Source organism: Nyctibius grandis, chromosome 12, assembly GCF_013368605.1.
Source record: "Nyctibius grandis isolate bNycGra1 chromosome 12, bNycGra1.pri, whole genome shotgun sequence".
NCBI classification, from domain to species: domain Eukaryota; kingdom Metazoa; phylum Chordata; class Aves; order Nyctibiiformes; family Nyctibiidae; genus Nyctibius; species Nyctibius grandis.
In genome coordinates, this window is record NC_090669.1 from 8,569,493 (window position 1) to 8,641,581 (window position 72,089).

At 42.4% G+C, this 72,089-nt stretch overlaps 1 protein-coding gene across 1 annotated transcript; it reads left to right on the forward strand.

Moving 5' to 3' along the window:
- The first annotated feature begins 25,598 nt into the window (after nucleotides 1-25,598).
- CBLN1 (cerebellin 1 precursor) lies at nucleotides 25,599-27,564 on the forward strand. The gene is made up of 3 exons (XM_068411456.1): nucleotides 25,599-25,865; nucleotides 26,081-26,200; nucleotides 27,367-27,564. Exons 1-3 carry the CDS (start codon nucleotides 25,599-25,601, stop codon nucleotides 27,562-27,564), a joined length of 585 nt encoding a protein of 194 aa, XP_068267557.1.
- Nucleotides 27,565-72,089: the final 44,525 nt, after the last annotated feature.

Below are 72,089 nucleotides of genomic sequence, written 5' to 3' on the forward strand. Positions count from 1 at the left end.
GAATTAGGATAGAAAGTAAGAAAAAAGGGAAATGTTTTTGTCTTGTCTTTTTGTAGCCATGGTCTCTGGTTACCATCAGCAATAGAAGGACACAGAAAAATTCTTAATTATCTGCACAAGTAGTCAGTACATGTTGATCTCTAAGGTGAGAAACTTCCAAACTATTGAGCCTACTAAAATAAATTCTTCTTAGCTTTGGGTTTTTTTTTTGTTGTTGGATTTGTTTCTTTTTACTTAGTTGAGTAAGTCATTTGAAAACAAATAGAGCAATGCATTTTGAGCATAGCCCTGTGGTTTGCCTGGTCAAATTGCTAGACACAGTCTGATATTTAATACATTACTGAACAGCCTAGGCTGTGACCCTAAGCACCACATGTTAGAGCCTAAATTACACGCTTACTTTTTTTGCATTGTAGGCTAATGTGTTGTACTCCAGAACTGTCCTCCACGTTCTTGGAATGTAATGAATGCAATGCAAGAGTAGAAACGTCTCAGTTTCTTATGGGTGCACCCTGTTTCAGCCCATTCAGATGAAACAGCAGCCAATGTCTGTCCAGATACAGCAGCACTAGTAAATAAAACAAAATAGAGAGCAGCAATACTTCATTGCTCATTTTTGCTTGCTTGTAGACTTGTTTCAAAGACAGCAGAAGGAAATGGGAAAGAAGGAAAACTGCCAAAGTCACATCTGTACCTAACTGTGTCTACCATTATCTTTTATGTTAAATCATTATCATACCCAGGAAGAACCACTGGTGTTTAGTGCCAGCTGTCTGCTTATTACAGCAAAGGAACTGGGAGAAGCCACCAGGAACAAGGCAATCATTAAAGAGATATGGTACCTCTGTGTTATTGACACTGCTAGGTATTAGCAGTGTTGCTTTGGGGTAGTGGGCAGGAGGCAGCGTGGTGTGGAGCTGGGAAGCACGTGGCAATGACTTGGCCACATGGCTAAGTTGTGACAGCAGAGCTTACTGCCAGTCCACTTTCCGAGGGGGAAAGGGCAGCAGGAGTGCTTTTGCTTTGGAAGAGCATCCAGTGCAGGTGGTCAGGACTGGCCGTGACAGTGTGCATCCCAGTACTGCCTTCTGTTTGCTTCAGTGATGACATTTGTTGACTCAGAATTTTGATCAATATTTAACGTGAGACAGCATGTTGATGCTGATTTAAAAAGGAAGTGAACGTACACTGTTATCTCTGTGCTTTTCACAGATACGAATGATGGCAGATTTCAATATTACATTCGGAGTTACTCTGGGAAAGAATGTGTCCAGCCCAGGATGCAGCCCATGGTGCGAGGTGTGCTCTGGAAATGCAAAATACTAACAGCTTATGTTATAGCATAAACCATGTAATCCATGTGCTTTGATGTGAAGAACCACACCGCCGACTGAACTTGTAGCTGTAGTCAAGGACTGAATCACTGTGTGATCATTTTTAGCCAAGCAACCTCTGAATCATGGGCCTATAATTGCTTCAGATTCCTGTTATTGATCTCTCATGTCAAAATAATTGAACTTTATGGCTGACTTCTGGTGCTTATTGAGAAATCATATAATTACTTCCAACCAGCTGTGAGTCAATACAAGTTGAGTACATACCACTACTCAGAGTGCTTGATATATAAATTTCCTTCCAAATAAACACATGACCTACAATATATTAATAAATCTAGGAATCTGGATGCATGGTCCTAAGTTACATAATTACATCCCCCAATATTTGTAATACTTGGAATATCTGTTATGCAGTTGGATATAAAATATACCTACTTCAACTCCAACCCTACAAGCTGGGGAGACTGCTGTGCCTGCAGAGAGCCACAGCAGGGTCTGCACCGATGCAGCAATCTGACACGCAAAACAGGGATCAAGGTCTTGTTGGCCAAGCAAACACTATGAAGTGCTGGAAGCCAGCATGTTTTATTGTGCTGAGGCTGACTGGGACATTTTCCTATAAAACACAAAAACCCTTCTTTTTCCATTTGAAGTTCACACCAGTCTAGAAAATCCTATCCTGTATATCACTTTCTTTTTTAGCTTTGCCTTCACTCTTTTGTTTATACCAATGAACTGTCTGAAGCCTTATTTACGAAACTCTATCTGGGACACAGACATCCTCGTTCTCCTTGAGAGGGTCTTCAGAGTAGACATACAAGTGTAGTCTTTTCTTCAAAAAGCTCATACTTCTATGATTTCACAAAACCCTAACATTTTTGTTGACTACAGGATGGTGACAAATAAACAGTTGCAATCCTTTTGAACAAGCAGTTTAAAAAAGCTCCCTGATAAGCTGAAACTCTTTTCTAGAATGATTTAAGTCAAGGATTTTCACACCCCACTGCTGATGGGGAATAGACTAGACAGTGTATACACACACACACACAGCTGGTAAGGTACTTAAGTGATAAAAAATGTTTTACGTGAAGGTAATGAAGACTTCGTGTTGCCTAGTTGAATAGCTTTAACTGTCAATTTCTAGATCAAATCCTACCTGAGACAGTACATTAGCTTTACTGTGTCTTGTTTCCCATGTAATTACTATAATGCTAGTACTGGTTTTATTCACTCCTGCATTTCTTTAAATATTGTTTTAGTAATTCTCCTTCCTTAAGGGGAAGGAAGCATTAATCAGCCAGTGCATTTAGTACCTTACATTAATATCTAGACAATGCAGTGATTTAGAATTCTTTACACCTTCTTGCAGATTTTTCATTGTATTTCTTAGTGTCTTGAGGATGCTTTTCCCCATGACACTTTACAATAAACCTTTGCAAAATGAATAGTTTTCATTATGAAATCAATGATATTCCCTCTAAATTTCAGGGGCAATGTCAAAGAAAAGCTACTATAATTGCTAATGCTGAGCAGTTTTTTATGACCAAACTCGACTTCCCAGATGTCACAGCAATAGTCATCACCTTCCTCAGCACTTTTGCCCTCCCTTCTCACTGTGGTTCTCTCTCTCAAGAAAGTGATTGTCAGCCATGGCTTTTTCTGTTCTTATGTCTTTACTCTGTTTTCTGTTCAGATTAACCTTAAAGCTACCCTTTTCAGCAGAAATGGTCTAAAGTTTACACTTGTGACTCTGCATAGCTGGAACCTCTGACCACTGCCTCTCCTAAAGCATGATTATAAGGATGAATTTTAATTCTGAAGCACAAGGAGTAGTTGTTAAGAACTTGATGTATTAATTCCATATTTTGGGTTTTTTTGGTTTGTTTTTTTTTTTTTTCAGGAAGATCTACCATGTGAACACAGAATACTGCCTGTGACCAGCCCAGTCTTCACTCTACTCTTCTGAGCACTATCATAGGTGTTAGACATTTTAATTTGAAGTAGGGTCCAAAATTGCATTTTTAAGAAGCCCAATACAATTATTAGCACTAGTCCCTGGGGTGCTTGCTGCTCACACTGGTTGGGTCCAAATGTGAGCATACTGCTTAGCTTGATCCTGGCTGAAACTGTGGAGCCCAGAGAGTTACATACCTCTGGGGTCCAGAGGAAACAGCTGGACAGAGGACTTCCCAGGACTGCTGCGTTGGCTGTGGACATGTAAGTTCCTCAAAGTTCTGTTCAAGATTAAATTAGACACATTTATTGTTTCCAAATGTGGCCCTTTGTTCTTCTGTGTTTATGTATACCAGCAACAGAAGTAATGTGGAGTAATAGGTTTGGTAAAAGGCTTGTAAACTAACAGGTAGAAGTACTCAGCAGCTGTTCATTAAGTGCAGATAGTGCAGCTGTTCCACTTTTCAGGTTCTTACCAAGGTGCAAACAGTATCAGCCTATCTCTGTCTCGCAGAGAGACACAGTTTCTTCCACTTCTGCTTTTTAAAGTAATTCTTATATTAAGCTCTGGTTCACAGGAAAATGCAAATGAAATCCTAAAAATTTGTCAGCATCTTGATATTCTCTTGTTTAAAAACAGTTTAATTTGTTCTTCCCTTTTTTTTTTTTTTTTTTTTTAGACATCTGAGTCAATAATTTGTTTGCCCTCTTTGAGGCTGTTGAAATGTAGAAGAGAGGAGTTAGGAGATGTTGACAGACTTATTCATAGTGTGGTCATGCTACCAGGCATTACAATTACATTTCGCTCAAGGAAGTTACTTTGACTTCCTTAAGTAAAAGCTGTAATTAAACAGCTCTTTAAAGCTTGTCTTAACACCGTACACGTTTAGATGATTGAATTTTTGTCATAACCAGAGTACCATACCAGTGGTTATCCTGATGCTCTGTTTTACTTCAAAGGCATACAATTGTCTTATCTCATTCCCTGCCTTAATTACTTTAAATGTAGACAAGCACAACTGACCAATTAATAGTACTTTTTCTCGTCTTATCTCATTTGTTATCCATTATGTTCTTCCATGTTGTAATTACTTTTCAATTTTTCATGACTCAAAATAGGAGATGTACATAATGAATACAAATAGCAAATTGATTAAATGTAACATGCATTGTAGCACTGGCTAGATTGTCATTTGTTATTAATGAGAGAGATTTGTCAGGTTCTTGTGAAAAGGCTCATGACGCACAGCAATCCAGACCGAATAGCTGTTAAGACTGCAGACGACCTTCAGCTGTTTAATTGTCATGCAACACAAATAGGAAGGTACATGTGATTTTCAAGATAATTTCACATTTCTCTGTTTTGGTGCCATCTTAACGTTTTTGGGCTTAATTTCAAAACATGCAAATCAGGTTAACTGGGAATGTTCCAATAAATGGTGTGTCATTGGAAGGCACCAAATTTCAAAGCCAAAGCCATTTTGTAGGAGCAAAAATACTGATTTTTACAATGCCCTTGTCTGCACTGATGCAGCCAGCAGCTCAGTAGTTGGGGTAACTCGTGCAAGAAATGCAGGAAACTGCTGTTCAGATGTCTCTGCCTGATTTAACCAAACACAAAAAAATCTTTTGCATCCTTACTAAGTTACCTAGCCATCAGGCAATGAACTACTCCAGAGCCTTGTTAATTGCTCCTGATCAAGCTGGTTCATTTTACATAAATTATCCATGGAAAGCTGGTCTTCTATGTACTAGGGAAGTATTTGCTATTCTGATATAGAGTTTGTGATTTTGAGAGATCTCTTCAATGCCAACATCTGACAAGAAGTTTATTTGAAATACAAAAACTTTTTGTGGAATGAGGAAAGTTTTCTTCATTGTATTGCAGAGAAATATGCCAATGAATTCAGTACCAAACAGCCAGGGAGGCTCAAAAATGAAAGTGGCAATGCAGGAAATTATTTCCCAGCCTTGAACTCTGAACCTTAAAATCCAAACAGCTGAATCCTTGTCCCCCACATGCAGCTTCCTCAGTTTCAGTGTGGATCAACAAATATTTTTTCCCAGGATCAGTGGCTTGATAATACTTAATTTCTTTGTTGATGTACATTGCTTTTGCTGCATTGACTTCAAAACTACTTTGCACTAGCTGAAGGTCTGCCTCCTGGTCAGTTTGTTTTGGACCATATTCAATTAAAAACTAGAAAAATCAGTTTTCCTATCAAATTACATGTTACAGTGTGAACATCAGTATTATTTACCTGAGTTTAACAAATTAACTGAAGATTAAACTTTGTTATTTAATTCTTCCAGCTTCTGCTTTCATAAGTGAATGTAGGGATTTTATGGGCATTATTTAAAACAATAATTTTGATCATAAAGCCTTTGAAGAACTAAATAAAAATGTTATGCAGTTGTTACATATCTCAAGGTGAGGAGAATCTTTGAAATTTACTCTGAAATTAGAGACTTTATTCTGCATAATTTATACACCGAGTATTCATAAAAAGGATTACAATTGAAACTCACCTGTCATCAAAAGTAAAAGGATGGAAACAATGGCTAAGACTGAGACAGGGAAATGGTGTTATGGCTGTTATTTCCTAAACATTTTCTAAGGAACGATTTCTACCAGTTACTGAGGAAATTAAGGAAAAGTGACAAAGCAACAATCATTTCCAAGTAATAGTTCTTTTTTCTTTTCATTATCTGTGCTGTCTGCCCTCAGATCTCCTGCATTGTTCAGATTTCAGAACATTTCCTGCTGTAATAGACAAGCAAGAGACTTCCAGGCTGGGCAAGAAGGAGAGCTTGGCTCATGCCACACAGCCCTCGCCTGGGGCACCGCTGGGTCTGAAGCTGCAGGCTGGTACCAAACAGCCTGCTCAGACATGTTCATTAATGACAGATAATTTTGCTATGCTCAGAACTTGGTTTTGAATAAACATGTAAAAATTGGGCTATAATTTTCAAATAATGAGCTGGACTTTCCCCATTCTGCTTATTTGCTTTCCCTGCCTCCTAACCTCCAGAGGGAGGATTGCTACTTTTTGCCTTTGTCTCATCAGGGTTTTCCCTCTTTGCCCTGCTAGTGGCAGAGGTTATCTGAGGAGCACCTGTTTTATCTCTAGGAGGGATCTCATTGCTCAACAAGAGTCCTGGGCAGGATTTACACCCTTCCTCTGGAAATACAGGAAACTTGTGTCAATTCCTGCTCATTCACAGACTCATGTCAGCTTGTCAGGGACTATTGTTCATTAAAAATTATTTAATAGAGGAAACCTGACAGGATTGGTCTCTTGGTGCTACAACAATATAAATATTTAATAATGACAGGATGATACATTTCTATTAACACAGTTGGCATTGTGCACTGAAGCACAATGGGATAATAGTTCTCTTTATGACGATGCACCCAGTAAAATACTTATGTAATAGGTGAATGGACCAAAGCTACAGTGAACAGTGCAGAAGAGGCAACGTCTTACGACCAAAGTGGCAGAAATCCCTAGTGATTTTCCCATAAAGTATGGCTACTTGTGGACTCTGAAAGAATTTCAGAATTGTGGACTCTTTCTATGTATGTTTGCCCACATCTGTCATGCATCAAAGGGTGTGCCATGGACACGCTGGAACTACGATGCCATCTCCCCAGACCTCGCAGAGATTTCAGGTGCTTGTTCCAGATGTGTTATGAACAGATCAGTGACTGCTGTAGCTGGACGCTTTAATAAATTCTCCTTTCATGATTAATCTGGCCAAATCTTGAAATTTTATGCTGTTAACACCTAAGTCCATGAGCTGTTCTATTGCCTGCTGTGGGAGACTTTGGGGAGCAGGGCATAGATTACTTATCATAAAGAAATCATAATCTTCTCTAAAAATTACTGGAGAAAGCAAAATATCAAGCTTTATCACCCTCTCTCTTCCATTTATTCACTTTTTCTTATGTATAAAGTCATGTGGTTAGGGACTGTTTGACCTGAGGGAGGAACAATACATTTTTACCTTTTAAAAATGTACCTGTTTGATTTACCTATCAGATCTAGTTTTCTTTAGTCTTCCAAAGTATTTCTTGAACATAAACATTTGAAACTGGACATAGTTCATAACTGGAAAATTGTTTAAAGATATTTTTTTCTCTCAGCCCTTTATTCTGTATTTGAATTGATGCAAATAACAAAAGCGAGCCAACAATGTTAGACAGTCTGATCAAAAGTACTGCTTCTTCACTGCTTATATTTTTACTTCTTTGTTCAGTAACTTACGACACCACACAGACCATCCAGTTCAAGGTAGGTTAGAGCAGAATTACTTATTTATCTAATTAAATACAGTTGTTCTCTACATCCACAACTGAAAAATCTGTGCTGCTCAGTCAAGTGGGGTGAACGCTGGGCAGCATGAAGCAAGGACAGAACTGTTCTCAATCATGCGCACGGTGACACTGGGCTTGTTCAATGTGAAAAAGCAGCTGGTACCATGTATAGGGAGGTTGATAGACCTGATGCAAAAACTGCTATATGCTCCATCCAAGCTACTTTCAAATCTGGGGCCTGCAGGCAGAGTCTTAAGCTAGCAATGCATCTAATATATATGCAAACATAAAAGGAATCTTTCCTTCACTTTCTTCTCAACTTAGAGAAATATTCTAATTAGTTATTTCAGGTGGGAGAAGAAGGGGAAGAAATTTGAAGCAGGGGAAATGTGTGACTGTTGACTTTGCAGTAGCCCTGTCAAAAAAATGTATTCTACTTTTAATACACACCATTTGGAAAGCAAAGCCCCTTTAAAAATGCTTCAGAACTCATGTCCTTTTTAATTGCCTGGAATTCATGGTGGCTCTGTGAGAAAGCCATAAACATATACAATCATAAAAACACATTTAGACAACACAAACAGAATCAGTGCCATATTATTTTAGTTTATTATTCCTAGTGGAGTACAGATTGGTCTTCCTACTTTGATATTTATTTATACCAAAGAACTACAAGAACATAAATGCCACTCTTGGGATAATACTAATGCTGGGGCTGAACAGAATACACATTGCGTCTGTCTCATTTGCAGTAAAATGAAGGAGCGTTTAGGTGTCAACCTGCTAATGAAGGACAAAGTTGAAGGTCAAATGTAGTCTTTAGAATGAACGTGCCACTGTGAAGCTGAGGGAACTGTAGTTCTGCGTTAAAAAGCTTTCTTAAAATATCAAATAACTAAGCTGGGAAAAAGGAAAATGTAGCTCTTTGGTTTTATTATTCCTTTTTCTTTGAAGCCACTTAAGGATTCTGTTCAAGATTTTAGTGCTCATATGAAAAATTAATGATGGGTTTTTGCTAGACAGAAAGCCGCCTTATTTTGCACATGATTAACAAAGAAAACTCAATGCAGAAGTGAGATACTCAGCAGGGGGTGGTTCTCTTAGAGGCCACCTCACAGCTTCACACCAGAACATTTATTGACACAGGAAAATACCCACTTTTATCCAAAGACAGTTAAACAGATAGGATATGTGCAGGGCTGGATGTACTGAATAACAAGGAACAGATTCTCGACAAAGGAAAATGTCAACCAAAATAAACAAACAGCCTAGCAGCAGGCTGACCCTGCGCCGTGCCTGTGGGCTGTTTTGAGTTTACTGCAGAGCCAAGTGCAATGTTAGTCTTTTGCTAGTTATTGTCAGGAAGTAGATTATCAGCTGAAAGGCTGGAGGGTGACTTTAGACAGTCTGCCTGTAGCAGAAGAAAAGTCAAGGACATGTAGGCAGTACATAATATATATACAAGCCAGATCTGCACTCTGCTCACATGCTATTTTGGTTTGATGTTCCTCACCTACAAAGATCTTATTTTTGGGGTTCTGGGTACTTTTCTCACGTGTAAAATCCCAGAGTAATCTCACACGAGCTTGTCCAACTGAAAGCATCCTGGTTTAACCCTGTCATTCCTGTGTACACCCTTCAATTTTTAAACCTTCTTGTTTTGTTCTAGTTGGCCAACTCCGTGCATTTTCTGAGATTCAGAAGGGTCATCTTCTACCCACGCATTCAAGAGGAAAGCCACCCAAAAAAGGTATAAATTTTACAAATTATAATGGAAGTACAATGAGTTTTACTTTAAGCTTAAGAAAAGACAGATATCTGTTACTAGTGTATATTTATGATTTGTCCCCAAGTACAGGAGGCTTTTATAAATATCTGTTAAATATAACAGGGCACTACAAAGAGCTGAGTGGGGTTGTAAGTCTCAGGTCAGACTCAGGGTTTCAGATATCAAACAAGAATGAAGAAGATCACCCTGGACAAACTGGACCAGAAAGCTTTCTTTCCTTTTCTTGTTATACTAGTGAGTGGAGAATGATCCCCCCCAAATACTGCCATTATGAACTAAAAGCTCTATTTGTCTATAGGTTCAAAAAGGAGTTATGTTGGTTTTGAAAGTACAATGTGTAAGTACACATGAAAGATGCAGAATTAGTCTCAAACAAAAGAAGTCTTCCATGTAGAAACTTGATTTCTTTGAAACTTTGTTCCCATAGACAGAAAGGATAAAGGTTTCCCATGCCATCTGGAGTACCTTTTGCTTTTGAGGTAAGGAAATCTGGGGAATGTTGAAGTTGATAAGAACTGGTCTTTTGCAGGAGGATGCAAGGTAGGGTTTGTAAGTTATCGTTTCTAAATGATAGGGAATAAGTTATGCTAGATATAAAAAGACATGAAGCCACAAATAGAACACCTGATAACAGCACTTATGAGCTTTTCTAAAAGGCTTCATATTTTGTCTGATTCTGTTATAGTTTGTTTGCTTGAGCAATTCTTTTGAAGTTATCAACAGTGGTGGCACTGAAATGCAGAGACTAGTGTGCAGTTATAGAACCAGGTTGGGTGAATGATTGAACTGGCTAACTGCCATTTTCACAGCAATTATTTTTTTTCTTGTGGATTTTTAGATCAGATCCCTGTAGGAACAGATTGAGTGGAGTTTTTATACCGTTATTATGAATGTTTTGATATTGCAGTAATGATTTTTTGATATTTGATAATAAAGCCTTGAGATGATAGCAGTGGAAGCCTCAGAGTAGCTTTCATAATCTATTGATTTTGTGTTTTTTTTCATAGTGAATGTTTTTTCTTTGCTACCATCGGTTGTTCAGTTTTTTAATCATTTTTGTAGGAATTTCTCTCACTGCTTTTGCCTACCACACAGTGCTACTACGTATGAAGTATATACAAAAAATGTGCTTAATTATCCTGTCAAGTGCTACTAACCAAATACAAAGCAGCACAGCCCAAGTGTGGTCCTGCATCACTAAACTCAGTGAGAGCTTTGCTTTGGCTACATTTAAAAAAGGATCAGGTCCTATCTGAGAACTGCTGGATGTTTTTGATACAGTGAAACTATATTCCAGTCTGTAACTCAAAATTTAGACAGACAGTAGGTCTTAGGAATTAATATAATTTTTATCCCTATATTGTAATCTCTTTACAACAGGAATGGTATAGCCATGTGTAATCTGAAAAGCATTCTGACTATTTTGGCGGGGAAGGCAGAATTTGATGACAGAATTGTAACTAGAGCTGTGAAGCGCAGAACTAGGAGACATGCCTGCAAGGGAGAGGTGACCTGTGCTCCTGGGAGCCTCCCACTCACGGGAGCAGCCGGGTCTCACTGTTGCACCCTCGCCAGCCAAGAAGGTTCTGTCCTGGCTTGTCTAAACTTCACCTTGTGCTGATGAGTGGCTGGTCTTGGTTTGCCCATTGGCTGCTGCCAAGCAGATGGCACTGGCTGTGTTTTCCTCACCTTTGCTCAGCAAGAGATCTAATTTGTGTTTCCTTCTGCTCCCCAACCAAGAATGTCCGTGAAGTCTTATAGGCATGTATTTATTCTTGAGACTTACAGTGCTTTTTTATTCTGGCTGAGATTGACTGACAGGCTCAAAAGCTCCTGTAAGGCAACGTGAGAGAAAAATAAGAACAGACAGACAGACAGCAATGGCATGACCCTCATTTCCTTAGGAAACCAAGCTAAAAATGAAAATGTAACCCCAGACCCTTTGCTGAGGGCTTCTCCTTTGAAAGCCAGGATAAGAACAGATATATCCCAGATCAGAAAAGACGTGTGGAGATTACAGCATTCTTGTGACTATATTAAAAGTCAAGAAAAGAAACTAATTGTGAATAGCTTTTAAGTCCTCTTAACTCACCATAATTATTACAATTATTAATAATAATTTTACTGTATTTCCTTTTCAAAGGAAAAAATGGTCCCGTGGTAGGGTTAAAACCAGAGAGGGATAACTGACAATGCAGATGTGCATGCAGAGGTGCTCCCCCACCCCTGCTCTCCGCTCAAGGGACAGACTGAGGAGTGGGGTGCTGTCATGTACTGCACTGGGCTGCAACCACGTAGGCAGGTAAAAACAACTGAGAAAGGAGGCTGGCATCAGTGGCCCTTCCTAGATAAGGTTATACATACAGCAGAGACAGCAGAGAGTTTTTTGATTTTTGTCTCATGTAACAGAAGGGAGGTAAGGTGTGTGCAGCAAGCTCATGAGAGGAAAGGCACGTGTCCTCCCCACACTATGCTCACCTACATGCTGTAGTCGATCATGGGCAATTTGTAACCGTTTAGGTGGGTGTTCTGTATCTGCATGACTTGACTTTAAAGCTTTATTGAAGCTCTTCAGTCAATTCACTAGTGACCTTGAGAGATCCTATCACGTGTGCTGGCAATTGTGTAGTTGATGCATTTCCATATGAGGCACTAAACCCTTACATATTGGAAAAGTCATTTGGTCTGTTAGAACTTGCATGGAAAAATACAAATATTTCATAAGGACAAGTGGACAGATTATTCTCAGGCTATTGATTCCACGTTTTGGTCTGCTGAAAACCTGCTGCTAAATAGACCTCCCTACTGGAGAGACTGAGCAAAACAGCCATTGCAGGGAGAGACTCTGGGGATTTATTGATTGGACATGAGAACACTAATCATGAAATAGCAAAGATTGAACATGCTGTTGCCACTACTATTTGCTTAAAAAGGTAACACTTCAGTATTGGGCAGACAGATTTTTTCAGAACATCAGCAGTAGCTGTCCCAGATCGAATCATATCCCTTGCCACATCCAGCAGGGCAGCCAGTTCCTCAGGCTTCTCATTTTCCAGTATCTAGAGAACGGGGACAACACACACATAATAAACCACTTGTCTGTAACAAGTAAGGTAGGAAATACACTTGCTACACTAGATACTGAAATGGAAACTCCTATCTCCAGCCTCCCAGTTGTCCCTTCCCCCCACCTTTGCTGCAGTCTTGTCTCTTTTTGATGAGGACAGGGAACTCTGGTTTGGGGGTGTGGGCCTGGCTCACAAGCCCCCCAAATCTGGGGACAATAGTCACTGTGCTCTGAACTGGTCAAGTGCATGTAAGGTGTTTGTCAGAGGCAGGGGAAAGTCGTTCAGAGAAAGAAACAGATGGAGGACGGTTGTTCATTACATATCATGTGTGGTCAGTCTTGGAGAGAGACCATGAACAAGTGAAACCTTTGTGTGCATCTTCTTAGGCACCTGCTAGTCCTCTGCTTTGTCAGCAGACCCCCAGGCATCTCCCCTGGCAATCCTAACAGGAGAATTGCAACGTATCTGTAGAGTACAGGAAGTTATATAGCTCTGAATGGGCTTAGAGGACTTATGTCTGTGTATCGAATCTGTCTTGTGGCATTCCTCCCTTGTTTTATCACTCTTTGTCACACCAGTATCAGAGTCCAAGATTCAGAAAATAAGTACCCAGCCTGAAACCTAGACCCCCCCAACAAAACATTCACTACCTTTTCAGAAGCATCTAGAAGTAAAGGCTGAGACAAATAATAATTTAGTTTTGTTTGTGCTAGGTGCTAGAGCCAATGAACAATCTAATCCATATTTCCATGCACAAGTGGATGCAAACTGCACCAGTTCAGTGCAGAACACAGAATTGCTGGAGTTTCCCATGTTCCTGTACACTTAGGCATGTCAGAAGCAACCAGTTCTGCATGAATGCATGAAGACACTGCACATTACATAGCTTCTGAAGTGTAGTACAGTTTTGTTTATTAAGGTAGAAATCAGAATGGCCCAGACTGAGCTCTTCTACCTTAGGCGCAGCTCTCTCTGATTACAGGCTGATGGTACATTGTACCTAGTGCCTGCAGTTCTCAGTTCCTCACAGATGGGATTCAACAAGGTATCTCAAGCATCAGTAGCTCCATGAAGTACTTTACCAAATAGTGTCCTGAAAGACGTCGGTCCCTTAAATGCCAGTTTGGCGTGCTGAGGGGGTGGTGGATTTGCTTCACATCTGATAAGAGGATTCAAATTGTCAGTTCAGTGGGATAAACTTTCTCTTGTAGGGCTGAAAAGCTCAGAGGACCTCACTCATGCTCAGTGGTCTTATAATTAAATGTTACACACTTGATGAGCATTGCATTGCAAGCCTCAAGGCTAATTTACATGTTACCACCAAAATGTCTTATTTTAGTTTGCTTGTAAAAATACTGTACAGGCATCATTGCATGTCATTGCAAATGGTTTGTATCAATGATGCTTGGGTGACTCTCAAAATTACTAAAAGCTGTACATAATTACTGCTAAAGAGCCCCGTACAGAACCAATAATACTTCCTCTATAATAGCTATTTTATGACTAAGATGGCTTTCCTGATGTGACTGACAATGCTAGGATCACAAACAAGCAGCCTGCCAGCAAATAAAGAATAGCTTTTTTGAGAAACAAAGTAGTTTGATTCAATTATCCTATTATGTGTAATTAAAGTGTATCACTTTTCCAAGAGTTGCCCATAATTCAAAACAGTAAGACAGGGTGGGTGGAAGGAAAGGATAATGAAAGTACATAGGAGCTAGTTGTAAGGATGGTGATAGGTATGATGCCGATATAAGCTATTTACTGGCATATTTAAATGCTTTACGTTGTAAAAGTTGCTTTTAGTGATTTGGGCCACATGACTCACATTACTTTCTACACAATGGACAAATAAAAAGAGAAAAAGCTTCTCAAGACTCTGGGATCCATTTAGCACATACACCTTTATCGGTTTCTTGTTCTGAGGAGGTCATCCCACAAGCAACATTTCAATGCAGGCATATCAGATGGACTGAACTGCCGTTTCTTACAATTTGCTATATCTTTAATACTTATTTGACTGACTTAAAAGCAATGCTAAAGCACTGCAACCATTTATTGGAATATATTAATAATAATACTAAATTAAAGTTTCATTCACTGAATTCCAGCTCTTAGAAGAATAAACAACTTTGTGCAGATGCAGAAGAAAGGCAGAGAAATATTAGATGACTTACCCACAGTCTGCAGCAGGTGAGTGGAAGAATTAGAAACAGAACCTCTGGCCTCTGGCCTTTCTTCCAAATCATCTTTGCTGTGTTTGTGCTACAGTAAAATGATTTTGCATATGTCCTGTCTCTGAAATATGACAAATATATGCAATATGCAAAGCAGCCAATTGGATTGCCTTTTGGAATATATCATCATTTATGAAAGGTGCATCTTAAAGCCTAAACAGATTGTGTGCAATTAATTGCAAACTGTCAAAGAGACTACAGCACTTTACTGCCAATTTGTAAATAAAACCTAGTATGCAAAATGGCTTAGGCAAGTGAGGTGAGTTTCTGCAGATAAAGGAAAGGCAATGGGCAAATGCAGTGCAACACAATCTTTACACTCCAGCCTTTAAGAATTTTGCTGACCCTGTAAGAAAATGGTGTGGTGCAGAGTCATTGAATGCAGCTGGAATTCTCTATAGGTAAATATTTTACATAACTCAAATGAAGAAATCCCAGCTTACTGAAAATCTAGAAGGATAAAAAAAGTCATCAAGTGCAAAAAGAAAAACATGGTTTTAATTGAAATCTTGGTAAATACATAAGCATTTTTGTACCCTAAAGATGTGCTGAATGATGGTGGTGAAGTGTGGATCATTCCAAATACAGGGGACTGCAAACAAAGCAGATTCCCTTTATGTCCTGATTGTGACCCTCAAATGATCTTTGTTATAAATATGCTCATCCTGGTGGCTGGCCAATACCTGACTCGATTCCTTATCCGGTGCTGTCTAGCTCCCTTTGTATCACTGCTGTTACCATCCTATATCTCATTGTTCCCTCCCCGTAATATTCAATAAATACAATATGTTTGGTGCCACTGCTGATCTGCTGAGCCAGTCAGTGGCCAGCCCCGTGGCTCAGGCTTGGTCTCAGCTTCAAAAGAAAAATGATGATGCCTGTCTTTCTAGGTTTGAACCCCTCCGGTGAACAGCATCACAAATGTAATACAGACCTTCAGTAATTACTGAAACAGCAGTTTGTCACAAGCTGCTGGCAGCACTGATGGACAATCTGCTTATGGGTGTAGTTAGAGGAAGGAATATTTAAGAAAACATGATATTTGTGACAGGCTTAACTTGAAATTTTTTTTCAGGGGGTAAAAGGTACATCTGGAGGCAGTGTAGATGAAGAACTAGGTACCCATATCCATCAGTTCTTTCCACCTCTCTGGTATTTAACATATATGCAAAAATTACTCCAGTGTAAATGAGAACTTGGCCCAGGTAGTAGCCACAACTACATGAAGTGCAATTTGTATCTCCTCTGAAGTTCACGTACATCAGCAGTTTCCAAAACAAGCAGATTTGGCCCTTGGAGAAGTGCAGAACTGCCTACATATCCCAGGCACCCTCCACACTCATGCCATTAAGGGGGTCCTTGCAATGCTCAGTAAATAAAAAAAAAAAATCCCTTCTCCACTCCCCTGAGCCTTGTAGCAGGCCCAGAGCTTACTGCAACATACGGGCACTTCCCTGTGCTTTGTGAACCTGAAAAAAATGGAAATATGAAAATCTGCTCTTCATGTGAAGCAGTTCTCTTTATTCTTTTTCTCCCCTTATCTTGTAGTGCAAATGCAGTTCCAGAAATGACAGAAAACATCTGAATCCATGGATGGTGAGGTAAATTCAAGGTTGAAAGAAGATGAAAGAATAAATGGACTCTGAGCCTGATAGGCTTTTGATGGAGCTTTACAGGGAACCAGCACTGCAGAGGATGCTGTCACGGGGGGGGGAACCTGCCCACGCAGGGGAAACGCAGACCCAGCTCGCTGCAAAATCAGAAATCTAGAATTGAGAGGAGGGAATGCGCTGCTTGACCCAAGCCGAATTAATAATGACACTTTGTTTCACAGCTTAATAATATTTAAACTATGTTGCTCCAATTAGTGAATTGAAGACATTTTGTTTTGTATGAGATATATTCTCCTCTCCAAATTAAGGTATTTTACTTCCTTTCAGGATTTTTTTTCGAACTAGATTGCATTTTACTCTAGGGACAGAAGGTTTCCTTCAGAAATCTTTGCTGAGTTTATGGCACAAACAGCTATGTCCCTCCAGCCTTTATTAACTTAAACTTACAAAATCTACGTTTCCCTGTTTGTTATTTTGTTTGTTGTACTGCTGGAGCTTTCTTGCATTTCACCAGAAAAGGCTCTCCAGTCTACAGCTATCATATTTTCCCTCTCATGTCACTCAAGCGAACTGCCTTGCAGCTTGCCTGCTGCCCAGGTCCTGGCCCCTGCCGGGGTCCCAGCACGCCAGGCACCCGCTCGGCCTCCCAGGAGCTGCGGATGCGGGCACGAGCTGGGCTTCCCAGTGCTGCCGGGAGCCAAACGGGATTTTGCCTGAATTAGTCCTGGAGGATGGGGCTCTCATTCAGAGCCACAAACAACTCTTTAAAATACTGAGTGTGTTCAGAAGATGGAAATTTGCTATATTACAATTTCAGAAAGCAGTAGATGAACACCGGGCGTAATGACCTCCCCCTTTCTGAACAGCTAACCTAAACACTGCAAGCCCTCTGAACAGTCCAGCTTTAGCCTTTGACTGTTCATTAGAGTTATTGTGATGTACTGTGATGAATGCAAGAGATCACTTGCACATCATATACATCATTAAGCAGTATGGAACAGTGTTCGTATGCTGGCTTACAGGTTTACCCTACAGTTACTAGGCTAGTTGTTTCCAGCTGTAAGTCATAAGAATTTGGTTGGTACTCAGGTTTTTGCCCTCCCTTTCTCTTCTCTCTGCCACTGTAGTAATCTGAAGTCATCACTTTCAACTGAAAATTTTTAAGCATTATCTTCATCTGTAGTTGACAGTGTCTTTAAGAGCTCAACCCTATTCTTCTTACCGCTACCTCTGCAGGTGCTCCTGGGAAGTGAGGAGGAGACCTCCACTGCCTGTGCCTATTGCCAGCGTGACTCCGCATTTTCCCAGCTCCGCTGCGGGACCAGTGTGTGCTGAGCAACACTGATGCTATCCTGGAATACTAACGTGTATGTCATGGAATGCTGGTATGTCACAAAGATTTTGGAGGGGAGAATAGGGAGGGACAACAGGGAGAGCCTATTATTTTCTTTAGAAATATCCTTTCTCCTCTGTCATCCCTTGGCATCTGCCCCTCGCAACAGGCTTGTGGTGCAATGTGCACTGATCTCGCCTGCAAAGGCTCTGCTCCTTTTAGAAAAGGCTTCCAGAAGGATACCGACAGCACTGAAATCCCACTCAGTGTGCTTGGTTTTTACCAGCCCTACTCAATTGCCCTGCAAGTACACAGAGGAATATTTTCCCTGCTCTCTGGAGTAAAGTCCTCCATTACCATGTCACGAAAGAAAACAGGCTGTTTTGTAGCTAAGGAAAAATGCTGACTTTAAACCTGAGATAAGTCTCTATCATTTACACTAATGAGCTCACTGGTGGGGTATTTGTAAAATTTTATGATAAAAAGTAGCTGTAGTCAGTGTCTGATGAAATTTACTATTTTATTTTTTTGCTGAAAATACACAGAACTACTAATAATTTTCCCATCCAAACCTACAGAGGAATAAATGCAGCTAGAATTGTCCCAGTAGGAGTTCAAATATCTTGTACGTAATCAGTTCTTTTAAAGATTTATTCTTTAACCACAGGTTGGTCTAAACTCTCCTGGGAAGGCAACAGACACTTTTAACTGGTTGAATAACGAATTAGTTGCTCAGAAGGAGGAGCTCTTAATGAAATATTAATATCAGGATTTTAGTTGCTGGTTAACTTATGGTTAAAAGTTAATCCCCTAGATCTGATAGTCATCATTGTCCTGTCAGATTTTGATTTCTGATGGAAATGCGCCCTGGGATGTACCCTGGGATTGCCCTGTAATCATTTCTGTGCTGGGTACCACAGATGTCCAATATGTGCAGTGAAAGAGGGGAGGTATCTAATAGCCTTTCTTATCATATACTGTCAGAATAGTAAATGACAAGTGTTAAGGAAATCTCCCAGCTACTGTAGATTACAAGGACCTAGACTGTTCTCTTCAGAACCAGAATAAATGAGTCTGGCTGGAGAGAGTAACCCTGCTATAAAACTGGTAAAAATGGAAGAAAGCAAAGGGGTGAAAGTAGGCAGAGAGGAATAGAGATATCTCCAGCTGAAGGGCTGGAAAACTCTCTCAGTTTGGCATCCATGTGAGACATGAATGAAATTCCAGCATGTTTTCTTTCCCCCTCTTTTTTTTTTACAGCCTACCCACTCCATTTGAGGTGTTTGAACTCCACAAAGTCCCTGGTTCAACTCCTGGAAAAGCTGGCCAGAGATGCAATATAGTGCATGGACTTCATTGCGTGTGACCGCTCACTGCTGCATGCAGACAAGAAGTAAGTCCTTACAAAATATTTCATGTGCTGGTTGTACCCCTGCAGCCTTGTCTCCTACCTAGGGGTAGCTGTGTTATGAAGTGCTGTCTCAGCTGCCTCATCCTCCTAACAGTCATGGTTTTGACTCATCACTTTGATAGCAATTTGGGAAAGGGTGCTGTGATGTATAGGCACTAATCCCAGAGCAGGAATAGCAGAACAGTGAGCAATGAACATGGAGACTTGGATGTGGGTTTACTGCTGCTGAAAAGAAAAGGACAGACAAAAGGGAGAAAGTATGTAGCAGACAGGAGAAAAATGTATGGAAGAGATACAAGAGGGACAGACGGTTTATGGACTGTTACTGATGTATTTTCTAATTCTGTGAGTCCTGCAAGCACTGGGAATACGGGAAAACAAGACAGACCAAGAAAAAGGATCAGTGTGAGAGTCTGCAAAGTGGCTGAGAAGCTGGTCTTGTGTGCGAGTGATCACAATCACTATAATCTTTCAAGAACACATTGCATTTTTCACAAAAATATTGTCAAATCCATGGCTCTGGTTGTACATGTCTGTCTTGATATGGCCCATCAAGAGATTTTCATTTCCTGGTACCTGGAAGTTTGTGTCTACTTGTCTCCTTCCTGGCTAGCTTCCCTCCATCCTGTGCCCATCACTTTATACCTACTACAGAAGTGCTGAAGCATTGCTACTTTTTTTTGAGAAGAGCAGCCACTAGAGGGAAGGATGCACACGGAAAAGTTCCCCTCAGCACCTCTGGTGCTTCCTCCATAAGTAAAAAAAAAAAAATCAGAATTTTACCGAGCATTTGCAAGGTGGCCTGGTTTATCTTTTCAGATAAAATCTATTGAATGAGATTATTTTTATTATTTTAGTTTCACCGTACATCCTGAAACACAGCCAAAATTAAGGGCCAGAAAAAAAAATTTGGCTAAATTACACAAAGGAGATTGGATTACCTGTTCAAACAGAGCTCTTAATTCTGTGCATAAATAGAATCCACAAATACAAGAGTACTGTGGTAGAAAATAAAGCCAGACAACAGCCCCTAATAACCTGTAATTATTAGGGGTTTCAGTTAACATTTGGACAGCTTTGGTCTTAATTCTTTTAAGTCTGAAGAGGCAGCATGACCGAGGTGGCCACATTTACAATTACAGAGAGCACACATGCTGTTCCAACCTATGCTGGCTTTAGCTGAGTGTTCTGTGGCAGCTTGGGTTGGGATTTTGCCCTGTTAAAATATAATTACCTATCTGAATAGAGACTAATTTCCAGTTTGAGTTATTTATTTGTAACAAGGCACTTGTTTTGACAAAAGTCTCCCACAAGAAAACCAAATCAAGCTCCTGACCTTGGCATCATCACTCACTTAGGAATTTTTTGTACCTGAAAGAAAACCTGCTAATATCCCATCCAAGAAATAAATTAGCTTGCATGTTATCAGTAAACACAACAACAGAGATCTAGCTGTAAAGCAGACACCTCTTAAGGTAAGACTGAAATCCAATGTTAATTTTTACAAAAAGAAAAAAGAAAAGCTTGACAGCATTATACTGTATATGGACAATTATAGTTGTATAAACCAGAATGTTTAATAGTTGTTTCAAGGATGGTGTTTTCAAATATCTTTAGCAGTGAGCTAATATTCTCTCAGTTTTAAAGTTGACCTATGTTATATATAAATGGGAGATTAGAAGTCAAATACTGTATCCACATTATAATAAACTGTGTTGTTCTTCAAAATATACAAAACACAATATCTGTGCAGCCCAATGATCCTTCAAGGTAGACAATTTTATATTCCTTTACTGCTGCAATCCCCGCTTTGGTTAAGATTGTGTAACAGTTTCCCCTTTGACCTGTTAGCAACTACCCGTATCCATCAAAAATTCCTACTTCTGAGACTGAGGTTTGCCACGATTGCAAACTGCAAAAGGTGAATTTTTATTTCAACATTTTATCACAATCTTTTTGAACATTTAAAAACACATGAAGGTACAGGGGAAACACTAAACTTATTTTGTTTTATATTCTCTGGCCAGAAGTGAGATCTGAAAGTAAAAATCAGAACTATTTCTCTGTAGGAAGGAGTGCATGACTAAATTTGGGGAAGCAATCTGGTTTAATTTGATCAAATAAAATTAGAAAACATTTGGATATGAACATACGCAAATGATCACCTGGCAGTTATTCTCAGGTACACACCTTGGAAAGCATATGCACTCTTTAGGCGTCCATGCTGCTGATGGGTTTTACCCTCAGTGATGCCATCTTTCTGCTGCAACCACAAGTGATCACGAGAGAATTCCCTTGGCCTGGTGGTATCCTCCCCTGGCACCTGAACCAGCCTGTCTGTGCCATTTTCTGTCCTTGCTGCTGTGTGTGACCTGTGCTGGCAGGTGTTTGGCAAGTCTCTGTGGCCCTTCTGATTCTACAGGGTGTAGAACATTACAGGTAATTTTTGCTGGATGGCACCTTAACAGTTCATCTGCGCCTGCTGTGCATTCTCTCACTGAACTCAGTCTGCTCTTTGAGATACCTTAATTGCTTGCTGTGGAAGCTGAAGGTGACACGGTAAGCAAATTGCCATAAATACATGCAAACCTCTCTTACAACAGCAAATCAGATGGTTGCAGATAGTGCACAGTATACATCAGCAAGAGATGCTTTGCTCTAAATCTCATTTTCACACATCTTCAGACTCTGTACAGAATCCCAGCAGATGCTTGGGAAGACAGGTATATGGGCATATGTGAAACCCTGAATTGCTTTTTGCTGTTTGTACTTCATAAACTAATATAGCAGTGAAGAAACTGCATTTTCAGAACTGTGAACAAACTGCATTTCATACAAGTTATCCACTTACGGGCCAGACCTTGCATTTCTTACTCAAGAAGGATTAAATCAAAAGGCAAGTAGTCTGTGAAAAGGTGGCTTTAATACACAGCTAGCTAAACTCTTGATAGATTATTCTCTCAAAGGAAACATAAAGTTGTTTCCAGGAGATTTCTCTGTACTTGTTTTCAGATAAAAGCTTATGCTTCCCTCCCTTAGAGGCTTTCTTCATAAGTGAAGCTAAAGTTAAATGTCTAGTGAGATTGAGTTTCTAAGGATGATTTTCCTAGAACAGGATTAAGGCTCACTGACAGTGTAATGCAGGGCAGGTAATGTTGCTGCTGCTCTTGATTTAAACTGCTTTGTGGCTAAACTATATTTTGGTTTCTACAGATAACGGTTCAGTATCTCTGAGCTTTAGACTTGCTTCTGTAAGAGGTAAAAACCAGGTGATTTTAGTCTCTCCATATTTTTTTTCTGGAACAAAATAAGCAACTCTCTCATGATCTGAGCAGGATAGTAGCCGGTCATGAAGTGGTTCTTCAGAGACTTATGAGGATCATTCTATTATTTTTTTTCCATCCAGATTATTTCCAAGTTGTTTGTTTGTTTTTTTCTTTAACCATGGGTGAAACATTAGAAGAGTTCTACAAACTAACAGTCTGTGGTCAATCTGTCAACATCAGGGTCGTGGCTAGTTACTGTGCAATGGACAGTTCACACATTTTCTCCATATCCACAAAAGTATTTCTTAAAAGCAAACATCAAACAAAGAGCTCTGCTTGAGAAATACATTTGTTTCAGTCTAATATCTACAACATCTGTTACAATTTGTTAATACCTTGATACTGTTCCCATCGTATCTGAATGACAATTGCCCTATTGTAGCTCAATGACAGTGATTAATAAGGAAGTTTGTAAATAGACTAATGTAATAGGGCTAATGCAATTCCTGGCCCTCTGCAAACATCTGGATTTGCAAATCTGCCCTCCTAGCTTGGGAGCTCTCTGCCACACATCACTAATTACGCCATGTTCTTATATATCAGTACCTACATCCTCCTGCTGAGCATCTCTTCTTTGTTCCCAGTACGAGTCAGAGGCTGTTGTCAATAACAGAGGAAATCAACATAACTGCCTAGCGCCGCATGCGACATTAAATGAAAATGAAGTAATGTCTAATTTGCATGGCTGGTGTTACTTTATTAAAGCCAGAACTGCAGAAGCTGGGAGCTACAGTGCTAGTCAAGTGTGCAAGACTGATAGTCTGTGGCAACGATGGTGTCTGGCACAGGAAACTTTGCATCCCCCCCTTGCCTGCCTGCCCGCCTCCTACGTGAGGAATAGGGCTGCTGGTAGAAGTGACAGATTTTTTCATTTTTCCAGGCCCGTCTGTTGTTCTTTCTGTTAACTCCATCCACCAGAGCCTGTGAAGCAGACAAGGCGGCCGGGGGAGGAAGGCCCACCCTGCCTCCTCCGAGGGGGGGTTACCACAAAACATCAAGGGCAACTTCCAGCTCAGGTGGGAAACCCCTCCTGGATTCAAATCACCAAGCCACAAATGAAAAGCTCTATAGCACAAGAGAATTGGCTTCTGTCATGCACAAGAAGCGTCTTAAAAGAGAAATATATGAATATTTTTTACATAAAAAAGAGCCACATATATTGGAAGAACACACAGTCAAGCACTCAAAAAATGTAAAAGGGCAGAGTTGTGCTCCTTTAGTTTCCATTTCCCCGTGTCATTTGCCAATACTGACAAGGATGCAAAATGCTCATTTTCGCTGATTTTTATTTGCTTTAGCCTATTAGTACCCCTTAGAAATATTTAGAAAAATTAATTTTATTTTTTAAAAAAGTTTCTGATTCTGACTTCAGACTCATCTAAGAAGGTCAGCAGTAATAATACACTATAAATTCATAAGCTTATGTCTTGAAGTAAAACATAACACACCTATTCAGTTTTGTCTCATTTTCTACTTAGCGGGAGAGGTTTTTTTCTGATTTATTATCTTCTCAATTCCTTTCTGACCACTTTCCTTCCCCTAGAATCATTTTGCCACCACATTGGTTTCCAGCCTGCTTCACTGCTGAATGTCTAACATAAAGCGTGGGGGATTTGGATCCTCCCAGACGTATGATGCCATTGGTTATAACAACATCCCGTCCCCTCGGAGCCAGCCAGCACCAGCACACGGCAAGCTCTGGCACTTCACAGACTTCTGTCTGCAACTTTACAGACACGCATTTAACTTAGCAGGGCACTAACATCAATAACGTTTTATTTGTAGCAGTTTTCAGAGAGAGATCAATTTGCCAGGTAAAATCTTATGAATCACACAATCGGAACACCACAGTAAAATAAATTAAAGTCTTTACCAAAATTCATAATCTTTTGCACTGGAGCCCAGTTTTAGATGATATTCAGTTTCCCAGAGAGGATGCTACAAACTCCATGTAAGTTTTTACCTCTGAATATAAGTTTAATTTTGCAAACAGATCTGCCTGTTAGAAAATTATTTTGTTCCAGGGGTTTGTTTCTAATGGTTGATCAGTAAATCTCTTCTTTTGCAATACCGGGTTATGATTTTTTGAGAGCACATCCAGATGTCCAGCAAGACAAAGCAATCTTTGCACTTTAGGAATATACGAAGGGCCCTAAAAACACGCTCCAGGCTGGAGCCAGCCGGGACAGGGCAGGCACCGGGGTGTGAGTTGCACTGACAGCTGGGTGCTCTGACGGCCGGAAAAGTCTCTTATCTGCTTTTAAAGTTTCTTGCCGAGGAAGCCTTGCCGGAGGCGCTGCGTTTTGTTCCTCCTCGGGCTGTGAAGGAGGCGGCTGAAGGAGATAGCGGAGATCGGACACACCGGGAAGGGGGACTCTTCGCATCCCCTCCCTCGGTGCGATCTCCGGCGGGGCGGGCGCGGGCGTGCGGGTCCGTCCGCGGCTCGGAGCACACCCGGTGATGCCCTTGCCCCGCCGCGCAGCAGCCCGTTTCCTTCCAGCTCTCCTCGCCCGGGAGCACAGCGGAGACCCGCGGCCCCGCTCCGCCCCCGGGCCGGCACCCAGGCTTTGCCCGACACCCCGCTCCTCGCCGAGCTGCCGCGGGCCCCTCCGCTCCGCGGGGGTTCTCCCGCCCCCCGCCGCGCCGCCCCAGCCCCGCGCGGTGCCGCCGCGCCCCGGCGCTCCTACCTGCGCGGCGCGGTGCTGCGCGGTGCGGTGCGGGCGGCTGTTCGGCACCTGCTCCCGCGCCCGCGCCCGCGCCGCCTAACAAAAGCCGCGGCGTCAGGTGGCAGCAGACGGACTGCGCGGCCATTGGCGGCGGCGGCGCGCGGCGGGCGCCGGTTGGGCCGGGGGCGGGCGCGAGGCGCTGACGCCAGCGCGGGGCCGGTGGGGAGGCGGGGCCGCGCCCCGCGCCGTCTTTGTGCTCGCCGGCAGCCCCGGCAGCGCCGCCGCCTCCCGCCACCTCCCTCAGCCCGGCGCGGCGGGCGGCTCCGCTCCGCACCGCTCGGCTCCGCACCGCACAGCACCGCAGCGCCCCGCGCCGCCCCGCGCTATGTGTTCCGGCGCTCCCGTGCCTCCTCGCGGCCGCTTCCCACCCGGCGGGGCGCCCGCGGCCCCGCTCTGAGCGCGGCGGGGCAGGGAGCGAGCAGAGCAGAGCCCGGACGTGCCGCCCGGCGCGGCGCGGAGCGGCGCGGAGCGAAGGGAGCGCGGCGCCATGCGGGGCGCGGGGCTGGGGCTGGGGCTGGGGCTGCTGCTGGGCGCGGCGTGGCTGGCGTGCGGGCAGAACGAGACGGAGCCCATCGTGCTGGAGGGGAAGTGCCTCGTGGTGTGCGACTCCAACCCCACCTCCGACCCCACCGGCACGGCGCTCGGCATCTCCGTGCGCTCCGGCAGCGCCAAGGTCGCCTTCTCCGCCATCCGCAGCACCAACCACGAGCCCTCCGAGATGAGCAACCGCACCATGATCATCTACTTCGACCAGGTGGGGCGGGCGCGGCTGGGCGGCGGGGCTCCGGGCGCGCCGCCGCGGGAGGAGAGAAGTTGTCGGGGAAGGCGGCGGGGCTGGGCCGGGGACGCGCCGCCCCGCGGGGCCCTGCCCGCGGGAGGGGCGGGGGGGGGGCGCTGGGGACCGGGGGTGGCCGCGGGGCTGGGCGGTGGCGGCCCCGCGGAGGTGCTGACGGTGCCCTTCCCTTCCAGGTACTAGTGAATATCGGCAGCAACTTCGACTCGGAGCGAAGCACTTTCATCTCGCCCAGGAAAGGGATTTACAGTTTTAATTTTCACGTGGTGAAAGTGTACAACAGGCAAACCATCCAGGTCAGCCCCAAGCGCCGTCGCCTCGCTCCGCGGGCACCGCGGGAGGGAGCGGACCGGGTCCGGTGTGGGCGGCGAGGCAGGGACATGCCCCCGAGCCGGGAGGGTGCCCAAAGGGCTGCGCAGCCCCACCAGGCCTCCGCCTGGCTCCTGCCCGCATGAGCCGTCCCGGGACGGGAGGTGGTACCCTGACAGCCGCCTGCCGTCCCCTCCCAGCCTGGCCGGGCCCCCGGGCTGCCCCGAGCCGCGGAGCGTCGCCGGGAGCATCCCTGCACGGAGCCCGTGGGAACTGCGGCCCCGGATGGGCTGCTCACCCGCTCTCAGGTGGCAGCAGGTTCCATAGGGATTTGGGGTGCAGGGAGGCACCTATGGCATGGATATGATAAGGAATACAGCTCTGTGTGTGCGTGTATGCAGCTACCCTATACACACCTTTTGTATGTAGTTTGGTGCATACGCACCTCAAGGTATCCTTACCTCGAGGTATCCTTACCTCGAGGTAAGGATAATAAATTACCGGCCCGAAGCCAGGTCGCATAACCTAGATAGGAAATCTGTCTGCATAGCGACGCACGTTGCAAAGGTGAATGTACAGCTATATAGCAGCCTTCAGGTGTAAGCGGCTTCACACATCTAGATTGGGCAGGTAGTGTATTATTAACGTGGGGTACGCAGTCCTGGGATCATTAACTCGAGCTGAGCAGAGCTTATTGACTGTGTTGTGGCATGTTGTCTTTGCTGCCTAACAAAGGAAAACTACCTCTTGAATACACTTCAAACGCGCTGATTCTGGCGGCTGTGGCTCTGCTCCTCGCTGTCTCTGAGGTTTCGCATAAAGCCATCTTTTAATAAGTATGAGCAGACCTCTTTTCATAGCCTGAAAACACAGGCACCCTATTGAAATTCTTCAAAATAGGATCAATGTCCTGTTTTATATGCACCGGGTGTTTTGATGTGGTTGTTGGTCTATAAGAGCAGTGAAAGGCTTCTTCCTTTAGAGTACATACCTTAGCTGGGTTCAGATTGGTGTTTCATTTTTATGGGGCTGGAGTTTCAGCTGTCAAAAGAGTCCCTTTTCTTTACTAAGCATTTCGCCTGCTAGGCGAGCCCCGGCGGTGTCGTTGTCTGACTTTAATTGACGGAGGGCTTTGTTTTATCTTGCTCTTTAGGTGAGTTTGATGCTAAATGGGTGGCCAGTGATTTCTGCCTTTGCAGGGGACCAAGATGTGACCAGAGAAGCTGCTAGCAATGGAGTCCTGATTCAAATGGAGAAAGGAGACAGAGCTTATCTAAAACTGGAGAGAGGAAACTTGATGGGAGGCTGGAAGTATTCAACATTCTCTGGATTTCTAGTGTTCCCGCTTTAAATCACTTCTCATCCAAGAAAAGGGAGAGAGACACGAGTCAGAATCTCGTACGAATTCCCAAGTCGTAGCTGGGTTTAAAGAGTTGTGGACAGCAGACTTTTTACATTCAAATATTAAAGAAGCTAAATCCTGCTTAGGTTTGTGTACATCTGCTTTGAAGAATTATTACTTATTTTTGTTGTGTTGCAGCCAACAGGCGGGAGACACTATAATTGATCAAACCCCCATTTATATTCTTCTCCCTCCTCCCACAAAATTAGTTCCTATCTCTGTGTCACTGATGTAATCTGCCATTGTTCCCCCATGGTTTCTGCCTCACACAAAGTAGACTTTAGATATTTTCATTGTCCTTTGCAGCATATTTTGTAGTTTTGTTTTTAAAACATGTTAATCTTGACTCTTTCTCCGAGTTTAACTTAAGAAAAAAAAAGCAAAGTATTTTTGAATACACGGATGCCATGATGGAAGGGAAAATGCAGTTCTTGCTGTTGTACTGTCTGGCAAAAGGAAAAATTTCTACACGAAGAACTATTCACAGCCAAGGCTGACTAGAGTATTTCAATATTTCTATGTAATTCTGAGTGATGATTGTGAAATTTAAGGCTGCTAAATGTTTTGATGCTTGTTTTGCTCTTGTACAATGTGGCCCAACTAAACGCCAGGAAGTATATTGAACTTTTACTATTACTCTGTAATATATGTGTGAATATCGAAAAAATAATTTTTGCTTTAATTCAATAAATTTTAAATGGGACTTTTATTTTTCTTAACCAGAAATAAGGTTTCTCAATGCAGGTAGGCAGGGGGAGGAGGCCCGGCGCGGTCCCAGGGCTGCGGCCGGTGCCGGCCGTGCTGCGGCGGTGGGGACGGATCGGGGCGAGGGAGCCCCGCGGGTGTGGCCGTGTCCGCAGTCCCCCGCGCAGCCCCCGCAGCGCCCTGCGCGGGGCCCCGCGGCTCGGCGTGGTGGCAGGGTGGTGCCGGCAGCCCGAGCGGACCCGTCACTAGGAAGTTTCCCACCGACTCTTCGATCCACTTATTTATAGCATTTATCTGTATTATATTCTATAAACCAGATCGCATTTTATACGGCCGTCTAATAGTACCTGACAATGTATACTTCGATGCTAGTATTATTTATTTGCTAGTATTATTTTGTTTACAGTCTTTTAAAGATGTAAATGCTATAATTTTGCAGTACTAAAAGAGATTACTACTTTTATTAAAAGGTGCGTACGAGGATTTCGATTGTATCTAAACTTCAATGTGAAATAAACCGGTGAAACGACCCCCTGGGCTGTGTGCGTGGCGCGGCGGCGGCCGGCGCGGGGCTGCTCCACGCCCGGGCTGCGGCACCGGCAGCCTCGCACAGATCCCCGGCTGCCGGGAAAGGATTTTATTAGCTCCAAGGGAGGGGGGATTAATATGAGCACAATCAGCAACGCTTCTCACTTTATTCACAGGTTCTGCCCTGGAAGTAGACCCGCGGGGCGGGCGGGGACGCCTCAATGCTGCCCAGCCTTGCCGCGCTCCGCACCGCTCCGCGGAGGGGCGGGCAGCTGGGCCGGCCCGGGCTCTGCTTGAGCCGGGAATGGCCGCGGCCCTTCATTTCTAAAGGAAACACATCAGCCGCGTGTGAGCACCTGCTCCTCTGTCACCTCGGGGTGCGGGGGCCGAAACGCCTTTCCCCCCGCGGTTGCCGACTGGCGCATGTCGCGCTTCGCGCCCCGCAGCGGAGGGGAAGGCGCGGGCCGGCCCCCGCAGCCCCTGCCAGCACCCGGCCGGGGGCTCATCGGGAGCCTCGGCACCTGCGGCCGCTGGCCAGGAGCCGGACGAGGAAACAATTGAGATTTATGAAGGAGGGTTAGTAACGGAAGGCAGCCGGCTTGTTTTCACTTGGGAGTTATAACCTGTCCAAGACAGCGCACAGATCGGATTCTCCGGGCTGCACACTCCTCTCTCAATATGAGACACTTTATTACTTTCCCCTGAAGCCTTCAGCCGCTCCCTGCCCATCACGCTGGGCTGGCAGGGCCTCTGCCCCGCGCCCTCTCCGCACCCCTCTCTGCGCAGCGCGGCCCTCCGCCGCCGCGGCGCCCGGGAAGGCTCATCCACAGGCGACAGGTACAAGCAAGGCGAGCGGACCCGCTCCTGCCTCCTGTGACCGCGGCGAGGGGGCAACGTGAGCAAAAAACGAAGGCGAAACATAAATTACCGGGTTGCAAAAGAACGGGCGGTGGCCCTGTGCCCTCACCCGCCCTGAGACGGACCCGCAGGACCGACCCCGGGAAGCGCCGCAGGTGCGGGGGCTGACGATGCTGATGTCTTTTTTCTCTTTTCTTTCCCTCCCCTCTCCCCTAACGCGAAGCAAATAAACCCGCCACCTTCCGCTGAAAGTTTTCCCCTGGTTGTGAGAGTCTCATGAATATTGTGCAGCTGGAAATTATATTACCCCCAATCGCAGCAAATCACCGCTCTGCGGCTATTACAAAACGCCGCCGTGGCTGCCTGGAAAAGCTTTGCCCGTTCCGCGCCCGCGCTGCGAGCCCCTCCGCACCGCGCGTTAGCCCGGGTGAAGCCCTGCGCGGGCCGCGCTTCCCACGGGCGCGCCTCGGGGCGCGGAGCAGCGCGGCGGGGCCGCTCGGAGGCCCCGGGGACCACCACAGCACCACCGCTTTGGAGGTAAAGCCGCCACCGCACCGAAGCCCCCATGGCGCTCGGCCACCCTGCCGGCCCGGCAGCCCTTGCCGGCGCCCCGGCCCCGTAGCCTGCCCCTGCTCCCGCCCTGGCTCCCGGAGGGGCGGGCGGACCCCGCTCCCGCCCCGGCTCCGCGGGAAGCTTCCCCGGCCGCGGCGCCTAGAAGCGAAGGGGAGTACGCCCGAGCGCCGCGGGGGGTGCCGCCAGGTGATTTACTTCAGCAGACGGATTGCGTTTAAAAAAAATCCCTTTCTATCATCCCCGCCCCCCAGCGCGGGCAGAGCAGAGGGGACAGCCCTGAGACGGGAAGGCCGCGAAGGAGCCCTCGGAGCCGGCCGGAGGGCGCGGCGGGCAGCTTTAGGGCAGCCGTGAACGCGGTGCCTATCCGGTGACGGGGGAAGCAGGGCTGGGCCGTGCCCCCGCGCGGCGAGGGAGCACGGCGGGGCCAGCGCTGCCCCGACGAGGCGGGCAGGGCCGCGGGACAGCCCCGGGCCGGCCGGCCGCACACGCACTCGCAGCCGTCTCCACGCGCAGTTGGTGCTTTCGCCCCGTGTTCGAGGCAGGGAAGCGTAAAACGAGCGTTTGGTTTTAGCGGGCGCCTGGCGAGGGCCGGTGTTGCCGCTGCCGCCCTCGGGCGGGAGGGGCGGGGCCGGGCGGTGCTCCCCGGCTGGAGCGAGGCTCACACCTGTGCGGGCGGGCGTGTCAGGCGAGGCGACGCCATCTTTTTCACGGCGCCTTGCTGGGCCTCGCTACCGGCAGTACCCCGGGCGTTTTCCAGGAGGAGAGCGGGCTCCGAGGGGGCGACCAAGCCGACGGAAACCGGACCCCGGTGCAGCGGCCGCCTGCGTGGTGCGGGTAAGCGCGTGGGGGCCGGCGCTACCCGCCCGCGGACGGGCTCAGCCGGCTGCTGAGGCTGCCCTGCGCTCACAGGCCGCAGCCGCCATTTTGAGCGGCGGAGCTGGCCGCGGCCTCCGGGCACGGGCAGCCGCGTCCAGCTCCGGGCACGGGCAGCCGGGCTGTGTGGAGGCAGGGGCGGATGAGGGGCTGGTGGGGCAGCTGAGGGACCGGTGGGGCCGCGGCCGCCCTCGGCTTTGCTCGGCGGCCCCGCCGCGACCGGGGAGCAGCAGGCGGGATCCGGCGCGCGCCCCCTCAGCCGGCCGGCCAAGGGCGCCCAGGCATGGCGGCCTCTCCTGCCCGACTCCCCTCGCTCCCCGTCACCGAGGGATCCCTCGCAGGGAGGCCCCGTCCCCTCAGGGCTCCGGCGGCCTCGTACCCAGCCCCCGCAGGCCGTGGTATTGCCGAGCCTGCTCCCCGGCACGGGTCTGTGCTTCCCCCAGATGTGAGCAGCTACTGCTCTTTACCCGCCTTTAATGTGTTTTTCAGTTGATGTAAGTAATGTCTGATTGAATTTATTGCTGATTAGCGTTGAGCATCAGTTTACACAACAAGAAATTATGTTTCATTCAGTTCATTAGCATGAGTAGTGTTTGGTTTATGAGCATATCACTAATGGTAATGACCAGAGTTGATTGATTTCTAATGTGAATATAATTACACAATGTAGGGGAATTAAAGCAAAAAATCCGCATTTTTAATTGTTGGGGTTTTAGGGAGTGCGTGTGGGGGCGAGGGAGTGGAAAGGGAGAAACAAACCAACTCGCTTCTGCACAAACAATGTGAATGTAAAGATTAATAACTCCAGCAGGAGACGATGAGTTTGGTCCAAAAGAAGAGAAAGTCAAATGCAGTTAACTCTGGGAATAGTTAATGCACACTCCACATTCCAAAACATAATTTCTCCTCTTCTACCCTGCAGGTACAGCTCGAAGCCCAATAAGTTCGCTTGGAAGAGGCCGTTCCCGAGGAACCAGCAGAGGCAGGGCTTCGTGCGTGGCTGGGCAGCCGGCTCCCTCCAGCCCCGCCGGCGGCTGCGTGGCGTCAGGCTCAGCTCGGAGGCAGAGCCGCTGCCGAGCGGAGGGGAGAGCTGCGCCTTTCTCCGGGGTCAGCAGGAGCAGCTCGCTCAGCTGCAGGATCTTGGACGGCAGCGGCAGTGCTGCCCCTGGCAGGGCGCGCCTTGCCTGCCCTGCTGCCCTGATCCTTTCTGGGAGGGGGAGACGGAGACTGACAAGTGCTGGAGAGCCCTGGCTGGAGGCGGGTGAAGGGCTGCAACAGGTGAGGGAAGCGGAGCGGACTGGGTGGGCCAGCCACCGGGTGGGATTTTAGAGGCAGTGAGTGACAGTACTGTGGGGACTGGGGGAGAGTAAGTTGGAAGCAGGTTGTGTACCTCAGCTGTGCCTCGTCAGTGGTCTGTGTCCCTGAGGGTGACATATGAGACTGTCCTTTCCACTTAAAAGGAAAGGTGGTGTGGGAGGGGAGTGATCAGAGCATTTTGCTGGAGGCACCTCCAGTGGCATGTGCAGGGCAAGACGGGGAAGGCTCAGGTTCTGTGGACGCCCCTGTAGTGCAGAAATCCCCGGGGTGGGGGGGCTTGCAGAACTGGTTTTCTTGCCTTCCCTCAGGCAGGGTCGGTGCCAGAAGCATGCTTATACTCTGCTAGCTAACAGTTGCCAAAAGGCCCCTCTTGTTGCTTGCCCGAAAAGCAACAGAAAAAAGAAAAGAGGCCTTGTGTTCTTGTGGAGAGTGAAACAAGCTGTGTGCCTTGCTGTGGGAGAAGAGGGCTCAGGCAAGTCTGGCAGTAATCAGTCCCTGTGTCTTGGGGCATTGCTCCTCTGTGCTGTCAACTCTGGAAACCCACCATGGACTTGAGGCTGCATTGCCTGCACTGGGGATATCTGAATTAAGTGCATTTCCCCCACCTTCCACTAGCACCTCCAGGCTTCCTAGGATACAGGGCAATGGGGTGCCTCTGCTCCAGTGGCCCTGGGTCAGTAGCAGTGTTGATCCCAGTGTAAACAGCTGTGGACATCTAGGTGCGGAGCTTTCTCCCTCTCCCCCATGGTACTTTGAGCCTTCTGTTGGACAGGTGAGGAAGATGATGCCATTTGCCCTTCTGCAGCTTTACCTGTGTTGGTGGGGAGATGTGGTAATGAGCCATTTCATGTTTTCACCAGTTGCATTTAGTTTCTTACAGTATGGGATTTCTAAAGTACAACAGTTGCTGTTCTGAACTTGGGACACGTCTGGGATGCTGAAAAGCCTTGTTTGGGGAATTTTCCTTCAGGAGGGAGTTGTGAAGCTCTTGGAGAATGGTTCTAGCATTGCATGAGCATCTACAATTGCAAAAAGATTCCCAAGGGCCTTCTGCCTCTTACGCCTAGATCACTAACAAAAACAGGTTCAGTGTCATGAGTCTTCCTTGCAGAATGCTGCTGTTTAGCGCTCTTGTTATTAGTGACCTTATAAATTTTATTCTACCGTAGTGTAGCAAGTCATACATATTTTTATCTTATCCTCATATCTTCTCCTGTGTGCCTCCCTGCTGTATTTTGGAGAGTAATTCTGGTTGGGGGAGACTGTGAAATGCTGCTAAGCTATCAGAAGAAAGAAGACCTGAGGAAGAGATGTTGGAAGAGAATGAGCAAAATGAAGACAGAAGTTGTGAATAACTGTCATTCATATTAGTAATTTATGTTATGTACAGTATGTTAGAAGGAATATCAGTGCATCAACTTCAGTTACATGTACAGTTAGAAGTGTTGAAAATTTCTTGCCAGAGACATCCAGCACTAGTGTGATTTTTATTTTTGTGTATACAACACTCATTCAAGGACTAGAGGATCACAGGAGGACTCCTGCTTTGTTTGCAGTTAATAGTCGTTCAGCTTATAGTGGAAATTCTCATTTCATTGTTGCGCTTCATGCTAATAAATTTTAATGTGCTTTTGATGTTTTGGGCTTCAGGGTCATTCAAGTCAGGGCAATCCTCCTTGAGCTGCTTCTATACTGACAGTGTTCCCAATTTTGTCAGTAGTAAATAACCCTTTTTAAAATATAAATATTGTAGTGAAAATGAATGTAGTCCTGAACCTTTTCTGTTAATAAAAATCCCATGCCACTAATTGTGTGATAGTTGGTTTTGGTGTTGCTGTCACCAAAGCAGGTCTATATTTCTCATTCTGTTATCAAATAAAAATGCTGAATGTCAAAAAAAAAAAAAAAAAAAAAGAAGATTAACATTTCATATTGCTCACTCTTAACAGTTCTTTGCTTCAAAATTTCATGTAAAACACTACAGGATATGGGGCAGACTGCCTGATCTGCTGACCCGATAAATACCACTTCCATTGAAAGAATGGAGAAGCATTTTGTTCTTTCCCATGTATATGGTGTTATTCCTGATTTCATGATTGTTAAAATCTGCTCTACAGGATTTGAAATTTCATGGGTCAGTTTTCCTTCCTACTTTGATTCTCCCCAAATTCATGGACATATGTTGAGACATGTTTTAAAATTACTGATTGGTATGGGTCCATAACTCCCTTCTGAATGTTTTTATCATTTCTTTGCCTTGTTTTGTATTTCCCAGCTGTCAACAGAGCTGAATTTCCCTATTATTCTGCCTGTTGAGGTGTGGGGAAAGAGAAGCTTCTGATGTTTCTCTTTTTAATCTGGTTTTGTTATTCCTTTTCTGTCTTATTTCTGAGTGTTTAATCTCACTATTTTAGTCTTCGAAGAGCCTTTCCAAAGGCTCGATTGTTCTTACAAACCACAGGATTGCAGGCTCTAGTTTTGAAACACCTCTTTTGAAATGGCAGGACCAGTTCGATCCAGAATAGTGAGATGAGGCTCAGCAGTTACTATATACGTAACAGAAATACTAATTCAGGTAGCCATGCAGTTTGTCATGTGGCCAACCTCTTGCAGTGATGTATTGAGCAGAGATCTGCGCTGAGTTTCCTGCAATGTTCTTGGGTCCCTATTGTGGTTTGATTAAGCTAATTGAGAGCACTGCTAGTAATTTGCCACCATTAATATACATAAACTTACCACCTTTGCATTTAGCTTATCGTGTACATGAAAAATTGCACAGCTCTGACCAAACTCAGAATTAAATTGTTTTCCCAGACTGAGCTAAGACATCACTTGAGTCTTGAAGTACTGGTTTAACATATCATTTTGACTTGTGAAAATTGTATTTATTTTCCTAATATACATAGTGAAAAGACTTCATTGACTAGAAAGGGCTTTGGAACAGACACATTGAGAGAAATATCAGCTTCTCTCTGTAACAGGAAGAGGAGGATCTTTCATTATTAAAGTAGAGGTGCCAGGGCTCAGTTTTCAAAATATGGTTTTAAATTCCAGTGGGTCATTAAATGAGTTTTTTCTGCTGACATAAATTTGTATAGCTGTGTTGCAGTGGAAATTCTTGCAGCTTATTTTGCCCATGGGATCTTACAGCAGAAGCTAGGAAACAGTGTTGTTACAGAAATACCTCCCAGTCCTATTATCTCAGTTGTTGCAAGCAGCAGATACACTTGCATGAGACAAGGATTGTTTGGATAACTAGAACTTTGCAAGAAATGCATCCATAATTCTTCTAGTGTTTTATTTTCATTTGTCCTCTGGCATTACGTAACACAACTGAATTCTTTTGGCCGATCATGTAAAACCTCTGGATAACTCTGGAGGCATTTAATAGTCTCAGTGGCAGATGCATGGTAGAAGGATGCAGTTGTCCAAAAATTAAAGTAGTTTTTTGAAAATAACTGTAATGTCACAGGGTCAAAGCTATCCAGTGTTATCTGTTGATGGTCACGTTAAGTTCCGTCAGTCTAGGGCTTTGGGTGCATGACCTGTTCTAGTCCTGTGACAACCTTTTCCTACTTAAAGTATTTATATTTTATTAAAGATGCAGAAAAAGAGGAAAACCAGTTAAAAGCTTTGAAACATAACATACCGAGTAAGGTATTTATTTGAATAACATCCATTACTATTTTCTCTTGAAATGGTAGATGGTTTTATGAAGAAACCATCTCCCCTCTGTTTACCAGCAGTCTTCTAGAAGACCTGAATACTTGTCCTGTGTGGGAAAGGAAATAGTTGAATTGATCTGGAGCTGTTTTAAGACAAAACAAGCGAAGTGCATACAAACATCTGAAGAACACAACGTCAAGGACAGAAATACAATTTTTGTTCCTGACACATTTTTGTGTCTTTTTATGGCTGAGATGGTCATAGTATAAGGTAGTATTGGCTCCTCTGAAACCAGGCAAACTGATGCTCCGGTTCTCTAGTCCAACTAGTCAATACCCGCAGGTTTGGTTATGACTGCTTTATGCTAATAACAGTGGTAATGCAGCCAAATCCCTTTGGTTGTGCTTCAGCAGCTGGGAAGATAAATGAGTCCTGTATGACCACAGATCAACTGCAGAATGATAATGTTAGTTTAACGTTTAAGCATGTTTTTAATGTTCCCCTTATTGTGTTTTGAGCAAAGCTGGAAAATGTTGCAAATACAGCGTTGGGGTGTTGTTTCTGAATTGATATATTTAGGGGCTGGTCTGGTTAGTGCTATTAACGTCAGCATGTTCCAAAGAAGGGGGGCCTCTTTATTGAGGTTGGCTTCATATGTATTCTCTTAATTTGAAGTTATTTGAATATATTTTATATTTTCTGAATATATCTGTCACATCCTACCTTAATGGTGACAGCATATCATACCATTCTGTGCTTCTGTCTTACTGTATCTACACTAGTGTCTAATGAATACTTCTGCACAAAGGCTGTTGTACATAGTGCAGCTGAGTGCGTTCCTGTCTGACTCATGCTTTTCACTCAGCCCTTTAACTCTGCAGTTTATGGAAATTTCCCTCCTGTTACACGGTGTTGCAGCTAACCCTATGTCTGTTCTCGGGGTCAGAGGAAGAGTGCAAGGCACTTCTTTCGGCATCTATACAGCAGGAAAGCATTTTTGCAAGCTTGAAGCAGAGGGACTGTTGACACGGTAGGAAGCCCTAAGCACCTTAGAGCAAGCAAGGTGAGGTCTGGCCACACATGACCCACTTGTAGGAGAGTTTTAAACCCTTTGCCGCAGCAGTTTATGTCTTTGCCCGCAACATTGGTGCTGTAGAAGTACAGCCCTTTATATTTTGGGACATTTTTTGTACATTACTTCTGATGCAGTTTCTCATCTGCTGAGTTTCATCTACAAGCTTTTCAGTTTTAACTTGTTTAGTCATCTTTTCATAAAGCTTAATACTTCAGCCTTGCCAATCAGGAGGAGACCCTCTTTGCTGTGTTAACTTGTTTTGTGCCTGCCTCTTTGTATATCTACTTCCTGTCCTCTCTGAGATTAACTTAAAATAATTCTTTCCTTTAGTAGCCCTTTCCAGTTTTCTCCACTACCTTTACAGGTTGTTCATGCTGTGCTTTTCCTTTTCTAACTTAATTTTTTTCTTGTTTAGAAGAACCCCGTTGATATGCAGTATTAGGATCTCTGCTGGAAACCAGTAATATGTTAATTCTGGCTGAAGTATTGGCTACCCACATCTCTCATTGGTTCCTCAGGAAATGGTGGAGATAGATACTGATACATATAGTTATTCTGTTGAGAAGCCTACAGTTTTGCAAAACACTTAAGAATGTGCTTGATGTGAAAAATATGTTCATCCAGTTGAAAGCAACAAGATGGTTCTTAAAGCACTTAAGCATAAGCTTACCAGCCATGTACGCCTTCAGGCTAGATAGTAGAAGTAAGAGGGTTGTTTTATATTTAAACCAGCAGATAAAAGTGACCTTTTAAAAACTGGAACATTCTTTTAGAAGGAATCACAGGCAACAGTCAGCTGCTTTTAAGGTGGATCTTGACAAGATGGCAAATGTTGTGTGTTTATGAAGAAAGACGACAGATGTGGAGGTTTGTTCTGTATTTACATTCAAGCCCAAGTTAGCAAGTTTGTTTCTTTGGCTAATAAGTTACTTTATTAAACATTACTATATTGACCCTGCTTGGCATACTGCTATGTTGTGAAGTGCAGCAACAAAAATGATGAAAAAAGTTTGCTCTGGATTGTAAAATTATGCAACACTTGAGGTTTGTTTTCTGTGTCTGTTTTACCAAGGAGGGAAATTGTACCTGTTTCTTTGGCTGGCATGGTTTACTTTATTATCTGTACAGGATAGGACAACGACTCTTCCCTCTCCCAGTTACACATGGCATAAGAGCCCGGAAGAATTACCCTATTGGTAGCTCCTTAAATAAGCATCCATCCAGGTTCATGACTGAGCATGAAGTTTCTCGTGGTTCAGAGTTTAGTTACAATGGAATAAAATACTTCTCACTAAATGATAGTGAAAACACAGTAGGAGGTATTTTGTTCAGAGAATACAAGCTCTTGTCCTGCCTTTGTCCAGAAAGCAACATACATCAAACTGAAGATGTCTTCCTTACATTCTAGTTAAATCAATGTTATTTCTTCCAGAATACTGCTGCATCCGTTCCTAGAGATAAAAAAACATAGCTCACTGTCAGCAGATAATTCTTCCTCTTGGGTTTTCTGTCCTTGCCCAGTAGAAGTTTTTATTTTTCTTAGATGAGGAAGACTTTCTTTATCCCTGGAAGATTAAATTGCCTTGCTGGCAAATCTGGCTTACTGAAGAAACAGAGGAGGAAGAGCAGTTAGGGAAGAAATAGAAAAGAAAATAATTTTAGAATATCTTATAGTCTCCTACTGTTAGGATGTCAATTACTATCATATATCACTCATACCGCAAACTTGTCATACCTTGGGATGTTTCTTTTTTTTTTTCCCTCTAACTAGTAGAAAATATATCAATTATCCATAGGAAATATTTTTTATTGCTGGACTTATCTTTAAGTATAGCCATGATGCTCCAAGGGATTTACTTTCTAACATCCAATTCAGAAGGATAAATATTAAAAGATCATAATTTTTTTAATCCAGTTGTGCATTCCATGGGAATAATTGCAGAAAATAGTGCCCTTTTCAACTTTTTTAGTTGGCACTGCTCTGTTTTAAATGCTGTTACATGACACTACAGAATGGGTAAGAATGGTAGATTAAGCAGTGTATTCTACAACTGTGGGCTCTGATTTAACACTGTAACACTCCTTTTGATGACTGCAGAGTGCATTCAGTTACTGTAAACATGAGTTTTCCAAAATGGTGTATAGGAGTAGAAAGAAAGTTAATGAACTGAGAAAAAAAAATTGCTTCTCTAATTGACAGAAAGGTCTGCAGGGAGTCAGCCAGGCTGCACACAGGTGAGGCAAGCTGGCTGTGGTCTGTGATCCTGGACGGTGGTTAGTTATTGATGGCTGTATTAGGCATTCTGATTACTGAGAGACAGCTGCAGTGTGCTTAGCTCTTAGCAGTGTTTTTTTGCCTCCACAGCAATCAGACTGTCGGAGTACTGGGAAAAAAGGGAAGCACTTACTCACTAAATACATCAACTTGCAAACTTTTAGGTATGGATCTTCCCTTTGTGGAACAAGATTTAACTTAACTTGTGTTCCTTGGAGCCCAGGTATTCATCCCACCCTTGGAAGGACAGTGCAGGTCCATCACTACACCCTGGTAGTGCTTGTGTGACCTTCTGAGAGCAGCTTCTGTCCTGGAGGCTTTGCTCGCAACATTCAGTATTGACTGTGGCCAGAGAAGGTTTGTCAGAAGGGCTCCCAGCTCTCACTGGGAACAGAAAACAGAGGGTGGATAATGAATAGAGCTAAAAGGTGAGAGGTGTCTTCTGGTTCAGCTCTCCCTTGGTCAAGTTCTCCCTTCTTGATCTATGTAGTTCTTATGTAGAGTCAGTCCTCTCTTTCCTTTCAATTAGAGCTCCATCCTACTTTTCTGTCCCTTCCAGTTTGTGGAGTTTAATCCTCTCTCAGTTCTATTTCACTTGTATTTCTTCTTTGCTTTCATGACTCAGGACTTTTTTTCCTCTTTTCCTTCATGCTCTGTCATTTCTTCTGGCTGGAACAGTGTCCTCCTTTTCTGAAAGGAAACATCAGTCCAGTGGAAGGATTAAAGGAGATTTTAAAATAAATTCATAGGGAGTTTCAACCCCTTGCAAAAACTGGAAGAAAATGGTAGTGAGTTTGAATTATAGTGAGCTTTATTTCTGTACAGTATGATGTAATTCATAATGTTATCAATATCTATAAACGCATAAAGAAAAGATAGCAGTAGGAGTTACAAAAAAAACATAATAAAATGAAAAGCCTTCTAAAAGGTATAAAATTAAACTTCAAAATACTATAGAAGAGGAGGAAGGGCCAGAACCAGAAATTGCAGGCTATTCTGGGAAAAAAAAAAGCCTTGGAAAGATCTAAAAGTAAAGCCGAAAGAGGGAGGAAGCCCCCCAAACCAGCAAAAGAGAAGCTTGTCTAAGCCAGTGGTAGCTGAATAGGTTAGGAACTGAAGAGGAAGGGAATGTTAAGCAATTTTGGTTTATGTTGTATGCAGAAAGAGAAAATAATCACAAACTTTCCTCTGGGTAAAGGGGATCAGAGAAGTTCTGTCAGTTTGACTGTATTGCTGAGACAGTGTTTAAAAAATAAACACACAACCTTTCATCTTTCTCTTCAACTTTTTCTCTGTCTTTAAATAACAAAAAAACCCACAAAAAACTTGACAAAATATAAATCTCAAAAATGATCAGTCAAAACAACAGATTCTCCTTTAAACTTACTCCTTTGAACTTGTACTTTAAAATCACAAATTCTCTTCTCCTGTAACGAACGTGATTAAAACCATAGGGCTTCCCTTCCATGCCACCTTGAAAAGCAAATAATGCAATGGAGAACTATATCGATAAAGTGTTGCATGCTCTACTCCAAGTTAACACTGCATTTCACACCAGCTGCAGCTGCTATTAGCAGGGTAAAGATCTGGATAACCTCTGTGCATTTTCCCCAAAATGGAACTGTTTCTGCCACCAGTGCAGACCTACAACTCATGGCATGGGCACAGTGCCTTGAAGGCTTTGAAATAAAAGCAGAACTGAATGAGATTTTGATGAGAGAACATCAATAAGATAATGACAGGTTGCATCAAGAGATACACTGTGTTCAATTCTTTGTCATAGGCATGGTTACCATTATTTTGCCCCAAAGACTATTTTCAGGTTATCGGAATCTGCCTAACTTTGAGTAAGTTGCTTTGCGAGCCTATTTTATTGAAGCAAACGATGATTTGCATCAGTTCTCATACGTAGGAATCTCTGTTTCATTGCATAACACAACTGTTACCTTAAACATTCTGCCTAGGGCCTGTGCAGCGTTATGGATCGTTACATTGCAAATAAGGAATGCTTATTCCAGTTACACGACTGAACAAGTGAGTGATGAAACGGGTGAATCCTTCCTTGCGACTTGTAAGAGCAAGGTTGCTCTTTCCCTCTTCCCAGTTAACTAACCTGTTTTGTCTCCAGGACAGACTCAGTTCGGGAAGTGATGAAGAAATCTCGGACAAAACAATGGATTTTTAATTTTATTAGTATCTTGGGTTGTTCCTGAGTCAGAGTTGTTACTTCCACTTGGGCCTATCAATGCCTGCTTTTTTCTTTTGCTAGTAAAATGTTAGGCATCTAGGACTAATGCATGTTACTAATATTAGGGTATTCAAGACTTTTTCCATGACAAATAGGCAAATTCTTGGTTTGGCTTTTCAAAACTCAGATGTTTAATTTTGCTGTTGTGTTTTCGCAATGCCATCTTAGTAAGCTGATTTGTTTGTGTTTGAGTTACTTCTAAATGTTCTGCAGAAACAGGGAAATTGGAGATAAGATATCTGTCCTGGGCTAGAGAAGTAAAGAGCAAATCTGTGACCATTGCCTGATAGGCCCTGGTGTGTGCCAGGTCTGTGTTTTCAACCCCAGAGACTCCTGATGTAATTCTCAGCTCTTCTGTGATACCACCTGCTAATAGGAGCTGCTTTTGCAGAATTCTGCTAGCCATAATAAGGTGCGCATGGTATACAAATAAAAACAGCTCAGCTTTATTACGTGGCTTGTATGCCTGATAATGAATAGAAGGAAGGCACACTCCTTCACGAACAGCAAAATTTAATATAGTCTCTTCCTGGAGTTGCACCAATGGGACTGAAAGTTTATCTCAGCATTCCAAGGGCAATAAAAATCTAAATTTAAACTCAAAACGTCTTACTGGGGCAAGAGTACCCAAAGGCTATGTACTGTTCAAACTTTGTTTAGGTCATAACTGCTTATGTAAAGTTAGTTTATACCAGCTAGTTAGGTTTTATGTTTCCGAGCAGTACCTCTATTACTAGGAGAGACATAGCAAGTGGAGGGAATGCATCTGAAAGTTCAGCTCTGCTTTACTATTGCATGTAATTCAGCTTCTTACTGCACAGCTATGTGAAGAAATCGTAGCTCTTAACCTTCATTATGCAGACATCTTTAAATCTGTTCTAACTCCTTCCCATAGTTAGACATCTCAGATATTTGGGATTTAAGGTAGATACGAAAGGAAGAGGTGAAGAAGATACCAGGTGAAGGCTGGCTATAGCAAGTAAACTCCTGTTAATGATGAACACAGATTGTAAAGACGGAGTGTAAAAAGTAACCAGATGCTAGCCCGTGGGCTCTCAGTTCAGAGTTTTGCTGATCCACTGGTAGCTTGTTCTCTTTGCTTGTAGTTTTAAAGATGGGGATGGGGAGAGGAGAAACTCAGATGCTATTTCTGCAACATGAATATGAGTAAGACAGGATAAGAGAATCAGTTGGGGGTTTTCCTGAGGTCACGTGAACCATCTGGTGTCAGGGACATCTGTGAAGCACTGTATGAGATTATGAGTTGCCACAGCCAGTATTCCAAGACCCTCATTAGCTCTCTTCCTTCTGGAAAGGGTGTGACTGTGGATTTAGCCACCATGAAGGAGAAATGGGGGTTGGAGGGGCGTAGGGGTTAGTTTTCGTGAGAAAGCTTGAGGGGAAGCAGTATTCTCGCTTAGTGCCATTTTCTGTCTCTGCACCCCGCTTACATACATGGGAGTACAACCATGCTTCCACAGAGCGGGCAGGGAGGAAGTGAAGGAGAGCAGCTTTCAACAGAGTTGAGCTTAATGCCACAAACGCTTTCTCCGTTGTGGCTTGCGAAGTCCGTCAGCCTGATTTATCAGAATTGAGTGTTTCAGGTTTCCTTGAGAATGTGAGCGGCCATGGAATGTGAAAAGTGCTGTCTCTCTGACTTCTGTGAGAGAAACTGCGAATTTCCAAGCATTTAAAATACAGTTTCTGGATGACTCTTTGGGTAATTATTAAAATTACCAGCACGTGTTTATTTTTGCTCAGTTTTTTCATTCTTTGAAATAGTTGTGCTATGGGAAGCATGCCCAGTATCTTTAAGGTATTTGATATGATGACAAATATTAGGAATTACAGTGAATCAAACTAAATTACATAAAAATACCTCTTGTTATTCAGGAAAGGTAAAAAACAATGTTTCAGTATGTTGGATGACTAGTATGAGTATGATGTAATCTCAAAAACTGACAGTCTCTAAAACTGTGGATAAGTACACAAAGAAAATAGTTGAAGAGAAATCCTTGCCTTTTATAAATGTCGAGGTATATTTACAAATCACCTTATGTAAGTCTCCTGATAAATGATCCAACTTCTTTTTTTCTTTTGCATCTTAACTGCCAGTCCCCCTTTTCCATCAGCTCCCCTTTTATGTACCGTTTGTCAATTTTACCTGCCTTCCCATATCTGCTTAGATTTCCTTTCATCTTTTGATATCTGCTTCACCATGACTCCTGCGTCCTTCTAATTTCCTACACTTTTTGCATTCACTGGCATTCAGACATTAGCATTGCTAATTTTTTTTTCAGTCCCATAATAGTGTTTTAATACAGTTACAGGATCTAGTCCTTTGTTGTTTGTGCACTGAAATTCCTTCTAGTCAGATTTGTTTTGGTGGGCAGACATGCAGGATTTGCTCTGATGTCTGTTGTCCAGCTAACAGAGCCACAGCTGACTCAGCTTTCCTGAAAACTGAAATTGCCACATACTTTCTTCTTTTCCTTGACTATCCCACTTCACACATACTACGCTCAAAGTTTTCTCGTTAGTTTTATTACAGCATTTTTATAAGATTGTTTGTCTTCACCAAGACAGCCTTCCAGCTGTGAGCAAATGTTAGCTATTCCTAAGATGCATGCATGCGTGTTTCAACAGTACTTACCACCATGATCTTAAAAGATAAATACTTACTACTCAGTTGAACTGTTACTGTTAACCATGGACATTCGAGAGCCTTTTGAACAAAATGTTGCTGAGTTGGATTGCGTTAAGATTGGACAAACACCTAGATGTTTCCAGTCTTTCCCAATTTTATTTCGATATTTATGAGAAAAAAGATTTTTGTTTCTCTTAGCATCTTTTACATGTGTGATTTTTGCTCTGACCCTAATTGTCTGGGAGCCATAGAAAATACAAATTTTCGAAGCAAATGACACATCAGTTACGGCCTTGTAAGCTTCCCTGGGACATAGCTGTTTCCTCTAACTCACTGAAGACATTGCTTTGGGGAACAAAAAGTGTATTTGTTCTCTGTGGCACTTCATTATTTGGCTTCCTTGAAACAGCCAGTTAAGGAGCTGGTTGTTTCTGACGGCGGTAGCAGTTGTTGCAATCTGAATGAAGTATCTGACAGTGGTTTGAAGATATATGACATAAGTTATAGCGTGGATAACTTTTCTGGTATGTGTTAAACAACTTCACTCGTTTGCTTCACAAAGGCACCTAAACAATTCTATACTGATAATTTAAAGCTGTTGGAATCATAATCAAGTACTCATCTATTCTTACTTGCATGGCTTGCAATTACTTTTTGGATTTCTTCATAATTATTGTGTAGTCTTTATATTGCATGTTCTTCTCCGTAATCTTACTGGCTTATTTTTCCTCACAGGACCAACAGTTGCAGCTCCTTATCTTTTTAGATTTACTACACAAGCGCAGACACAAACAAGAGAATTGTACAAATACAACTGTGTGCTTAGGAATGCCTAGTGAGATTTGCAAAGGCCTGGTTAAACGTCCTACCAGCCACATGCACATTTCAGAAAGATTTAATAACATCTGTTGATTTTATGCGAACATGGTGCAGTGCAATGTATGGTGCTACAAACACAGTCCTCAGGAAATGTATAGAGAAGATGAAGTTAGTTATTACTTGCCATTAAAAATTGCAGAGCTACTAGAAAAAGAAAAATAATCAGCTTTAGTGTCTTTTCCCTTCTCTTAAATACAGAATCAGTCAGGTTGGAGGAGACCTCTGGGATCATCAAGTCCAACCATTGCCCTGACACCACCATGTCAACTAGACCATGGCGCTAAGTGCCATGTCCAGTCTTTTCTTAAACACATCCAGAGATGGTGACTCCACCACCTCCCTGGGCAGCCCCTTCCAATGTCTAATGACACTTTCTGAGAAGAAATGCTTCCTAATGTCCAACCTGAACCTCCCCTGGCGAAGCTTGAGGCTGTGTCCCCTTGTCCTATTGCTAGTTGCCTGGGAGAAGAGGCCGACTCCCACTCTGCTACAACCTCCCTTCAGGTAGTTGAAGACCGCAATAAGGTCACCTCTGAACCTCCTCTTCTCCAGGCTAAACAACCCCAGCTCCCTCAGCCCTTCCTCGTAGGTCAGACCCTCCAGACCCTTCACCAGCTTGGTTGCCCTCCTCTGGACTCGCTCCAACACCTCAACATCTTTCTTGAAGTGCGGGGCCCAGAACTGGACACAGTATTCAAGGTGCGGCCTCACCAGTGCTGAGCATAGAGGGACGATCACTTCCCTAGACCGGCTGGCTACACTATTCCTAACAGAGGCCAGGATGCCATTGGTCTTCTTGGCCACCTGGGCACACTGCTGGCTCATGTTTAGCCGGCTGTCGATCAGCACCCCCAGGTCTCTTTCCAATGGGCCCCTTTCTAACCACTCTTCCCCCAGCCTGTAGCGCTGCATGGGGTTGTTGTGGCTGAAGTGTAATATATAATATTATAGTAATTAAATTTTAATATGTAAGTCCTTTGTGGGTCATTAGTGGTATAACTCTGCATATATGTCCCTGCTTCAGAAAACAGTTCAGTCCATAATCTCATAATGTTGAATTCTACCTGGCAGTTTTATTTGAACTTAATTTCTTTTTCTTCTAATGCGGTTACCCTGAGTGTTATGAGACAGGCATCAGCTGACAGCACCAGGGGAAGGATAGGTATTGGCAATGGTATAAAAGCAGAAGGGGAGGAAAAAGAATAGCTATTGGAGCATTTATCAGTATTCTACTAATAGTCTGCTCAGACACAACTCTGGAATAAAATAGACATTCATACTGCAATTTCTTTCAAAGGTTGAAGCTATTCATCTGCATGGTTACAAGACAAAAGTCTAAACCTTCCAGATATTAGAGCAGTTTTATTGTATTGTTACAATAAGAAGAAACACCTTAAAAACCCATTGCCTTAAGTGTAAATATTCCACCCTGTTCCCTTTGGAGGGAATGCAGATATGAGTAGCTGTCCTTCTTAGAGTACTTTTTAAAATAGTGTCTTTACATGTGGAAACAAAACTATCTATAGCCAGGTATTCCAAGCGGGTAATGGGGGCAAGAGGCTTTTAGTTTAGGGCTTGATCAACCACCCATTGAAGTGTACAGAAAGGTTCTTGTTTTCTGTGGGTTTTCTTTTTGTTTCAGTGAAGAAGCATGGTTTCACTGTGTGTAACCAGGTAGAGGCTCCACAAGAGCTCATTCTTTTTTACTGTAGAAGAGACTTGAGCAACAGGGTGGGAAAGGTGTCCAGAGACAGCAGTCAAGTCTGTGAGTTCACAAACCTACCGGACATACCTCTGTGTGAATGTATGTAATATCCATGGAGACCTTTGCAATTCTGATTCTGGGTGGCAGCTGCGCTGTTACCTGTGTTCCCTTTCAGTGCCGTTAGTGAACATACACTTTTTAGGGTGAAATAGAAGCCCTTATTCACAAAATCGATTTACTCAGGATTTGTAGGGGAGGACAGTTTAGATCCTGGGCTGGATTCAGACCGTCTAACTTGGGTATCTAAGACACCTGGATTAGGAGCTTGGGAGCACTCTCATGCAGACACCGACTGACTTGGCCTCTGCAGATGTTTCTAGGGCAACTGCTTTCCTAAATTAGGGACCTCACCATAGTGCTGTCTGTTAGGGGAGTGACCTTGGGCTTTGCTGCATAGAGAGTTATACTGGCAAACTTGTGAATCTCAGGTCTGGGGATTAAAAAAAAAAACACCACAAAAAAAATGGGTCAAGCACTTGTTGGCTTGACATTAGCAGACCTGTGACCTATTGCTACTTTTCTATTGGAGGCATTACACTAACAAACTTAAACCAAGTCAACATTTTCTTCCAGGTTGGTATGCTTCAGATTTTGTCTAAGGTCTGATTTAATAAAAGAGCTTATTTCCTCATTTGGTACAATGTGATTGTTAAGCAGGGAGAAAGAATTTCAGTGAACGATACAGGCTGTCAAAGATGGCATTTCAGAATGTCCAAAAAGACTCCTCAAAAGGAGTTATAGTTACCCAACAGTTTCCTCAGGAAAAACGAGGAATTCATTAAAAACTCAAATGCTTTTCATGTACTCAAATATGTCATTTTTGTGTTAGTGAAGTCAGTCAGTCTGGTTTGTTTCAAGTTGTAAGATGTGTAGAGAGGATTAAAAATGAAAAAACCCCCAACATTTTGAACTGCAAAAATGAGCTATTATTTTAAATACTGGTTGAGAAAAGGAGCTAGAATATTTTACTTATTTCGAAGAGCTGTATTTTCTTTCAAATGTTTAAACTAATGATTTTGATCTTTTGAGAAATCCTGCACTCTGAAATTAAACTGCTGTTTAATTTTCAATTGGAATATTTTATTGTTGTAATTGTAGAACAGAGACAGTAAACTGGGATCCTTGATAAAAACCTATTTAGTCAAAATATTAGAACACTGAAGTGGGTTCAAATTACATTAGAAAGCACTTGTCATATTCAAGATTAATGGCAGAGAAAGGAAGATCCAAAAAAAGGTAATACCGTATCAGTATTCCCAGTTGTAAGCTTTACGTATTATTATTCTATGTATTTTACATCATTCGTTCTTCTGTAGTCAGTCACGTATGTTTAGATTTATGCGAGCTGAGTGAGAATGTTTAAAGAAAATACTGCTTTCAGGTGGAGTGGTTTTCCACGCTTAAAGTTAAGGGTGATAATTGCATTGTGTTTTTAAGGACAAGCAGTATTTGGTAACTCTGTAATAATTACACTAATATCTTCTAGTTTTTGCTGTTCTCACTAGTCAGCCCTGGAAGGGAAGTGTTTTGTGTGCACGTTTCTGTTGTCTGCCTTGTGTCAGAAAATGCATGTAAATTGCTACCAAGTCTGACACCTACTTTGTCTCCAGCGTTTTCCTTATGTAAATGACTGCCCAGCTGCATGGAAATAGGAAAAATGTCTTCTGTTTCAAACAAAACTACTAGCTTTCTGGAGGTTATTCTCAGTTGAAGTCAGTAGAAGGGAATATAACTGGGCTTGTTTTACGTGAGATAAACAGGCATGAGAAAGTCTGAGATGAACTTAGGTCTCCTTTTTTGGTGAAAGTTTCTGGAAAGTGAAATGCGTAGATGAAATGAAATTAACCTCTTCGCGCTCCCGATTCATGTATGAGGGATTTTGCTATACACTTTTTTTTCATCCAGTTTTATGGACAACATTGAGGTTTCCACTGTCTCAAAGTCCTAAGAGCAAGCTTTTGTCTTTTTGATAGCTGAAGTAAAAAGAGCCAGTGTTCTAATTATGAATGAAGAATTTAGAATTTAACATTAAAAAGGTAAACTAGAAACCCAGTTACAAGAGGGTAAGCTTTGTTGAATGCACTTTTGTTTTGCAATATTTTAGAAAAATCACTCACTAAAGATTTTTTTACACAAGCACAAGAAGATAATTTCCTTTTTTGACATGCTTTACCTTTGCAAAGTTACTGGGCTGTTGACAGGTACAAGAAGACATGTGCTACACTTACATGCTATTAGCGCAGTAGGCTTTGAAAAATGTCTAATGCATTGGCACATCTGACAATTCAGGGTATTAGTTAACAGTAAGACTTTGTAAATAGAGTGAATTTTAGTTACAACTGCTGACTTGAGCATTCAGTCAACATCTGCAGTACAGGACTGAACTATATTATACAACAAATAATGCCATCTTATGCTATAGAGATGGAAGCTGGCATTATACAGTGTGTATGGTTCAGCCTGAGAGCAATGGTTAATTGCAATATATTGAAGTTTTTCATTGTAATAAAAATAGAGACCATTAGTGGATACCATTTATGTCATTAGTATTTAGTGGCTGTGTGTTGCAGCTTTTTTAGTGCTCATAAAACTGTCTCTGCTTGCAGATATGTGACAGCACTGATATAAATTTAAATATTTAGAAATCCATAAGACGTAAAATACGGATAGTAAATAAGGGCATAACATTATAGACAGAACCTTAGTAATTTGGCACACGAATGTTTATATATTTGCATGTCTAGTGTAGATATTAGCATAATGATGATCACGTTTATACTGCGGAAGAATTTGATTAAACAGAGAATATCAAATAAGGTAAAACTGAAGCACATCGTGCAAAAGCAGAAGAGAATTCTTTCAGGTCCCCAAAAGGGAATTTGTGATGTTGAAAGGTACATTCTCTATGTACGTCTGGTGGGATATTGATTTTTCTCTTTATAGACTTGTTACTAGTTACAACACCTGTTCCACTAACTAGTATTATTGTTGTTCTTAAGAAGTGTTTATGTTAATTAACCAATAAAAAAGAAAATAACATTGTTAGGGAACCCTAAGATAGAGAGTGGTTGGCACTTCTTTAGCAGTAATGGAGCCAGCCAGCATAGGGACGGTCATACAACGGCTAGGCTAACACAGCAATATCTTGTCAGGAATTTGGAGGCTGGTGTAAGGGGCGCTGAAGGAGCTGGCTGAGGAAAGATGTCTTTGGAGGATGAGGTGGGAAGGAGTCCAAGAATAGAGCGCAGGAGGCTTTCCCTAAATACCGAGCTTTATACGTGAGCCAAGCATGCAAGCCACATTGTTTGAGCTTCCCAGTGTAAGATTTTTTGTTCAAGAAATTTGAACATCTGTTTGATTTCCATGCAGAAAATCTCTGGAAAAGCTGTCTTTTTCCTTTGATTTACAGAATGTCACTTGGATTCTGCTGGCAGTTACTCTAGGATCTTTAAGAGGTTCCCACCGGTGTTGATTTTTTTCCTTAGGAAGTTCCCACCATGGTTGGTTTTCCTTTAAGAGACTGTCCATTGTGCTTTACTGTCCCTGCTTTGCATGTCAGTGATGGATTCGAAGCAAGAGATTCTGAGACTTGTCTTCTGTAAACCCCATCCCCATCTTCTTCAGCTCTGACCTTTACATCCTGGAAACACCCTGGAGGTTTATCAGAGAGCTCTCGGGGGATTTGAAAATCAAATTACACAGCACTAAGGGAGAACACGGAAGACTATGAAAACACGTCAGTCATTAGGAGTGAAGTGACAGGAAGCAGTGTTAAGAGAATGATTCTTTCCAATTAATTCTCCTTTCAGAGCCCTTTTCTCAACTTTTTTAATTCTAAGTGTGTATGAATGCTTTGGCAACATTAGTTGTGTCTTTCAGAAGAAAAGAAAACCTTTGATAAACCTTCTGAATCTCTTGACTAAACAATGATAGCACCCCGATTGTTTTGGATCCTTGTAGTTGGGTGGGAAAGATCATAGTGTGAATGATGGTGGGAATGCACATTTGCAGACAGCCTCTGGCTTACATTAATAGTTGTTAAAGTTATAAAATGAGATGCTTTTCAGGAGCTCAAGCAATAAGCAGAAGTGGAACATAAGCTTTCTGTACAGTGAATATAAATAATTCTTTCTGTGGCTCCTAGTATTTCTTACAATCTAACTATGGAAAAATGTTAAACTGGAAATCTTACTGTTCCTTTACAAAACATATTTTTGTCTGTTTATCCGTTCAAAACAGACTAAAATGTAAATCTGTAAAATGCTTTCCATCTTCAAAGCAGCTATTTATATTCATCTAAATTCTGAAATCTTTTTGAAACTTTAGTTTTTATTTCTGATTGTGGGATTTGGTGTCACTTCATAGCACATTGAATACTGATGGCTTTGAACATACGTTATGGCACAAAGCGATAACTTGGCAGTGTGCACTACCCTGCTGAGAGACAATTCTAAAGGAAAAGTGATTTTTATGCTGGGGTTTTGGCTGATTTTAAAATTAGGGAAAATATTAAAGAGCATTAAAAGATCTTTTAATTCCTCTATACACCACTAAATTGCTTTCTACCTTGTTTATCCAATAACAGCTACCGGAGAGCAGAGGCTGCTTTCTGAAGCCATTCTCTACATAGAATTGTACTAAAGCCACTAAGGGACTGAAATCATAATACAGGTGAACAGCTGAGTTTTGTGGTAGAGAGTGTTATGCTCGACTGGGTCTGTGCACAATTATGAAAAGCATATGTAAAGGAAGAAGAGTATTAATCAGAATGATTTAAGAGAAGTGGGCTCTCTAGAACCTGTTGTGTCATAAGGTAGGAGACAAAAGACCGTTTGGGTTTCTGGCAAAACCTGGGTGAATCTGAGGAAAAACACCATACTTCAAGGTATTTGTGTTGGAATAATTGTAGTAACTGTAGCTACTGTAAGGCCTGATAGTAAATGTGAGGGTAGCATGTTCCCTTAAGCAGGACAAGCAGTTGTAATGTTTTGAGTTGGAAATGAATGTTGAAAAGGGGTACTTGAAAGTACCTATAGGACTATGTAAAGCAGATTTCTTGGTCTTGATAATGTGTTTTCTCTGCCTGTATTGTCTAACAGCTATTTTTTAAGCTCACTTTTGTTCTGACTGCTCGGTGATACTTGGTATCTAGTTGCTCTCTTGTACTTCACTGTATCTTGCAGGTAGACACTATATCTTCCCAGATTCTTATGGGGCATGCAGCCTTATTAGGTTACCCAAATTACTACAGGTCACAGCTGAGATGCATTAGTGGAATTTAATAGGAAAGCTTGCCCAGTATAGGCTCTGCTGTTCTTCCTGCTTGTTATTGCTTTCAGAAGAAGCACAGGAGATTATTGAAAGATATGTTTATAAAATACACAGTGCAGTACAGCTACACACCAGATTTATGCCAAATTAGGTCTTGAACCTGAATGGATTCAAGCTTCTACTGCAGTGTGTATTGCAGTTCACTGTGTGACCTCGCACATGTAGGTTGGCCTCCTCCTGGCTTATTTAATCCATCTGCAAAATTGAGAAAAACAAGTACCTCCATGGAAAAACAGGTATGCATCTGGGCCCAACAGTCCTGGGTAAATAAATTACAGAGAAGGCAGTGGCTCAACTGAAGGGATAATAAAGAGGAAATGTAAGTCTCTTTGTCTCCTACACACATTTATCATTAGCTTAGTGGCATACTGTGTTTATGTTTATTGGGTATGTTTAGTCTCACTGGACTTCCAGCAGAACCGATCTGGGGTCGTCGTCTTTTCCTGCAATTCAGTAGACTGGAAGTACTATGTGGTTAGTCTTATTGGTGGGAACATAGGCAGCAGGCTTTAGTGACTTGCGAATGAATCAATAAAGCATGTTCCTGTAGGTGTCTGAATTGTCTCTTTCATTAAGAGTGGAATTGGGCAGCAGCAGATCAATTTTTGTGGCAAATCAGAGGGGTTTTTTTTTTAGCAGTCCTTCATTTAGACTGTAGGTTTTTGGAGTCAGAAAGCTTCATCAAAAATATTATACAGGATTTAAACTGCAACGAGAATCGTAAATAGTTTAAACGTCCTTTTTCAGAACACTTTTGTGAAGTCAAAAATCACGAGACCTGGTCTTTAGCAATCCTCACAGTTGACTAAATCAGTGGAAAGCTGCTAAGCTCCCACAGCTGAGGAACGTGGCTCATGGAGTATCTGACATGATGTTGATAAGAGATACTTTGAAAGGAGAGTGTTTACAAAGAAATGTTGCTGTTGTCTAAGGATATAACTGAGAATCATGTCTCTGTATATCAGAATTGCCTACAACAGCTCTTGGCAATTGAGATGTGTGACATAATTAAACTCTGCTTGAAATGCAGTTATGTTTTAGAATAATCTAAAGTAGTGATTATTGTACAGGTACGGAACAGGCTTAAGTTTTGGCAGAGAGGTCTTTTAAATCTACCTGTTTCTGCTTCATCACCATGTGGCTGTGAAGTTCTGAAGAAACTTACCTTTATAGATGTGATTCATCTGAAAATTCTTTTCCTGCGTGGCACATACAGGCTTAATTGAGTGTGGTGGTACACCTTGACAGTATGCTTTTAGGATAGTGTAACTTGCTTTTGGATAATGCAATGTTCATCTTGGAACCTGTGCTTTTAGTACACATGTGTGCTTTTAGTACACATGTGTGCCTTTCTAGCGTCTTGAACCAATGTTAGGTTCATGGGCAGGCTGGAGACAGACAAGGGCAGTGCTGCATATGCAGTTCTTAATTTTTTACAGGCTCATCAAGTAGGAATTTGTATTTGCAAATCCTGAGGGAGCTGAGAAAACATGGATGAGCTACAGTGCTGAGCCTAGACAAAAAAAATCAGCTGAATCAAAATCAAGAGCAGCATCAACAGAAATACTTAGAAGCACAGAGCTTTATTAAGGATTGATAAATTGCCAGGCATTACTTTCCACATAGATAATGTTGTAAGATGTTGGCTGTTAGGAAGTCACTATATTCCAAAGCAAGTCTAAACCAAATAGGTTATCATAATATACATCATCACCTGTTTTTTATATATATATATATATATATATATACACTTAGCTTTAGCTTGCATCTACATACCTGCAAAAGATAACAGTGTTCTCCAGTAATTCTCTTGAAAGGCAGTTACATTAATTTTCTAGTAATTACTATGTAAGAATTGATTCATGTTACCTACATGTAAAGAGTTTATGAATCATTCATTGCTTGGCGCAAACTTGAATCTTTCCCTGTTGTTCCCTCTTTGGGGGTACCTGTATAGACGTCCTTCCTAGCTGACGGTAGAAGCATGTAGAGTTACGTTTATCCCTGAAGGGTGCCCGTAAATGCTATATGCACAAAATTAAAATGTTACAGCTCTGCTTGTGGTGCAGTAATAGATGCTGGTGGTACAGTGCCTTAGTGGGTGGTTTCTAGTTCAATTTTTCTGTTGCATGGTCGTAATTTGTGATACTGCTTTAGCATTGTTGTGATGTAAGCCTCAGGGGTCAGAAACTTACTAAGGATGGGTGAACTTTGCAGGATCTAGAGGTCTGGCTAAGATAACAGAAATCAGAATAGTATTTTAGAGCTTAATGAGAGGTGGTCTTTCCTTTTCTCTCAGTATTTTTCAGGTGGAAATCTTCCCCTTTTCAGTGGTGTATCAGTTTTTGCAGGATGCCTTATCGTCCAGGAGCAGGAGGCAGCAAGCTGAAGCTACGTGCTTTCTGTCTAGAACAGAGCATTCCTTAGTTGGGATGAACATCAGCAGATGTTTCTGAGGAGCTTTCCTAAGCAGATGTTTAACGCTGTCTTTGGTGTCCAGAGGAGAACTCAGCTTTAGCCATGTAGAGTTTGCTGAAGCAATTAATAATGTATTAGCCATAATTAAGGGTCTGGCACACAAGAGAGCAAGAGAGGAGTAAGAGACTGATCATTATTTGTTTTCATATTTACAGAAGAGGTTATACAGCTCTCACTGGAGACAAACTGATAGTTATCGCTCTGGGGGACTGTTTTTGCACTCACTAAAGGTGAATTGGTCTACATTATATTTATTTTGGTTTTCACAGGATCCGTTGCAAAGGCGGCCCAGAAACTGAAGACTTTATTCTTTCTTACTGAAGAAAAATATCTGTTCAAGTCAGCGAGCAGTTTAATTGAATGAGGGCAGTGAAACTAGTCCATAGTGGAAAATTTTTTTAAAACGAGGTGAGTGGCATTTTTCTTTCAAAACTTGAGTGTGGTTAAATGAGAGGAAATGGAAAATCTGGTAAGCAGGTTGCACTAAAATTAGAACCATCCCTCAGAGCTGTGGGCAAGTGCTCCGTGTTAAACAACTAGTCATCATTTCCCTATGAGAGTGCCCCAAAAAAGGAATGCATTTGAATCTGCTCAGGAGGAACATAGGCGACATCCTTGATTCTGGACTTCGATGACTCCTTCACGGTAAAAAGTCATGCCAAGGATGTAAATGTATGCATGCAATTGCTTGCATGTTGCTGAATGATAGAATTGCTCATGCCTCTGATGAGTCCAGCTCAGCCAGGTTGTAGTGTACCAGCACCTCCATGGGACCAAAACACAGACTGCCAAAGCACTGTGTAGCAGAGGGAAGTAAAAGTCAGTGAGTGGGAGTGACAGCCTGACAAGCTCAGTTGAGAAGACGTGCTTTTAAGTGTGGGGTAACGAATGTAAACCGCTGAGAGGCAAGGATGGATTTTTCCATGTACAGATTAAGACTGGAAGTAGTTCGGGAAGGTGTGTTTTAATCAAATAGGAGTTACAGGATTGATACAGAAGTAACAGAGTAAAAAAATCTGACATAGGAGGTCAGACCAGAATGTCCCCTTCAGTTCTTAACATTTTTTTAAAAATGTTAAACTGAAACCTCTCTATGTTAGGGTTTGAATAGCACATCTCTGTGGAGCTGTAAACATCCCAAGCAGCATTAAGGTTTCAAATGGGATTGTTATGGTTGCATGAACCCATGTTGCATGCCTGAGGACAGCTGGCTTTATAATCTTTGCTTGTGTAATGGAGATATCCAAACAGAGAACACGAGTAGTTAAAAAAAAATATGAATGTATTGTGGATGAAAAGGAAGAGGTGAGTCAGTGAATATTAAAAAATATCAGGCTGTCATAGAGAGATAATACTGTCTTTTGGTTTCAGTTCCACAGCTGGATGCTTAAAGCCCTTACGTAAACCCTACTGAAGTGAGGGGCTGAGGCAGTTCCACTGACTTAAGTGGTATCATTTTGAATAACAGGGATAAGTGAGCCTTAGTGGATGGGGACAGAGAAACATGCTACTGACAACACGATCATCTTTTCTAAGGCTCTTTTTCAAGCCCTGATAAAATTTGAACCGTAAAGGAAAGTACCTAATAAGAACTTGGTGAAGAAAAAAAAAAAAAAAATCCAGAATGAAAATTTTGACTCTTGTGCTTCCCCTTCCTCTGTTGAGCCTCATGTGGGCTTTGTATGAGCCTGGGAAATGTACATGGAAGTGGTCCCCAACTAGTGATAAACAGCGCTGTGGAGCTATAGGGTGGAATAGGATTAGGGCCTTTACCGAAATTGCCCAGGGTGAAATAATGCCACTTCTGTCTGGATAGAAATCTTTGCCAAAGCTTGTCCTTTGGGTTGAGATTTTGTTAGAACATGCAGCCAGCAATGTTGAACTATACTATTTTAATGTTCTTAGGCAGAAGTTTAAGTCAGTTAAAAAAAGAGATGTCTTTTAACTTTCTGTATAGAAAAATAAAGCATTTCAGTTTAAGAGATCATGTTAAAGTGGAAAAAAAAAAAAAAAAACAACACCTATTTACCCGAACCAAAATTCTTTTGCCATTTCATTTCATGGCAACATGGTGTCCTTCAGGCATTTACAGTGTTTTGAGATGGCCTTCTTCCTTACTTACATAGAACACTTGGTTACATCCCAGCTCTGCCTTACGGGTTCACAGGTTGGTATGGTCCACAATTATAACAAGAATTAGTTGAAGGCCATAGCAATGAAATATTTTTATGGCTTATTTTCATATTCTAAATACTAAATGATTCTGACAAATATTCTCGGAGAGATTTGATAGCTGACCTGCAGCCTGTGCACTGCGTTTGCTTACGTATTTAAGCTACTTGTATTTCTAGGAAGCTATAGTTTATTAATTCATTATTATTTTATTGATGTTCAATTGATGTCTTATTAAATGTAAATTAGATATTTGGGAATAATAATTTAATGGGACGAGGCAGGTGAGATTCCCTCAGGATAGTTTGTAATGAAGCTTCAAATTGTTAATAATCCTAAGCTCATAAATAAATTATTGAGGGTGAAACAAATGCAAAAATACTGAAATAGGCTATGAAAATGTTAAGTGGTGGTGAGCAGACACATAATCTGCTGGGAGAGCTGTGTGATAATGTACATTTGGCACTAAGTCACCTAAGTCAGAATCACGTCAAGGCTCCCCACTCCTTCCAACTATTTAATATTTAGGCATGTATCTACCCCTCGCATCCCATTATTATGCTATGCTATTCTGTTCGCAGACATTTTGCTTTGCCTGGAAACAGCGTTAATTTAATACACTAAGCTGACCTCGGAGGCACTGAAATGACAAAGCAGCAGCAGTCCAGAGTGCTGCAGTGTATCCTGCTGTTAGCAGAACTGTTGGGGAGACCTTGTACTTTTCTGGACAGTTGTCTGTGAACTCTTTTGGGAAAAGAGAGGGGAGCTGGCTCTTTGACCACACTGTAAGTGTTGAGAAGGACACAGCCTCTCACTTAGCTATCTTTTGGCTTTTCTGTGGAAGACACATTTCCCAGTTGCTCCTGTTTTTCGTGAAGCATTATCAAGGAGAACATAGGTCTGTCTCAGATAAGAAAAGAAAGAAAGGAGAACCTACCCTTATGTAAAAAAAAGAAGGGGTGTAGAGAAGGAAAGGATTCTGTTAGTGTATATTTTTTTTTTTGATCCCTAACATCCTGCAAAGGTCTTAGGAGATCCACAAAACCCGTTTCTTCAGTAGAAACATCACCGCTATCCCAGTCTTTAAAGACAGATAAATCCTAAGGGAGTACTCAGTGTTTTGTACTCACTGCAGCAGGAATTGCAGAAACTCAGCACTTCGTAAAATGCTGCTGGTAATTTGAAGAGTTAAGTCAAGTCGTGCAGCAGGTTAGTAAATGTAAAGCAGCTTAGTGCCTAAAATTAATTTCTTGGTATTTCTTTCAGTGGAAGTAAAGGATACACAGAATTCTGAAAATATGGCCCTGTACCATAGTGTTACACATAGGCAGTGGTGACACAGGCATTCAAGTAGGGATTCAGATGTATCCAATGTGGAATTTTGGCCCAAAGTCATTTTGGGTAGCTTGATGGATGATTTTCCTGTAACGTTAAAGCTGAGGGCACTCTTGTTAGTCATGGGGTGTTTTTGAAAAAAAGCTCAATTAAATTTTTTTAGACAATGAACAAAGAGATGGCTTAGTCACTGGCTTAGACTTTCACCTAAAATTATATTCCAGGAATTTGATGGTTATTGACTGGCCTGAAGGGTTGCAAACTAGAAATTTGGCTTAATACAAAGTACAGAAAAAAGATAAATATGCTGCTTCCTGATGAAAGACCTTGGTTGCTAGGAAGAGGGTATTCAAGTGTGTGCTTGTGTTTTGCTGGGTTTTTAACAGTGTAGAATAAACAGATAACACTGTGCCTTTTAAATAATGTTTTCTTATTTCTTAGTGAAACTATAACCTAATGTGTGCAGTAATGACATTTCCTAAAAAATGGAGAATTATGATATCTCTGTAGTTAAAGTGCTGTATTTTTCAAACGTAAATCTGCTGGCTAATACATTTTTCTGTATTTTTTGTAATTAGAGATTTCAAAATTAACTTGCTGTTGAAAAATAGAAAAATACTGTTGCCTCTGCCTAACAGGGTAAGGACAGAGAAGTCACTTGTGTGATTTGCAGCATCCATAGCGAAATGGCATTCTGTTTGGTAGTTGTGAATGGTTATTGCTGGGCCAGGAGACCCACGGATACAGAAAACAGATCCAGCTTGAATCATGCTTCACTTTTTCCCTGATGTGCCCAGGCCAGCATGGTCTGGTGGAACTGCAGGCAAGTTCCTGTCCAGACAGTCACTGACACTTTTCTGGGGAACCACATTAAGCAATTGCTTGGGTCACCAGGTGCCTCTTCCTCCTCCTTCATGTGCCTGCACTGGCTGGGCTTGGAAGAGGGTCCCGTCCTGCTCTTGACGTTTGCACGCTCCCCAGATGTCTTGTGACTCATGTCAGCATGACAAAAAACCCTTCCCAGGCTCTGCTTGCTGCCACGGATGTAGGAGCGCTGTGACAGATGAATAAATGGTTTGTAAGATCCCTGCCACTTTCTCATTTAGGTGTAAGAGAAGTCTCAAGGCTAGTTTCACACTTGAGGCTCCTGTTTTTGCTGTTTTCTTGTCCTGCAAGAAAACAAGATATAAATTACTTCAAACTCAGCAGCTTTTTCTGCAGCTTTCATGCAGGCAAAGGTGGTGATATAATTGAGAAAATGCATCTGTCTGTGTAAGAACTGTAAGATTAAATAGGCATTAAGCTGTTTGAGGCCCTACATACCACTGGTGTGTGTACCTAAAGCTAGGCTTAGGGAATGTAGCAAACATCCAGCAGCCTCCAGAGACACCTGCAAATTTGTGCTTTGTCTCCCTTTAAAAAGCTGCTGTTGCTGTTGTTGCTGCACATGTTTATTCAAAGTTACCTATGTTGAGGTAGAGCGTAACATTTATAGTAATTGGTAATCAACCTGAAAGAGGAAACAAAACAAGAGGCCAGTAATGCAAGACAATCATTAAGTGCCAAATACAATTTGTCAAAGGTGTTCCTTCTAAATTAGATGGAGGTAGCATTTTATCAAATCAGTATCGCCTCAGTGACTCCAGTACAGTCTTGGTAGCTTTTGGCTAACAAATGTGCAGAATTGTGGTATGCCCTATGCTTCAACAGTAAGACCAAAGAACTTAGTGAATTAGTAACCCTTGACGGTGGTCAGAAATCCGTGTAAGACTGGGATTGGCAATGTCTGAGGGTTGGAGCTGATACAAATCACATATATGGCCTGGCTAGCTATGAAGCCAGCCTCGTAGATTAGTCACAGCCAGAAGTGCAAAGCTCAACAGCAAACTGAGCTCAATAGTAAATATTATAGCTCAAGGAGTATATGCCCTGGATCTTGGTGGTGTTAATGGAGAAACATGTGTTGACTTCATTTGGAGCTTGAGCTGCCTGTTAGAGGAAGTGCGTTCAGTATTTAACCCAGCTGTTGCCCATCTTTATCTGCACATCTTACCCAGCCTGATTCATTTAATTACCAATGTAATGTGTTCTTGCTGCAACTTAATACTATACTATATTCTTACTCAGTGTTACTGTGGTGCAGTTATAAGTCAAGTACTGTGTTTTATTTCAAAATACAAGGTGGGAATAGAGAAAGCAGGTGTCGTACAAGAGGGGCAACCTCATAATAGGAAATGGCATTTCAATTACATTTTCAGAGGGGGAACAATATTCGAGGTATTTTCTGTATCAAAGCATCATAGTAGCCTGTTGACAGAAGCAAGCAGCATATTGTTTCTTAACTGTCTTTCATTAGACTTCACTGTGCAATGGGAGTCCCAGACTCTGGCAGCACGCTTTTTCATCTGTGGAGATCAAGGCCTTGTAGACTAAGCAAACCTCAAAAGCTTGCCCCAAGTCCAAAGAAACAGTCTTTGGCCTGGAATCCAGGCGTCCTGACTCACAGCCAGAACAACTTACACTTGAGATCAGACTAAATGTGCCTCTCTGGTAGCTCCTAGAAGGAAAGAGTCATACCTGTGCGTGCATACAAAGCTATGCATCTAGCAGCCTCACGCCTTGGTGAAGACAGCTCTGCAGTAGGAAGCTGCATCACGGCTGCATTTTTCATCAGGAGAATATGCTATTTTTTGCTGCAACAACTGTATGTAACCTGACAATTACTGTCTCCTGTCTCTTGGATTAACTTTATCTGTGGTTGTGTTTAGAATCCCCAAATGGTTATGTAATAGGTACAAGATAGCTGATAACATAACAGGCCTTTTCTCATTTTTTTAAAGCTGTAATAAGGTCATTCTTTAGGTGTCATCGTCTCTTTTTTCAGTGTCAATCCATTGTGAATCATGCACACACAGCAGAGAAAGAACAGAACCTACCGCAGCCTGTGAGCAGCAAAAAATTTCAGCTGGATGACTGCGCAAGGGGTTTGCAAGACTGACGGTAATTTTTTATATTCAGAGTTAAATAGAGCAATAAGATGGAATTTAAGCTTTAGTGCAATGGATTGAGGCTCTTCAGTCAATCAAATTATGGTTCAATCAGTTCATTTTAATCACTTCTCTGGAGAGAAGTAAACCCCTATGTTGAAGAATATGCAGCAATTTTATTGATGGAAAGTTTAATTGTTTCATTTTTCCTTACCGTCTGTAACACACTAGACTTTTAATCAGTGGGAACTGAAGTTATAATGAAGTAAAGTCCACTTTCCACAGTTCACAACTAGCTGAAAATAATTGGGTTGAGACTCCCATCCAGACAGTGTAATGCCTCTGGCATTTTGCTGAAAACTACACTTAATTGCTTTGCTGATGTTGTTAAGTGGTCCTGAGGGGGATGAAGTCGTAAAGCTGCCCACATATGCAGGGAAACAATACACAAAAAAAAATGTCTTCCCAGGTTCTTAAAGGAGGACCAACTAGTGACTAGAAGACAATATATGGCTTTTTTTTTTTTTTTTTTCATTTTCTATACTAGAGAGAACACACAGGAGAGGCTGTTAAAATAAACCGTGGAAATTCTATAAACACTAACAGTGTTTTTTATTTAAGGGAAGAAAGCCTGGGACTAGAAGTACAGGAACCATCAAGGCAGACCTCTTGCAATCAAACCTGTGACTTAAGGCCAGCCCAACTCACTCGGCATGTCTATGCTGAACGCAGATTAGCGTGCTGCCTCTCTTCAGCACCTTGGGCTGAGGAACAGATGTACTCTTGTCCCCAGGGAGGGAGGACAGCTTGCTCTCCGTGCTCTGAAGTGACAGGATGGGAGACAGCTAGGAGCTGAAAGCCTTGTCCAGGCATCAGTGGGACCAGCGAGTGTACCCTATTAGGCTCTAAACATAGCCAGAGAAGGAATCACACTTTGGAAGTTCTCCTTATTTAGTGCATTCATGGGAAACCCTCCTCAGTTGGATAGTGTTTTCTTAAAATAATGAATGAACTGCTAGGCTCAAGGATATGCTGATGCCGAAGTAAGTTGTTTAATAGAGAAAAATATTTATTTAGGACACATGAATTAGGTAGCGCCCATGAACTTCAGTGCAGGGTTGGAGCTGGAGCTGTTTTGGGGAAACGAGGACAATGGGGCTAATTTAGCTTTAAACAAGTGGGGTTTTCTTTGTTTATTTACATATGCAGGCACACTAAAATCTCTCTCAACAGCCTGACCTTCCTCAGCTGGTATCTATGTAAACTTCAATATGGCCTTTGAGTATTTTATTATTGCTTTCACAGGCTCTAAGCTGAACAACTACCCCCTGAGGACTTTCTAGAGAGGAACGTAGGCAAAATTTAGGCACTGAATGCTAAAGCTGAAATCTTAAAAGTTCCCTTAACCCTACATCTGACCCTGGGGACCACTCAAGAGCCTCCAAGTTGGTACCTTGAATTTTGGCCAGCAAAGCTCTCCCAGCACCTGAAATGATACCTTTTCCACTGTGACACATTTAAGTCTAGACAGCACTTGAGTACCTTGGCATGTAGCCCCACGTTAGCCTGACCAATCCCCATGATATTAATATGCTTTAACGCTTGTTTCTCCTGTGGCAAAATAGTAACCTCCCTTGTGCTGGAACCGCCAACCATATGCCAAGGAGATCAAGCCATCAGTTTTGAGACCAGCTCTGGGAGTAGCCTATTGTGTCTAATTCACTGTGCTTGCTTGCCTCTGGGAGAACAGCTCAGCAGCTGCTGTGGTTGTGCTCTGCTGTTCCTGGGGTCCCTTTGTGAGATGAGTAATGTGGTATGGAATGGTCCTAGCAAACGAGGACTGTGTTGTGCCAACTGATGGGAGACTCAGCTTGGGTTTTGTACTCTTACTGGTGCTGAAGGACTGCAGGAAGCAGGGCAAATCTTCACTGCAGAGGGAAAAAAAAACCTGATGTGGCTGTCTGAAATTTGCCACTGTGTTGTCTGGCTGTTTTAGAGGGTACGCTCCCCTGACCCTGGGTCTGAATGGAAACAAGAGGGAGTAAATGATTTGACACACATTCTCCTGATTTGACATACTGTATGGTTACAACACGATGTGTCCTCCAGAAGAAATTCAAAATACATGTTCCTGTATGGGCACAGAACTGACTGTTCCCTTGATAAACTGGTCACATGGACAGATACAATTTGCATGGTTGTCATCAAAGCCAGTGTGTGTATTCATTTGTGGAAGTGTGTCAGACACCATATGTCAGTAAATATGCCTTTGATATGTTGGTGTCTGGATCATTTTTTTAGCAGCTAAATGGCATATGTTTAAATGTAAACATCTGTTCTGTGTTTGTACTGTCTATATTCTTTATATTTTCCCTTGACTAAGAGTTTGATTCAAACCCAGGAAAAGTGTAGGATTCATCCAATTTTTAAAGAAATTGCAGTTTTTGTAGTATTTCAACATGTGGCCAATATGTGTATCTTCTCATAGATGAGAAGGCCATTTAAAAGATAATTTTTTCCCTTTAGGTAACCTAAACAAACTCAGTTTCCAGGCAAAATAAAAATTTGATTTGACTAGATGTTTGTTAAATGTAAAGATTATTGTTTTAGTGTTGTTGGGCAGGTCTGTAACGTATGGCTTTACTGAAAAGCACTCCATGTAAGAGCGGTGTGTTAAACCATGATGCCCGTAAATTGGTTTTATCCAGAAACTTTTCGGATGCAGTTAAAGAACTTGCACTGTAATAAATAACAAAGGAATGAAATAATACACTGTGTTTGTTAAGCTATTTATTACACTTGGGTGAAACTGAAAACCAGCATCTCACAACAAAGGGATTCAAAAGCAGTTATTGCAACTCATCAGTCAGATGAGCCACTGGAGCACCATTCAGGATGCTACAGCCAGCCTGAAAGGCACAGTTTGGTCAAAAGTAATGAACAATGTCTTACTGTTACAGCAAAACGACAAGAGACTTAATGAACCATCTGGGAATACCTGGAGAGTCTAGAGATGAGTGTCTAATGCTAAAGTACAGGAGGTACTTGAGAAGCATTGCAAAGTGAGCAGCTGTGTTGGACTCACCAGCGTGGTGGCAGGAAGAGGCTCCAGAAAGAAGCAACCACAGCGGCCAGTTGCGTACCAACAGAGGTACAAGTACTTCTTCAGTAAACGCTTCAGCTAAGCAGACGATCTTGCTCTTGTGAGTGTCCCACGACTGCTGACTTCCTACCTTTTGATAAGAACTCACCCAATTTAGCAACAAATAACAAATGTCAGCTCTTGGTGGACTTAGTGCAGTCTGGTCTTCCTATGCTGTTTGTATGGCTTGGCTCAGACCTTAAAAAAAACAAAACAAAACAGCCATCACATGTAACGTAAGAAAATTAAATCTGTCTGAATCCCAGAGCTTCATATCGTTGTCACAGAATCACAGCATTTCGTAGCCACAGCTTAAACAAACGAAACCAGACCATGAAAAGCTGAGTGCTGTTGGAACCACCAGTCAGTAAACAATGTCAGAGTAGCCCGATGTGCTCCGGCTGCCATGGCGGAGGCGGTGCCGGGCAGTGGGGGCAGCCACTGGGCCCGGGGGGCTCCGAGCCAGCGCCATCGTGTGGCACCTCCTGATAGTAAAACCCCCTGAGCTACAGTGACTGCAGGTGTCCTTAGAGTCAGCCACGGTTCAAAAACATTGCATGTGGCAAATGATAGAAACCACAGTATGGATGTGTAAATTTGGCCATCACTTCTGCAGTTGTGCACGGAGCAGCTCACAGCACCTGAATAATTAATGAAGCAAATGCCTGCCAATTATGGATCGCTGAGGGTGCACAGTGAGTTGCATGTAATTATAAATCCTGAGAACAGATGGAAAATTCTGCAACATCAAAAGCCTGCTCCTTATTAGCTGTGTCCTGCTCTGTGCAAGCAAAGCAGCCAGGCCATGCAGCTGCCTTGCTGGGGCAGGGCTGAACCTCCCGTACAGAGGGCGGGCGGCTGCTTCGCCCATGGCGGCTGCAGTACCATCAACATGGGCCTCCAAGTGTGCATTAACCTGGAAAGAGCTGGCATCCCCTTCCCTGTGACCCAGGAGCCACGGGGTAGGTGCTGGCTGCTTTCACAAGAGTGTTGCACCTGGATTTAGTGTGCTGCCACCTGCAGACTCCTGGGAATCGAGGCAGAATTGTGCTTAACAGAAACCAAACAAATACACCCCAAAAGCACCCACTCACCGTGAAACCCTGAGAGAGCAGCACGAGCTTGCTTTTCAGGCTCGGGCTGCTTCGGCATCACTTACTGTGTCAAACACTTCACTCTGGGTCTGTGACACTCGTTCCTGGCACCAGGCTGCGCCTGGGCCCACAGAGGCAGCTGCTATTGCTGACTCAGTTTAAAAATAAAGAACTCCTAACACCTATCCTCCTCTCCCCACCCACTCACATAGGTAGAAAGCACCGATAGCCTTCATGGTGTCATTTTATATACATACAAACCATATAAAATATAAATAAGTAAATATACAATATAATGCAACATGATACACATATAATATTTACCTATCATATAAAACACTATAAGCATATAACCCAAATACTATATAAAGTATTAATATAAATAATATATGAGCATGTATATAAAAGGTAAGTACATAAAATATGCATATAAATGTAGCATATATTGTATAAATACAAATTATATAATACAAATAATATGATTGTAATAAATGCATAAGTTACATAATTACGATATATGAATTTTTGTATGTGTGTGTATATATATGTATGAAAAGATGCCCTTTCCTAATAATGACTGCTGCAGTATCGGGTGAGGACACATATTGTTCCTAGCAGTGTAATACTTATTGCATAAAAAGGAAGGAAATAGTAGCAACTTGAGTGAGATTTAGAAGAGATCTTTGAGGCAGGTTCATGGTTAGGTGGCAGGCTAGCTGCTACCCCGGGGAGACATTGCTCCTTTACGGCATCAAAGGACACTGGAGGAAGGTAGAGAGGCCCTTGCATGCCTGTAGGTAACACAAGGGCTCACTAACACCTTTAATTTCCTTGTCTCTTTACCTACTTTGAGGCTGTTCACACAACCCAAACATCTCCTACAAAGGCTTTGTGGGAGCGGTTATGGTGTAGTAACAAAGTTATAGTCTTATTTCTACTTTCTACTGTCTCCACTGCAGTCAAGTATTCAGAGATTTTTTTTCTTTCAGTAACCCGTAAATTGTTGTAGTTTACAATTCTTGGATTAAAACCAGATTTATTTTTTTTGAAGGAAAATGCAATGTTACTTTTATCAAACCTTCTAAAAAGGAAATCATGTTCACGCTACACACATTCTACTCAAGGACTTGAGTTGTTGTTCGTCTAGTATAATTTTAGTGGTTACACTAGATGAACCTTGATGTTCATCTAGTATAATTTTAGTAGTTAAACAGTGGGCCTTTCTCTGTGATTCCTGCTTTGCTGGAAAATAGTTAGGTACAACTGCCAAGTACAGTTGTTGTGGGTTGGCTTTAGGTTTATTGCATGGCACTGAATCGTGTTATAATCAATCTCTTTTTTGAGGACAGTAGAAATGCTATTATTTCAGACAGCCAAAAATTTTAGTACATACAAGGAGTCAATTAATAGTAAATTGGAAACTGATTTTTCTGTGTTAATTTGATGACAATTAAAGAAAAAAAAAAGTCTTAAGCTACTGCATTGTCCTGAACTGTCACTGTGGTTGCTCCAACTTGAACAAGGCAATTCTTAAGTTTTATTTTCCAAACTACGCAAACTGTGCTCTTACCTTATGTTAGGGTAAGCTGCATTATTAAACGCAAAGTAATTTTACAAATAGTTCAAAGCCAATATTAAAATCACAACATAATTGATTGCAATTGCTGCTTTTCCTAAGAAAGATGAAAGCAAGTATTTCAAGTGTTTCTAATTTTCAATACTTTGTATAGACTTCTGTCCGTTTGCTGAACTCTCATGGTAAATCTATAACTTGGCTAGCCATTTCCTCTCTGTCATACTGGAAATTAAATTTGCTTTTTTTGACTAAGATTTTTTTTTTCTCACCCATTTCCTGTTCCAGTAGCAAGTTTTGAGTTTTCTTTTCGGACGGGCTTGATTTTGTTCTGTTTTCGCATATAAAAATTCCTAATAAGCCATCTCAGAGGGGATGATGTCAGCCTGGATTCTCACTACCTTTGTCTGGCAGAGGTGTGTTTAAGCATTATTTTGTTGCTCCTGAGAGGGGCAGATGTAGCTGCAGTGTGTCTGGGAAGGGACCACCTTCTTATGTAGCCATAAAATACCCACAGCCTCTTTCATTGTGTAACTGGGGGATTATGCACCCTGCAACAATCTTGGAAGAAATGGAAGGAGAAAATAATGCAGCTGCCATCGAGAGGTAAAATTTGAATCCAGTTCGAGATTTGAATATCGGAGATACGCGACACTGGTGTTCTCAGCACTGCCTTTTCATTTTCAAAAATACAATATAGATGAGAGCTCGCATTTCAAGAAGTTGAGGCATTTTTCATTTTAGAGTTTGGGCTCTAGCTTTTGGAGAGACCTTGGTTTTGTGACAACCCAAATTATAAGGCAGTCAAAAAATAACACTCTGGCTTAACTCTCCTAATGCAACATTTTCTCCTATTTCTTCACCTTACAAAGCCAGTCACAGAAAGTCCTGTTTTGCCTATAGGATTCATCACTGCCTTATAGCTCCTTATGTTAGACTAGATTCTCAAGTTAGCCTTTAGAAAGATTGCATTTCTACTTTGTAATGATTTTACCATTGGAAAAGCTCACCTAGAAAGATGCCTGGAAAGCAGTGAAGCCACTAGAGGAATTCTTTTCTTCTTGAAGTATCTATCACTCTGTGGTAGAAGAACCAGAGGGAAGTGTTTGCTTGCTACATCCTCTGTCAATCTTTTGTTTGATTATTACATTATCAAGTTGCTTGCACTGCGAGAGATTAAAACAGTTAGGTGAGTGCAAAGCATAGAGTTACCGAGCACTTTGTAAGTCAGACATCAAACTAGTTTTTGAAGTGCAGAACTATTGAGCGTTCACTTTGTCACGAAAGCAGATGTTGCCAGAGGCAAGGAGGAAAGGAGTGACGCATTTTTTTTTTCTTGGCTGCTGCACCTTGTACTACCTGAAGAACCAGCCACTGTGTGCAGCTCCTGGTTAGATGACTTTCAAACCTGTCGTCTGCCTAAGGGCTATCAGATGTGCAGCTGAGGCAGAGACAGATTTTCCCATTCTGGATCTCTGTAACTTGAGGACATGCTGCTCACTGCAGTAAGGAAATGGTTGGGTTGCTTTAGATCAGGGGAGAGCTTTATTAATTTAGGAGTCTGACAGCATTATTCTTCCCTTTTGCTCTACTTTTAAGGAGAGTTCTGCCCAGTATGGGAACAAGCTACTAAAGAGCAGAGATGAATATCTCATCTATGGAGGAAGACTTCATTCTGGATACAGTTATTCAAAATCATGGTGCACGTTAATTTAGCTTGAAAGATCCAACCAGAACTACTTGCCATACATATTACTTTTTGAGAGCTGTGGCCTGCCATATGTACGTTCTGGCTACCTTTTAATATCGGTGGGGATTTGTCCAGAGGGGAATCCATAAGTCTGGTAACTTTCCTATCCCGTTACCTGGATGTCCATTTATTCTGCAGAATCTGAGAAGCATCTGGTAAGTAACTCTCCAGGCCCAATGAACTGCCTAGGGACCCTTCGTCTGTAGGTAATTACACTCATGCCTCTCACTGTTTAGTAAAAAAGTGCTTCACTCCCTTATTTGTATCAATCTTTAAGTAAACCTACAAGGAAATATTATACCACTTCTAACAGATGTGAAATTAATGTAGAGGCTTGTCATATGGGATGCTGGGGGTTTCAACAAGCATCAGTAGAACTGCACCCATCTCCCTCAAATGTCAAAAGCTGTACGTCATTCCCTGCAGATTTTCTTCTTCCTGCGCACACGTCATACAGACCTCCACTAGTACATATGCAAATACCTCCATTGCTATTACGTGTATCTCCATATAATAGGGCACCCAAAATACCATGCTGCAAAATTTCTTTTGTGTACCTTACAGAGCGATGAAGGTTTGAACGGGTGGACTATTGAGGGCACCAATATTCATCCATGTAGCTGCCACAGCCCCATATTAGCATAGATCCTGTGTGTCACTGAAGGCGCGAACAGCAAGGTTGGCACACACAAAGACAGGCGAGTTTTGGAGGGTGAACTAATGCAAATGCCACAATTACAAAAGTGAGAGAGTTTGTTTAGAAAAGTTCATCTGAGAACAGATCCTACAGAAGACTGTAACCATACAAAGAGCAGAAACCATTCTCTGAAGAAATGTGGACTGTAATAATATTTTCTATTTAACTACTGCCATAGTCTCTTTTTAAGTACACTTGGCTATGCCTACTTCCAAAACAACTGTGCTATCTTGTTAAGGTATTTTTGTTTACAAATAAATAAATATTAGACTTTGGAATTGTACAGAAAATTCTTTTGCCCCCAAGTATGTTCATGGCCATGCTTTTTCCTGTTATGTGTAATCATTAGTGACCCTGTGGTCAATTATTAACAAAATCTCACAGAAAGCCCTGCTAGATAGGGAGAAACATGAAGATCTCAAGAAACAAGGTATCTGACTTCCAAACAGAATGTCTGCCTAAGACCAAACCTCATTAGGGAGAAGTCCTCCAGGCAAACATCCTCTCATTATTTATTGTCATGGTTTACTGAAGATTCCTCAGAGTAATTCACAATTGGTTTTAAAATAAATCTCTCTGTATGATAAATGTGATATTCCTGCATCTAAGCAGCAGGGTTAGCTGAAAACTGAATGAGACCAAAATTTCACGTTTCAGGGACTCATAAACAGCTTAGAGCCTGACAATAACACAACAAGCAGCAAAAATATGACTGACAACATATGGCTGAAAAGTAAGGTAGCAGTGTCTGTACAACATAATAATGAAACAGTGAGACTGCAAAGCAAAAGCAATTAGCAGACAAGTGTTGGTAATGAAGAATTATTTATGACGAGGAACTTCTCTGTAGGAGAAGGATGGTACTGTGTTTATGATTAGCATTTAAGGCATGAAGGCCTCGGATTTAAGGCTTTGCTTCCCATCCTTCATCCTGGCTTCTAGAGGGTCAGTTGGGCCTAGGGTCTCAAAAAGTTTTGAGGCACTCTGATGTCCTGGAGGATTTGTTCTAAGTCTCCTAGAGCTCAGCTGCTCGTCCGGAAATTAGAGATGCTAAAGCTTCTCTTTCTCGTAGGGGGTACTGTGAAGGAAAGGGTGCTAAAGACTGGGCATGATCTGTCAAATGGTTTTGCTATGGATTTTTTCAAGGGATGAAAGTCTGAGGGATTTTCCTTACAAATCTTATCACATCAAAGGGTTAACTAATGCTTGCGCCTAAGGTGGAAAGTGCATGACCATGATTTCCCTTTTTTATTGCACTAAACTGCTGAGACCTGTTAAAGTAGTCCACAGTACCTCAGAAATTTCCATCTCTGGTTAGAACAGGGTGAAGTTCTCTTCAAGGAGAAAATCCTTTGGTGTGATCCATTTTTCTCCCATAGTTAAAAATTCTTGGGCTGATTCAGCATCTGGGCTGATGAGTTGGCCCCTGGAAGCAGTTGCCTTCATTGCTCTTGAGGCTGGACAGGCAGCACAACGGAAAGTTTCTCTCCTCGCCAGAGGACAAGCACGCAGGCCAGTGCTTGCCAGGGCAATGTCTCCCGAATCCGTCGCTTGGCTCAGTGCACCGCATCTACTACTAACCATAAAAGATTCATTCTCTTAAATTTCGTATTTATCGCTTTGCATAACGAGGTGTCTTCACTAAGGTAATACTGTAGTCAAACAAATGTAAAGCTGATGAGGATAAAGAGTAAAATAACCGAAAAGGGCTTTTTTACTCAGTATGGTGAAAGGGGATATGAATACAAACATTGCTTTTTTTAGTGTGCCTATTATAGAGTCATGTCCACTCTTTGCTGAATGCAGACCTGTGAGACTGTGTGTGTGTGCGCAATAAAACCCTTAGTTTATTAAGCATTTTTTCTATGCTGCTATGTCAGTCTGAATTCACTTTGAAGGCAGGAATGATGGAATTGTTCAATATATTGTGTGCAGAAGGTTATGACCTCTGCAATCAGCCCCTGAAACACCACTGTCTTTTTACTTCTGGGGCAGCTGAAATTAGTTATAAGGTAGCCTTATAAAACAGTAACATTTTACTAAAGCTGAGGCCTCTGAATATGCAGTACTTGAGCATTTTTGTATTCTTTCTCATTTCCAAAATATTTACAATCTGTGTAAGATTTCAAAAACGAAAACTGAATATACTATTTTTACTGAATATCTTGTTTCTAAACAAAGCCTCAATCCTGCAACAGCTCAAATGAGTGAATGGCCTTATACTTGGGAAAAAAAGTGCCACTGATTTCTGCATCTGTTTGTGTACATGTTTTGCAGGCGACATCTTAAAGTTGCCATTGTATCATCTAGCAGGAAGACACAGGTGCATCTGCCTGAGTGCTGGACCATGCTGTGGTGGACATGCCTCTACACTGAGGCACACTGCTCACCTGAGGGGGTGAAATGCTTGTGGTTCCAAAGAGGTACAAGAAGGAATACCCTCAACGAAAATCTGAGACAAAAGTAGCACCCTAAATACCTTCTGCTGCACATGAAGATCCTCTGT

What these genes read in the sequence shown, in the direction of transcription:
- CBLN1 (XM_068411456.1), top strand. Translation starts at nt 25,599, where the DNA reads ATGCGGGGCGCGGGGCTGGGGCTGGGGCTGGGGCTGCTGCTGGGCGCG. An exon ending in TGATCATCTACTTCGACCAG is followed by an intron (nt 25,866 to 26,080) that starts GTGGGGCGGGCG and finishes CTTCCCTTCCAG; the next exon opens with GTACTAGTGAATATCGGCAG. An exon ending in ACAACAGGCAAACCATCCAG is followed by an intron (nt 26,201 to 27,366) that starts GTCAGCCCCAAG and finishes CTTGCTCTTTAG; the next exon opens with GTGAGTTTGATGCTAAATGG.